This window comes from Arachis hypogaea, chromosome 10 (assembly GCF_003086295.3).
Source record: "Arachis hypogaea cultivar Tifrunner chromosome 10, arahy.Tifrunner.gnm2.J5K5, whole genome shotgun sequence".
Classification (NCBI taxonomy): Eukaryota; Viridiplantae; Streptophyta; class Magnoliopsida; order Fabales; family Fabaceae; genus Arachis; species Arachis hypogaea.
The window spans coordinates 98,208,600-98,280,688 of record NC_092045.1 but is presented as its reverse complement, the minus strand read 5'-3'; the positions used below and the strand labels follow the sequence as shown (position 1 = coordinate 98,280,688).

General features: G+C 34.1%; 4 protein-coding genes, 1 long non-coding RNA gene and 1 other non-coding gene across 6 annotated transcripts; 4 read left to right on the top strand and 2 right to left on the bottom strand.

The window, feature by feature from the left end:
* The first annotated feature begins 16,898 nt into the window (after nt 1-16,898).
* On the top strand, nt 16,899-18,312 carry LOC112716077 (protein BIG GRAIN 1-like B). Its single transcript, XM_025767931.3, has one exon. It carries the CDS (start codon nt 17,096-17,098, stop codon nt 18,137-18,139), a length of 1,044 nt encoding a protein of 347 aa, XP_025623716.1. The 5' UTR covers nt 16,899-17,095; the 3' UTR covers nt 18,140-18,312.
* A 9,800-nt stretch (nt 18,313-28,112) lies between these two features.
* LOC112717789 (serine/threonine-protein kinase 52-like) lies at nt 28,113-30,303 on the top strand. Its single transcript, XM_025769729.3, has 4 exons — nt 28,113-28,417; nt 28,630-28,908; nt 29,097-29,750; nt 29,839-30,303. Exons 1-4 carry the CDS (start codon nt 28,259-28,261, stop codon nt 30,049-30,051), a joined length of 1,305 nt encoding a protein of 434 aa, XP_025625514.3. The 5' UTR covers nt 28,113-28,258; the 3' UTR covers nt 30,052-30,303.
* A 5,665-nt stretch (nt 30,304-35,968) lies between these two features.
* LOC112716076 (mechanosensitive ion channel protein 10) lies at nt 35,969-39,083 on the top strand. The gene is made up of 5 exons (XM_025767930.3): nt 35,969-37,682; nt 37,795-37,915; nt 38,033-38,326; nt 38,419-38,621; nt 38,706-39,083. Exons 1-5 carry the CDS (start codon nt 36,163-36,165, stop codon nt 39,004-39,006), a joined length of 2,439 nt encoding a protein of 812 aa, XP_025623715.1. The 5' UTR covers nt 35,969-36,162; the 3' UTR covers nt 39,007-39,083.
* A 58-nt stretch (nt 39,084-39,141) lies between these two features.
* Nucleotides 39,142-39,213, bottom strand: TRNAD-GUC (transfer RNA aspartic acid (anticodon GUC)). The gene has a single exon. It is a non-coding gene; the product is annotated as a tRNA-Asp (tRNA).
* An 18-nt stretch (nt 39,214-39,231) lies between these two features.
* LOC112716074 (NAD(P)H-quinone oxidoreductase subunit U, chloroplastic) lies at nt 39,232-41,132 on the top strand. The gene is made up of 5 exons (XM_025767929.3): nt 39,232-39,689; nt 39,780-39,841; nt 39,934-40,023; nt 40,211-40,354; nt 40,966-41,132. Exons 1-5 carry the CDS (start codon nt 39,410-39,412, stop codon nt 41,059-41,061), a joined length of 672 nt encoding a protein of 223 aa, XP_025623714.1. The 5' UTR covers nt 39,232-39,409; the 3' UTR covers nt 41,062-41,132.
* A 19,852-nt stretch (nt 41,133-60,984) lies between these two features.
* Nucleotides 60,985-62,354, bottom strand: LOC112718317 (uncharacterized). Its single transcript, XR_003160759.3, has 4 exons — nt 62,250-62,354; nt 61,420-61,506; nt 61,248-61,332; nt 60,985-61,116 (listed from the first exon to the last, which is right to left on the bottom strand). It is a non-coding gene; the product is annotated as an uncharacterized lncRNA (long non-coding RNA).
* Between the last annotated feature and the right edge of the window lie 9,735 nt (nt 62,355-72,089).

The following is a 72,089-nucleotide window of genomic DNA, read 5'->3' as shown; positions in this document are numbered from 1 at the left end:
TTGGAGATTTTGATGACAACAAAATGGAAAACTAACTCTAATTAATTTGAATGTACAACGAGCAGGCAACACCAACTTTAATTTGATGAATCTTTTATTGTAGAAGCTCAGGGGCATTCTGGTGGTATATGGTATATGCTGAATACAAATTGTTGAAATGTTAATGTGTTAGAGTACAACAACCAACTTTTTTCATATGAAGATAGCCTTTTGAAACTGATCCTTAGTTACTCTCGGCGGTGTATGGTAGTCCCAGTCGGGTTACTAGGCGATCACTTTGGTGCAACCTTACCACTCTAGCAGAGAACATTAATCATTCTTGATGCCTTTTAGGGGATTTTAATGTCATTCTCCATCAACATGAGAGACGTGGTAACAGGTCTGTTAGGATTGCTTCTGGTAACTGCTCAGAATTTCAAAATTATGTTTCGACCTGTGGTTTTATTGACTTAGGATATGATGGTGGGCCCTTACCTAAAGAAGGAACAATTTGGTGAAAAAGTTGGATCGTCGGGTCAGTAATTTGGATTGGCAGCTTCAGTTTCTAAAGGCGCGGGTTAAACATTTACCCTCTCTTAAGTCATATCATATTGTTAAGAATGCCACGAGATACGGATGGTAATACCACTCGAATTCGAGGATATTCTACCCGCTCGGGGTGGGTAATTACTCGCTTATTCGTCCCGCATTGAAGTAGGGTTTTAGCAGGACGAATTTTTAGATAGGGTAAGACCGAATTTAGATATATATATATATATATATATATATATATATATATATATATATAGCACATAATTTTAATATATAATATATATAATATATGTAAAATAATTAGTAAATGATTAATAATGTTGTATCATATTTAAAATTTTATTTTAATTTATGTTATGTAAATGATGATGGTTATATAAATTTTAAAATTTAATTTTATTTATTAGATTTTAATAATTACACGGGTGGGTTAGGGTTCAAGTTTTTATTATCCGCTGGTAGGAGAAGGGCGGGTTCTATGCGGGTTATTATAGGGTGGGGTGGGGTCGGGTAGAGCAAAAACCCTCTCCTACCCGTCCCGTTGCCACCCCTAGCAGGAGATCATTTCATTTTCTAGCCGCCTTTCTCGTTCACTTGGACTTTAAAAATGTTGTTAATAATTCTTCGAGAACGAGACCTTCTTAATCTGATGGTGTTTCTGTTTTCAAAAAATCTCTTAAGAATTTGAATGTTAATGTGTTTGGCAATATTCTAAAGAAGAAAAAAAAGATTCTTAGGAGGCTCCAAGGTATAACTAAAAGGTTGAATTCAGCATAGAAAATTTCATCTGGAAGACCTCCAAACACAATTCCGGAAGGAGTACTAAGATATTCTGACTCAAGAAGAAATTTTGTGGTGTCAAAAGTCGAGAAGTAAGTGGATTGACTTACGAAATTTTTCCACGGATCTACCATTATTATGAGAAGGAAAAACAAAATTAATTGCCTCCACGATGATGCTGATAACGCTATCATATACCCTACTTGAGAATATGATTTTTAATTTCTTCTCCGATCTTAACAAGGATACAACCCCACCTAATTCTGAGTTTGTGCTTCAAGAAATTTTTTATATTCTTTGTGAAGATGATCTTATGAATATTGACAAAAATATATCTCATTTGGACATTAATAACACTATTTTTTATATGGACGGATTTAAAGCCCTTAGAAGAGATGGATTACAGGCCATTTTTTATGAGAATCAATGAGATAAAGTGAAAAATGACCTATGTGTTCTTATTAGCAACATCTTTCAAGATCCGTAAAAGAGTTAAGGAAATAAATTAGACTCATTACACTTATCCCGAAGGTTGAACGAGTGACTAGTTTAAAGTAATTGTGCCCCCATAAGTTTCTGTATGTGTCCTACAAAGTGGTAACTACGATTCTTGCTAACTGGTTGAGGGTGTTTATAGAAAAGCTTGTAAGACTTACTATTGCAGCTTTGTTCCTAGACGGCACAGCTCAAATAATATTATTATCACCCAAGAAGTCATCCACTCTATGAGAAATAAAAAAAGGCATGAAACGCTGGACGACCATCAAAATTGATTTAGGAAAAGTCTATGATAGGCTAAATAGAACTTTATTCAGAATACTTTGTTGGATATTGATTTGTCTTCTCAGACAATTAATCTCATTATGATGTGCATTTTCACAGCAAAATTGAGAGATCTTTCAAACAGAGAAGAACTGGAGGAATTCATTCCTTCAAAAGGCATTCACCAAAGGGATTCTATCTCCTTCTACATCTTTGTGCCATGTATTGAGTGTCTTTCTTAGCTTGTTAGTACAACAGTAGAACATGGTTTTTATAAATCGATTCGTCTTAAGAAAGACGACTCTCTGATATCCCATTTATGCTTCACGGATTATCTTATCCTCTTTGCAAAAGCAGACATGGATCAAGCTAATGTTATCAACAAATGCCTTGAAGCCTTCTGCATCAGCTCGGGTCAAAATGTCAATTTGGATAAGACACGTATTTCGTTTTCCAAGAATGTTGAAAACAATGGCAGAACCAAAATTAGCGGAGCTCTCCAATTTGCTAATGGATAATCTTGAAAAATATTTGGGAGTTCCTCTATTACATTCTAAGGTGACAAAGAAGATGTTCAATAACATCATCAACTAGCTCAACTCAAGGCTGAATTTATGGAAAGCGTCATCCCTCTCCTTAGTTGGAAGAAACACTTTGATGAAATTTGTTCTATCATCTATTCCATTATATACTACTCAAACTACTTTACTTCCTCCTAATACTTATGATTCTATTGACCATAAATGCAGGAGCTTTATTTGGAAAGACAACAACTAAAAAGAAAGATCCACTTGCTATGTAGGGCCAAAGTCAGCAAGTCTAAAAAGTCTAGGGGCCTTGGCATTTATCAATCAAGCAAAATTAATCATGCTCTTATGATGAAAAGTGGTTGGGGGCTCGTAGAAAGAAAAGATGCCTTATGGTCAAAGGTTCTCAGACCTAAATATGGTGCGGGTGATGAAATTTTACCTACTATTGTTTGTAACACCCTTACTATCAGAATTTCACGTTTCTGGTTGTGCTATTCTGATAGCGAGAAAATTACGACAACATCCATATATTTAATAATAAGATAGAAGCCTTTAAAAATTGAATCCGGATAAACTTTTCTTTAAAAACCACAAATACTTTTTCTTATAAAAATGTACAACATACATACATACAAATCAATCACAGCACTTTTTATATATATATATATATATATATATATATATATATATATACATACCCACATAATAATAAGAGTTCTTTATACAAATAACTTACAAACATTACAATCACGACTCCTATCCTTTATAAAAGTATAATATTAAAGGCGAGGAAAACTATAACTAATTTATATACAAACAGAAGTAGCACAGCTAAGAACTTAGCAAAAACTTCATAAGTTTCCTCGTCCATCTTGAAAAGAGAAGTCTGTAAGGGGTGAGAACCTAACCACAAGGTCTCACCAGAGGAGTTTAGAATTTTTATAAGATACATATAAATAAAAGAATGAAATTCAAAAATAGTGATCTTCGTTCGTCTTATGAATCTTTTAAAAAACACGACATTAACTTATCCAAAATTAATATTCACATCATATTTAAAAGAATTCCAAATCAATTACCTTTCCCTAACATTCTAATATACAATACAGGATCAAGCCAATCAAACTTACCAATCACGGCCTCCGGCCCAATGATAACCAACCACGGCCTCTGGCCCAAACATAATCAATCAACACTCAATGTCAAAAGCATAAATTCATTCACCAATACTTAGTCTCAAGATAGAATTAATCACAAGCATAAACAATACAAGGTAAACACAAGTAGAGATCAGTTACAACAAGTATCACAATTAACAGTTAGACAAAAACCATCAGATAAGCAAACCAAAACACTTAAGCGCACCCAACCACTAGCAACCAAATGTGATATGATGTATACATGTTCTAAAGGCCGTGAGCTCACTTTTCGGTTATAATGCCAAAATCGACACACCTGGCAGCTGAACTGGATATCGTTCTCTTGGTTGCACATAATATCTCGGCATATCGACTGGTCATTAGAGGGAGAGTATCCTGTCACCTTACAATCCAAGAGAAAGGCACCCCAAGAGGAACATACCTCAGTTGATCGATATAACTGTTAGAGAAAGAGTGCCCTATCCCCTTCTCTTGGGACCCTATCGCCGTTAGAGGGAGAATGTCATGTGATTCGTTAGAGGGAGAATGCTTTGTCATCGTGCAATTAGAGAGAACCACGAACAAGCGGCATTAACCACCATCCTTGCTCTGGCAGAGTTCAACTTAGTGTGCAAGCAGGATTCACTATCGTCCTTGCCACCGGTACAGCAAACATTAGTTTTAAACCTTCATAACTTGCGTTAAAAAAAATATTTTCCATCCATTCTTCAAACGTCATAAACTAGACAAATTCAGTTTTCATTCAAAACTCTGCAACTTTAAAAACAACCTCTTTCCAAATCTTTGCTTTAGAAAATAGCACCCATTTCTCATTTCAAGCTTTGAAACCAGCATAGTTTCCATCACAAAACTCAAATCATTGACAACATACCAAAAACTTAGTGCATTCACAAATAGCTCACTTCCAAATTCGTTCTTTTTGAAAAACAAGTGAAATATCCATTTTTACTCAACCAGAAACCCCAAACTAACTTCAAAAAATCATTCAAGTTTAAACATTTGAATTCAATTGCTTTTGAAAATCACTAAAAATTTTCAAAGCTTTTCCTCAAGGACCAAAACATAATTCTTTTCTTAAATCAATCCAAGCCAAAATAAGTTATTACATTAAATTAAATTATCTTAAATCAAGATTTATTAAATTAAATTCTATGATAAAGTTCTAAACTTTAGGGAAAAACAACCAATATCGTTTTATTTATTATTCAATTTGAATATAAACTTATAAAAATTTCAGGAGCGCCTCCCCTAAAACTCGGACTTTGTCACCCTCCTCAAGTCCCGACCAAACCATTTCTCAAACTCTTTCCAACAATTTTTAAAATCAAACCAATTCCAATATCAAATCATTTTCAAATCTCAAATCATGACCAAATATCAAACCAATTCTAATATCAAATCATTTTTAAATCTCAAATCATTTCCAATAAATCAAGAAAACCAATTTAACAAAGTCAACTAATGTAACACCCTACCACACTGAGCTTTACGCTTAAGCCGTAAAACAGAGGTGGTGTGATATTACGACCTCTAAAACATAATATATACATATAATAGCAGAAAGGTTATAATATACAAGGAGCCTTGAAGAATAGATGAAACAAAAGTCACAAAATAAAAGCGCAACGCTCAAGAAACGAGTTAACTTACGTGTTAAGAAAACTATAACTATCGAACATAAGATAACAAAAGTAAGAATAGAGTGCCAAAGATACAAAATAACAAGCTCATAACTCAGCCCGCGAAGCCAAGGGCTGGCCGGAGAATATTTACACATATATACACACATATCCAAAACCGAAATATACATAAACAAAATCATGTCTCTCCATAAACCTTTGTGAAGAGAATGAAAGAAAAGAAAATAATTCTAAAGATATATTTTGTGCTTAAATTTTATTCAAATAAGATATAGATTATACCTAAACACCGTTGGACGCTTTAGTAAAAATTTTATTCTTCGATTGTAAGAAGACTTTATGTGTATCCATACCGAGACCAACCTTTGCTGTCAACTCCTTGACCAATGGATATCTAATCTAAATTGAGAAACCTCTTTGCAACTCTTTGCATACCATAAAATTTTTCTCCAAGAATTAGACTCACATACATCTATGTATATAGAGGTAAAGGAATAAAACTCTTATGTTGGTTTCTTATTTCCTCTACTCTTGTCATACATATATATAGTATGAGATTTGTTACTGATTTCAAATTTGAATCTCATTTCAAATTTAAATCATATCTTATTATTTTAAATTTTTATCTTTTAAATTTATGAATCATATCATAACTCAATTTAAAACAGAATCATTTAGGATCTCATCCAAATATAGAATAGAATAACTGATTATTCTCAAATCTCATTTAATATTCTCAATTATCATATTATTATTATATTCTTGGTGCTAGCAAAGAATACAATAATATTCTATTTGAATTAATACAATTATTTATTTGATCAAATCAAAATAATAATTAAATAATTCTACAGCAAAGATTAGAGTACTCATTAGTGTGTGACCCCATAGGTTCAATACTAAGTGGGTAGTAAATTAGTCATACTAAATTTACTAATTAAGGTTGGCGTCTAACAAAACTCCTCAATGACCCGATAGTATGAAGTAATATATTTTTACTAAGAACTCAAGAAGAACAAAATATAATTCCTTCCATATTTTTAGCTTTTGGTTAACCCTTAAAGTATGGTTTAATTGTCAAAACTCTAACTTGTTACCATTACTATAATGAACTGTGAATGACTTAAGAAATTTATTTCTTCATTCATTCAATTCCCTTGGCCAAGGTTTTATTCATCTCGGATAGAGCTCAAACTCTTTACCGAGAGTTGACAAATTCCTTATTGACTAATCATTAATTCTTCAAGTATTTAAATCATACCCAATATCCATTCAACTAGCACCCTAGGGTATTAGGTGTCTGAAATCAAAGTATAATAAATACATTGTTAATTACTATGACAATCACATGTCAAAGAAAACTCTATAACTATGTTCATCTTGAGAATATCCTATTGACAAATATGCGATAATTATAACCATTAGGAATTCTCAAAGTGAGTCAGTTTAATTATTATATCTCTATATGCACCATCTATATATATAATTTTATAAATGAGATCTATTAATCTTCATCCAATGAAGACTATTATATATATATATATATATATATATATATATATATATATATATATATATATATATATATATATATATATATTGATCTTTCCGGATTATTAATGTCTTTTTAATAATTCTATGACCAATATTAAATTATAAAAAAAATTATCTCTCAATATTATGATCACAATCACAATGATAAATCTCTAAATTTAATCAAAAACCTTATTATATTAACATTTCAATATAATAACAATAACAAATTATTTAACATATGATTGATTGGATTGTGGTCATATTACTTATTTCCAACAGAAACGGTCACTTATGTGCTTAGAGATTGCGCCTTTGCGAAGAATATTTGGGCTCTTCTACTCTCTCAGACTTGCAGAATTGATTTCTTTAACTTAAATGTACCTAATTGGCTGTCTTTAAACCTCTTCCAGAATGAGAATTGGCAACTATTCTTTGGCATGATCATCTCCTCTATTTGTTTCCATAGAAATAAGTTGATTTTCGATGGTGTGCGAATCTTGACTAGAGTTGTGCTTGAACAAATCAAGACCTGGATCGATGAAGTCTAGTGCCTATCAAAGAATAGCCTCTATAAGCACCCTCAAGATCTAATTCAGAGTCACTACATCTGTTGGAGATCTCCCCAAGAGAACAGCATCAAACTCAATGTAGATGGATCTTTCATGAGCCTGACTAGCAATGCTACACGTGGTGACGTTTTCAAGAATCATCTAGGAGGATTTTTTGAAGGATTTCTCGTGTAATTTGGGTAGTTGGTCTATAATATTTTCCGAAAATCATGGTACAATCCGACTCATTAGCTGCACTAAAGTTCATTAATCAAGGTTGCTACGCTGCCTATCCCTATGCACCTTTGGTGGAAGACATCAAGCTCCTCCTTGCCTGAATTCCCAGCATCTGCTAGTCCCATACTCCATGTGAAGGGAATTTCGTTATTGATCTCCACACGTATGAGTCTGCTCCACTTAATATTAGTCATGTGCTAGCTTTCGATTGCTTTGATTTCTCTATTTTAAGGGGCTTTAGTTAGGCTTTCCTTTGTTGTTCGTATTTTCTATTTTCTTTTATTTTCAAAAAAAAAAAACTTGATGGCCTTACTTTTATGCAAACTAGTGTATGTTCCCATACCCTATACGGAATAATACATAAAATTACATTAAAAAATTCATTAAAAAATTAAATAAAAAATATATGTAGTAATTATTATTATAAATATTTTACAAAGTTATAATTAAAATCAAACTCTAAGAATTTTTAATATTAAAAATAATTAGTATTTGTCTTAACCAATTTGAATTTTTTGAGTGGTCATCTCACTCGCTTAAGCAAGTATTAGGAGTTCAAATCTCGTCTTGTGTGTATAGTAATTCAGTGGCTAGCGGTTGATCGTTAATAAATGGAGTATCAATATATTGTTAGACTTTACAGGAGCACCCAAACCCGCGAGTACCTGACCCATCCTTGCATGGTTAGGATGGGTAATAACCCTACCCGAGGTGGGGGTGGGTTTCGTTTGGGGCAAGTGTTCGAGCGAGACATGACAGAGTTGGGTTTAGGGTGTACTCACCCCAGGGCATATACATAGAAACACCTTTTAGAGATTAGGATTTGTTTCACATCACATATCCAGTGATTCACAGTCTCAGTCCATTCTTCATAACCATGCCAGAGAGACCCAGTCATCTTCACTCAGAGTCTTTTTCTTCTCGGCTTCTCCGTAGAAAGCCTCACAACTCTTGTTGCTGTCACAGCTCCTGTCGTCTCGCCACTAAGCCCATCGTCGCCGTTACTGAGCCTGTCACTGTTTACCTTCATAGCTCTCGGTGTCGCCGCTGCTGAGCCCATCATCATCATTTCTAAGCCCGTCGCTACCTTCTTAGTGAGCCCCTTTCTTTTAGGTAAATTCCTTAAACCCGTCACCACCTTCCTTCTGTTGAGCCCCTCCTTTTTTTAGGTAAATTCTTCTCCTTTCCTCTCTCTCTCTCTCTCTCCATCACATTGTGAGTCTGTTAAGTTCTTCTCTTTTTTTTCTATAGACTCATCAGTTCATCGTCGCTATAGTTTTATGTGAGCCTGTCACCGGAGTCCCTTTTTCCTGAGCACGTCGTGGTCTTCCTCCTATATCTCTCTGTCTGCAGATAAGTTCTTCTCTCTCTCTCTCATTATGAATGACTCTCTCTCTCTCTCTCATTATGAATGACTAAATCTATATTTCATTGAATCTGTACTTAGTGAAATTGTGAATTTATATTATAATTTTGTTGGTGAAGTTGTGAATTTGTATTGTGATTTTATTTATATACGTGCAATGGTCTAGTCTGCAGTTTCACTTATTTCTATTCATATTATGTACTAATAATTTTCATGATTGATTCTAAGATTATTTTATATAAAAATAAATATGTTTCATGATTGATTCGTCATTGAAGTGTGCATGTTCTCATTACATAAAGTTCATTTTAAATCGTTATCGACTTTGAATTCTAATTACTGATGTTGGCATTGCAATAGTTTATATATGTTGATTGTGAATTAGGACTTTTGTGATTTTGTTTGATTTATATATGTGCAATGGGTCTAATTGTTGATGTTGCAATAGTTTGTTCAATTTTTTCAATAGTTACTTTATATATAGTTTTTTTAGTTTTTTCAATTTTTCAATATAGGTGTTTTAAGATTATTTCATGGCTAGTAATATTAAAGAAGACGCACAAAGTAACAGTGTTGTTTCTAATGATATTGAGATTGAAATTTCTAGTGATGCTAATTCACTTCATGTTAAATTTATAGTGATCAGACACTAATTTTTTTTATTTCATATTATTTGACTTATATAAATTTTATGTTTGTATTTTAATTTATTTATAATTTTTTATTTTTTTATCTTAATTTATGTATGAATATGTAAATTTTAAAGTGTTACTTAATTGTTACAGGGCGGGTAGGGTTGGAGAGAATACCTGCAGAAGAGGGTTTGATTATAACATTCTACTATCCGCAAGCATAGGTGGGGCGAGTAGTTGAGAAGTTTAAGGATCGAGGAGGCAAGTAGGGCAAAAACTCGCCCCACTGCCAATCCTATACGTGGTGGATTAGTTTTTGACTAGTTCAATTAGGAAATACTGTAGAAAAAATAGTAATTATCTTTAAAGTAGAATAATTTTTCATGATAGCAATATTTATGGAGATTTGTTTTTGTTAAAATTTACATGGGATAATTTTATTTGTTAGTATTATATTCATTATTGAAGTCAAAATAATATGATCAATATTGTTACCTGTTAAAATTTCATATTTTATAATATGATTTTCAAGTTTGCAAGCTTATAGACTTATGTCATTACAAAAGCTATTAAGTTGGTTAATATTCTTTGATAACATTATTGAAACACCATCGTTGAGTATTAGTTTGTGAAAAGAGAAACCAATAAAAAATTTTATTATTCAATATATAATTTATTCTATTGTAAAATGAATTATTATTTGCTGAATTATTAAATACATTTTCTTCTACTTTCTTACACTATTTTATTTGACAATATTCTCGTACTAAAATAATTAATAAAAATATATGAAGTTTTTATCAAAAAATTAAATAAAAAATATATATAATTATTAATATAAATATTTTATAAAGTTATCATTAAAATCATAGGTTAACATTTTTTAATGTTGAAAATATTAAAAATAATTAGTATTTATTTTAACTAATTTGAGTTGGTTGAGTGGTCATCTCATCACTCGTCCACTTAAGGAAGTATTAGGATTTCAAATCTCGTCTTGTGTATATAACAACTCATTAGCCAGCAACAAACGCTTAATAAATGGAACTTCAATCCGTGGTGGATTAGTTTTCGATTTGTCGAGTTGAAAAATACGTGAAAAAAATAGTATTTGTCTTAAAAGTAGAACAATTCTCATTGATACCAATACTTGTGGAGATTTATGACAACTTTATTTGTTGGTATTATATTCACTCATGAAGTCAAAACAATACGATCAACGTTGTTATCGGTTAATATTTCACATTTTATGACATAATTTTTAAGTTTCCAAACTCATAAACTTATGTTACTACAAAAGTTATTAGATTGATTAATATTCCTTATTAATATTACCAAGACACTATCGCTGAGTATTAGTTTATGTGAAAAGAAACCTAATAACTTTTATTATTCAATATATAATTTATTTTATTAAAAAATAAATTATTATCCCTAGATTGATAAATACATTTTTCTCATTTTTGCACCAATTTATTTGGCAATAATTACCATTAAAAAAAACGAATGATACATTATTTTATAATATGATATTCAAAATAATTTTTTATCTTAAAATTAATTCTAGATAATAAGATAAAATTTAAAATAATTTTTTTACACAAATTTAAATTTAACTTTAGAATTGATTAACAACTCACCTTTAAAATAACTCTTTTACACAAAATAATTTTAAACAATATATTTGAGAATTAATTTATTATCCAAATATTTTTTTATAAACATTATAGTATGTGAAAATAGTGATCTTATTTTTTTATTATTATTTAAAAAATTATTCATAATTTTTTATTATGTAATTAACTTAATTAATAACCTTTATTATTATTTTTCTACCAAAAAGATCATATTTATATTATTTATATATCTTTCTAATACTAATAAATAAATAGATATTTATACTATTATATTTATTATCCTAGATAATAACTTAAGTTGTATGTTAAATAATATAAATTATATTTTATATATTAAATTTATTAAATTTACCTATATTAAGAGGAGAAAAATTATGTTATAAATAATATGTTATAAAAATTAGTTGACTTACACATAAATTAATTTTATTATAAATAAAAAAATAATTTATCATATATAATAATTTTTAATATATGTAGTATCGTATATATATTAAGATGATATACTTTAATTATATGAATTATTATTATTATTATTATTATTATTATTATTATTATTATTATTATTATTATTATTATTATTATTATTATTATTATGTTAGTAAATAATATTTAAGACTAAAAAAACATATAATTAGAATTTTTTAATTTGATTAAAAATTTCTTTTAAGCTTATCTAACTTTTATATATACTAAATGTAATAATATTTAATAGTATAATATTTGTTCCAGTAGTGACTAAAAATATTAACTCAAGTGGATAAGATTAACTTAGGTCTATTGTTCGAATTCCAAATTCAAATTAGTTTTATTATCTTAGGACTCAATATAAATGAAGTTCACGGTCTCATCATTGCCGGCTAAATTTGAATTTCTATTGTTAGTTAGAGATGGTAATGATATTCGTGTGGACGCGGCAAACTTTTTTTCCCATCTTTTACTCCTGTTTTAAAAAAATATCCTCTATCCCCTCTATATCTTCGTCGCAAGTCCGTATTTAATTATCCTCTTAGAAAATACAGATACCCACAGTTATCTATAGATAGTCTTTGATTTTTTTTTAAAAATTAACGAAAAAAGTCATAATATAATAATTATAAAATAATCAATTCAATATAATTTAACACAATTCATAATATATTCATTATAAAAAATAACATTTTAAAATTAAAGACATGAGAAGTGTTAATAGCAAATGAGAACTTAAAATGATATGTAAGCAAATTAAAATGATGTATTTAATGTGATTTGTAAGAAAAAATTTTCATTATTCAAGTATAATATACGTTTTATTATTTTGTACTAGACAATATTGGTTTTAATTTTATATATTATTATTATTAGGTATTAAAAATAAACTGTGTTCGTATTATTAGTATTTTTCTGACCTTCCTCAACTCTAACCGTAATTAGGTCTCACTCACCTCATTAGAAACAAATATAATCTAATAAGTGTCTATCTGATAGTATTTTACATTCGGATAATCATAGGAGAATTAACTTTAGCGAGTTAATGGTACAATATTAGTCACCACAAGAGTATTTTTAGTTTTTTACACAAAATTATCAATCAATTATGTATGATTTCTGATAAAAAAAATATATTTAACATGAATGTTGTTTATTAGATAAAAGATAACAAATTGACAAAAAAAATTTATTGCAATGGATATATTCATTTTAACAAATATTCTTCTATACAATACTATAAAAATACACTGATCACCTTAATTACTATACAAATCTAACTTCCATCGGCAGGGATAAGATGCTTAAATTGAGTCATTTTTAGATTATGGTATTCGTCAAACAAATAATCAATGAAATATTTATTAATGTCTTCTCATTTTGAGTACATTTATATATAAAAAAATTATACATAAACAAAAAAAAACATTGAAATAGTAAGAGCAATAAAAATGATAATTTTTAGAGCAACTCTAATGGGATCAATTTTAAATATCAATTTTGACCTGTACAGTAAATGAATAACATTATTTTGTTATAACGTTGTAACAAAAACTCAATTAAAATTTATTCAAATAAATTAGATGTACTTATTTGTATTTTATATTTTATTATTTTATTTTTTATTATCTTATCAATTTAGTAAAAAAAATAGATCCAAATCAATTTAATGTAATTCTTAATTATTTATAAAATTTTAATTTTTCTCTCAATCTAAATATGGTATATAATTATTAATTTTGTAATTTTATATTTTTATTTTAGTTAAATTTTGATAATTTAATTAAATTTATTTAAAATTTAAATTGAAATAAAATAAAGCATTGGAGTGACAAATTTTATATTAAATTTCAAATAAAGACTTATGATATATAGTTCACAAATATTTATGTGGCATCTTGTGGGATCTAAAATAAAATAAAATTAATACCAAATATTAGAGATGTTCTTATAAATTTGTTTGACTATCTATATACAAAAGATTAGAAGATTATAATTATCTAATAAAATTAATTTGTATTTATTACATTCAATTTGAATAAATAAAAAAATCTTATTTTAATTTGGTCTTTAATTCACATGATTTGAATTTGACACAATAAATATGATTTAATTTAATTTGATATGATTATTAATTGAAAATATTTCGGTTACCTATTTTATTCATAAATTTATTATTTAATGAATAATAAATTAATCAAATTAATTAATTAATATATAGAATTAGTATAATTAATTTAGTTTAATAAATTAAAAAAATAAAAAAATATTATTAAAATAAATTGATATAAATTATAATAAATTGTGTGTTATTTAAATATATAATTAAATTAATTAATTAATATAATTATTTTATCATAATAAATTATATTTAATGAGTTAAAAAATAAATTAAAAAATATTTTAAAAAATATATCATATCAACTGTATTATTAAAAACAGAAATTTAATTTTTATATAATAGAATCGATAAATGATAGAATATATATTGTAAACATATATAGAATTCAATTTAATCCTTAAAAAGATTTTTATGATGAGACGAGGGGAGAGTCAGCTAGAGAAATAGATATTTTAGTTGCCATTAATACCCTATAATGTGTCTATTGATCTTTGTAAAAATTTTATTTGAAAAATAAGAATATACAATTTTAAAGATAAAAAATTAACTTAAATTTGCTGAATGGTTAATTTATTGTTCACTTAAATAAAGGTAAAAAATTTAAATCTTACCTTTTATATATATATATATATATATATATATATATATATAGTAATTTTCTGTTATTATGTTTTTCCTTCTTGCTCTACAGAATTTCATTTGTTCAATATATATATATATATATAATTTATTGATCAACAATAAATTTTTAAAAAATAATATGTGAACTACACAAAAAAAAAATCCTTAGGAGTCGGAGCCTTGTTGTAGCGTTAGTATCATAACATATTGAATGCAACATATTTTAATGGAGGAATTACCCTATGTGACGCGTATTCTTTGTTCTTGTAATTTTTCCCCGTTATTTTTTAAGAATAGGCGGTGTGTTTGCTGTTGTCAGCATTCATGATCTGATCTTTTAGGCTATATTTATTTGTAGAGATAAGACACTGAAATAAAAATATTGATATATAAAATTGTATTTAATAGAAGAGATATGGATAAAAATAATGTGTCTAAAAATATTGAATTAGTATATTTTGCGTTCATTCTGATAAAAAAGACACGAAAATACAATTTATTTTTTATTTTTTCTTTTATTATTCTTGTTAATTTTTCATAATTATATTTTTTATTGCTATATTTTTCATCTCAAATTTTTGAATAAAAAATGAGAATAAATTGAATTTTCATAATTTGTTCTAATTTATCATTAAACAGAATACAAAAACACAATTTTATGTCTCTGTCCATCAATATCTTATTCTTAGAAACAAACGCAGCCTTAATTACAAATTTCTAATAATTCTATCTCAAGTCCATAGACAAATGTTCTTTGGTCATAACTGATGGCTGGTAATTAAAATAAGACATGTTTCAAGTTGTGCAAAACTTTAGGAGGTTTCATTGCAAGAAAAATGAATGAATGACGCAATATATTTTCTCTTGGGCAACAACATTATTGAGGAAGTTATTTTTACTAATAAAATTTGTGTTTTCTTTAAGTAACCGTTACGAGATTGCGCTCCATTAATACTGATTGTAATGAATCAACGACGAATTAAGAGGCTCCTTTAATTTGTTACAACTTACAACACACGAACAATTTCCTGATATTTTTCCTAGTACGTAAAAAGGTAAAAAGAACAAATTTACAGGCTCCCTCTGTAAAATTAATTGCACGCAAGAGACCCCTCTTTCATTTTTCCGTGATTAAAGTTTTTGTTTGTCTGATCCAGTTGTTTCTCTTTTACTACGTACCTTTTAAATGTCATATCTATTTTGTTTCGGAAATCGAGCTTCTATAGGTTCTAATTCTATTACTTAACTTTCAAATTTTAAACAAAGGTAAATAACTGTTCAAGAAATAATATTTTCACCTGCACAAAAATGGTATATTATTATTACGTTTTGAATTAACTCAATTAAGCTAAATACCATTTGTTAAAAAAAAAAAAGAGAGACACGTCTAATTAATGCATTTAAAGACGATTCTAATTTTACCCGGATAAGATGGTCTTTCAAAAGCGACACATTGAGTAATTTTCAATTTGCACTCAACAATTTCAGTTTTGATGCCTAATTTCACCTATTTGGCTAATTGATTGATCTATATAGTTAGCTACTAGGCGCAAGAGTCAAGCCATTTTAAAATAATTCGTTAATTTGTAGTGTCAAATCCCATATCAATCACTGTTTATCTACTTATATATATACCAACCATAACAAACCGACCTCTCAATGCATATTCGTCTTTTGTGGGCTATAGTCCAAACCATAGCTATATAAAACCAAGGACATATGATTAGTGTCAACATTATTTATCATACTGTTATGTTGATTTTGTTAATTGAATTATTTGAATAGGTTTCGATTGAACTAAAAAAACACTGAACCTTACCTAGAGGAATATATATAACAACATTTGATTTTAATAGTTTATCCCTTACCTAACGAAATTTTATAATGGCCTTGCCAGCTTAATTGTAATAAGAAACTAATTAATGTTGCGCGTATAATCCCTTCAATATCATTTACTAAGGGATGAAATGAGAGAACCTTAGAGGCCAAACTGAATAAATACAAATTCAGGGTGGAAAGATTGAATGAAATAACTGTGAAGTGCACCAAACCCGTAGAATATAATTTAATAGTAACTGCTGAGCCATATGGTAGGTCTGTTCCCTTGTTAGAATGTTAGTTCATGGTTCATGCACAAGCTACTAATTTGGTAAGTAATCATGTACCAAAACATACACGCTTTCGTCTCACTAATACTCAAAATTATTACATTTTGCCTATTTTAGCACGTGGGTCCTCTCCGTTAGGAGCTTTGACAGGTGTACAACTACCAACACTGTTTTCCAGCATTTAACCTCATCAATCTCTTCAACTGCTGGATCAACGGATACTAATTCGAATTTAATCAAGCCGGAAAGGAAAGAGAAAATATGCATTATCTTAAATTATAAACATATTATTATACTTATGTTTAGGAGAGTAATTAGCTTAAAAGATGAATTAAGATGTGTTTCCCTGATTGAAGTGGCACATGAATAGATGCGAAACTTGCAGAATAGGGAGGGGACCCCCCTCCCCCATGCCTCATGCCCCTATATAAAGTGCAACTCTTCCTCTCATGCCCCCTAACTACAACAAACACCATCTTTCCCTTGTCTTCTTCAAATATGAACACGCTCACACAACACCACTCTCAATACCCCTCTTTCTCTTCCACCCTCCTCGATAAGATTTACCGCTCCATTGACGAAGGACAAACCACCCACACCACACCCATTCACAGCAAGGTTACAACAACAACAACAACAACGCGTCACCATCGTCATCATCTTCATCACAACAACTTCAACACTTCTTCTGAATCTACTAGTTCTAGCTCAGGAGGCTTGTCTTCTTCCTCCTCCTGCTTCGCGCGTTCCAGGCCTAAGCCTGTCAGAACAACCACCTCCATCGATGATGGTGAAGAGGTCTTCATCAAGTCCAAATCCAGGGCCCTCAAAATCTACAACAACCTCAAGAAGGTGAAGCAGCCAATTTCACCCGGTGGAAGGCTCACCACTTTTCTCAATTCTCTCTTCAACACAGCAGCCAATTCCAAGAAAACTACCAAACCCGCTTCTTCTTCTTCTTCTTACTATGATGCCACCGCACACACAAAAGCTTCTTCCACGTGTTCCTCTGCCTCCTCCTTCTCGCGCTCTTGTTTGAGCAAGACTACTTCATCTTCCTCCAGAGACAACAACAACAATAATGGTGTCAAGAGAACGGTCAGATTCTACCCCGTGAGTGTGATCGTCGGTGAAGATAGCAGGCCCTGTGGCCACAAATGCTTGTACGAAGAAGAACAAGTGTCTGTGTCGGTTCCCACAGCATGGAAGATTGGACGCTCATCTTCAAAGAAGAGCGACAAAGAGCTCAAGTTTCCGGCTATGGAAAAGAGAGATTTTGACGAAGATGATGATGAGGATGATGATGCTGCAAGTGATTCAAGTTCTGATCTTTTTGAACTCGATCACCTAGCGGTAATTGGGAATCATCGTCATCATCATAGGTACTGTGAGGAGCTTCCGGTTTATGAGACCACTCATGTTACTACTAATCGCGCCATTGCTAATGGCCTCTTAATGTAGTTTAGTGTTATGTTATTATGCTCCGTAAAATGTATAGGGTACAACACAGAGTCTGTTCTGTTTTCTAGTTGCTTTTTCTTACTAAGCTTGGATTCTAATTTCTAATTTCTGTTTTGTTTGTTATTGCCAATTGGGAAAAACCACAATACACTCCGATGTTTGTTTCTCCTAAACTCAGATATTGATTCCATCATTTCTAGTCCCGATGAAATTGTTGTATAGAGTAGTAATTAATTTGATACAAGATAAGAAGATTTAAAAAAGATTTTATGATAATAATTCTAGTTCAAATGAAATCAGACATGTTTGATTCTTTCTTAAACGATTTTTTTGGTTGGAACCACATTGCTTGCTGCTAAAAAAGGTTTGAAGTTGCAATATGAACAGAACCTGAGTTATTTTTTCTTCTGTATGAGTGTAAATGTAAAGTAAGCATCAAAGATCAAAATTAAAGTGATATATGTGGATATACAATAACTGTCACAGAAGGCTTTGCCTTACCAAGAAAATTATTTGGAAAAAGGTAGAAAAGAACAATAGATCAAATGGTGATGAATAAAAGCGTGTAGCGCGTAGGGTACATGAATAGATTTTGCAAAAAGCGAGAGAGAGGTAGGGATCGGATGTGTTCACTTCGATCATGATCAGAAATTTTGATAAATACTGACAGTGTTGTTGGAGTGAGAAAAAAAGAAGATTCGAGATTGGTATTGAGAAGCAAAACGAGAGTGTGATGGAAAAATGAAAAAGGAAAAGGCAGATACATCTCTTGTTCATTCGCCCATGGGAATAGAGAAAGTGAAAATACAAATACTAGTAATAAAGCTCTGCTCTTTGATGAGAATTGAGATCATGCTTTCAGTCTTTCACTCTTTTTTTTTTAATTTTTATTTATTGTATTGGGCACCGTACGTTACTTGCTGGTTGCGCTATCTCTAAGATTATTCAAGTTCAAGATTAGTTACATTTTTCACACGCTTTGCTTTGCTATGCTTTTTCATAAAGAAATGTCTGCTTTATTAGGATGGTGATGCATGCTAGGTAGGTTTGTATATATATATATATATACCAAAAAGGTTGTGATCTAAGGTGCGATGATGATCATGATGAGGCACGCAAGAGTGATGGTAGTTTATTAATTTGGTCCTTTTCTTTTGTTGTTTTGAGCACTTAGTACATAGTACAATTTGCAAGCTCTGCTATGCTAATTAAGAATGATGATGTTGAAAGCTAAATGGTTCTGTACAAGGACGTTGTGATGTGCGGTAAAGTAAGCAATTATTGCTCTGCGTGTTAAGATGCTCCTCCTTCCCTCATTTTATCACTGCATGCCCACGCTGCCACTCCCTCCCTTTTTTAACATTAATATATTATATATGGTAAATATATATTTTTTTTTCCTGAAGTTTGTGATTTTTTTTAAATATTTCTAAAGTTTACTTGTATTCAATTTTATTGCTAATGTTTTGATTGTTTTCGATTTACATCAAAATTATCCTTTTAACGTTAACTCCATATAAAATGTTATGGAATAAAATTGAACACTTCCATAAATAATTTAGACACAAATTAAAAATATTAGAGACAAAATTAAATAAATCAAAAATGTTAAGAACAAAATTGAATAAAATTAAACGTTAGATGTATTTTTAAAAAAATACAAATATTAAAAATAAAAAATATATTTTATTATATTATATATTATTTTTGCCATATCTTTATTCTACTATTATTCATAGTAGTATAATCTAATCTAATTACTCCTTTTTTTTTAATTATATGTAACTTATTTATTCTAAAGTCTATACCATTTCTAGGAACTTGGACTAGCAACCGTTTTGGTACTGTTAATTTCATTCAGAAACCATGTTAATTAGTACCACACCAGGGAGATAATGTTTTATCTTAGTTTTTTATCTGTCAAAATATTATTTGTATACTAAAATAAATTATTAAAATTAACTTAATAAAAATTTGTATATATATTATGTATAAATATATATTATTTAAATTTATAATCAATATATATTTTATATTTTAATATATATATTTTTAACTAATAGCTATATTAGTGGTTGTTCACAATAATTTCAAAATGAAATTCATGCATATTTCAAATGTTTCTTCATAACTACTATTCCGAAAGAACAATAATACTGCTGCGGTAGGTTTCATTGTTAATTAATAGACCTAATAATTGCCTACTCACATAAAGTATATGACTAAGATTACTACGTGCTGAGCATATATGCACGAGGTATATCGAAATGGAAGAATTGAAGACCCACTTGAAAAGAATCTCTCGTTAGTCAAAAGTGTTAGCTACTTAACTAATCATATTATTTAGAAACTACTAACTAAAATATATTATATCAGTTATTAATTTAGAACTATATTTTAAGTTGAAAATTAGTTCTAAATTTGTTTGTGTATTATAATAAGAGTAAAAAGGGTGGGGATAGTTCCTATAATCTTCGTTGGTTGTAGATTCCGTACAGTGGGTGAGTTGGAGAAGTAGCCATACAATGATGAGAGGAATAAATATTTTTTGCTGTCTCATCCAAAAGACTTCGTCTTCTATTTTCACTTAAAAAGAAAGTGAACGTTCAAGAGTTCGCATACATCCTAATAAAAGAGTGTAGTTAATTATGCACCAAGTGCGCAAAGATCTATATTTTATTGAGAGTACTAGAGTAACTTTCTAGTTATATATACGTTTAGGGGAAAAAAGAAAAACAATTAGGTAAAAAGAAAAGCAATTTTGCTTATTGATATGAGCTGTATGGTCGGTTACGAGTTATAAGCTCGGCAACGTATTCGCCATCACAACCGATCTTCGGTTACAATCAGCATTTATTCTCACTCAATAACGTCGGATAAGCAATAAATCACCTCTCCAAACGTTACGACCCAAGTCTAACGTTCGGCAATAAACAGATTTAAAAGGAAAGGCAAAGAGAGGAGAAGGTAAGAAATCTTTCACAAAAAACAACCTTCGTACATATTCTCTTATTAACTTGATCGTCGGAGTGCCTTTGCAGGTACCCACCCCCCGTGTTCCTTCTGGTGGACGAGGTTTCGGATCGTATCTTGGGAGTCTGCCGACCTATCTAAGAAGCGACCTATACCTCGGCCGGAGCTGGTAAGAACATTTGGCGCCCACCGTGGGGCCCGAAGTTCGAGACATCATTAAAACTAAACCCTGAAATCTTCACGCGCCCCTATGGCTGATGTCCCCCCACCTACCCCATCCGAGCTTTTAAGGATGGTGACCGAGCTTCAACAGGCAAATCAACGATGTCGTGAATAAATAAGTGTGCTCTTGTTGATGAGCTTCATTATGATATAATTTATCTTGAACGAAATTTTTTTTGAATAAATAAACTTAACACAGTAAAGTGGAGCGACAGAAACAAAAGAACTCAAATAATAAAACAACAAAACAATCTGAACACAATTTTTATTATTTTTGGCATTGCCATCAACAATAAAAGAGATCCGCACTACTCCACTCTCTATAATTGGTTAAAGATTTGTAAAACACCTCGTGAACACCTGCTTTCTTGTTGTTAAATATCCGTCCATTTCTCTCAAGTCAAACATTCTATATAACTGCAAAAAACATATGAGCCACTTGTTGCGCTCCTCTTTCTTGCTAATGACACCCGTCCAACTCTCAAAGTGCTCTTTTAGATCACAACCTCCCAAATTCAGATAGCCATTCACACCACACCTGTCAGGTAAACTCACAACAAAAAAACAAGTGGTGAATATGTTTCACATCTTTTTTACACAAGACACACATATTATCATCGTGGTTAATCATACCCCGTCTATGCAATCTTTCTTTACTATTTACTCTTCCTATTAAAGTAAACCAGATAAATAACTCCACTCGTGACGGAACCAAACCTTTCCATATAATTCTAGTGAAACTCTTGCTGGTAATATCCTCCGGAAGCGTTTCTGACTGCAGCACCTGCACAAAAGAGTTAGTTGAAAAAATTCCTTCTTTGTCAAACTTCCAAACAACTCTATCTTGAGTATCACATGCTATCTTTACTGGTCTTAAAGTCTCATGTAATTGATCAACTAGTTCCAACTTCCATTGGTATAATTATCGCCTCCACTGGAAGTTCCAAATCCACCCTAACCCATCCCAAAACTCACAATCCCCTATAACATATCTTGTTTGGTTTGAAACAAAGAAAAGCCTAGGAAAACTCATCTTAAGCGAACCACTTTGTAACCAAATATTTTCCCAAAATCGAGTCTTTCTTCCATCAGCTACCTCCATAGATAACCCAGCAATCATCTTATCTCTCACATTAGGGTCCTTACACTGTAACTGACAGATATCCTTCCATGGATCTCCTCGACTAGACAATGCCTGAGCTGACAATATTTTATTGAAATTCAAATTATGACAAGAGCATACAATCTTCTTTCATAACAGACACTCTTCTCTTGAGAAACGCCACCACTACTTGAACCAAATTGAATTTGTTTTTTCTATAACAATGATTTATGTTTGCTAGCAAAAATATACGGAATATATAAGTACATTCAAAAATATTTCGATATTTAAGTAACAAAAAAATAATAATTTTATGAATATCTTATAAAAAAATCTATCCTTATTTCATTTTTTGTTTTTATAAATTTGTTATTAAACATATCTTTTAACGAATCTTCAATTACCGAATTATAAATAAATGATTATAATAAAGATTTTATTAGGTAGATAATGGTTTTTATGAACAATGAATTTTAAAATTGATTCAATAAAGTACAAACACACTATATTTCCAAATTACCCCACTTAAATGTTAATAGAAAAAATATTGGTAGATCATGAAAATATTAAACAATGTGAACAATGGATATATCGAATGTTTAATTCACTAGATATGCGGTTGGTTATTCTAATATTAAAATTTAGGTAGGTAATTTGGGGTATAGTGTATTTTTACTTTATTGGGCCAATTTTAAAGTCCATTGTTCATATTGTTTACAAAAATCATTATTTACCTAGCAAAGTCCACTGATGCTAGGTAACCAAAGAATAATTACAATATAGAAATATCACGTAAAAATTCTCATTCTCTTGATAAGCAAGTGACATACACCTCCGTATCACTTATTCTTCTTATCACCTACCATTTCGCTACATGCTTGGAGTCATTAATGTTCTTTACAAAATCAATTTCAATTTTTCCCAAATAAAATCCCTAACATCTCTCAATCACATTATTATCCATTAAAATACAATAATTCTCTCCAAAAACTATGGAAGTTAAATTAAAAATTTTTAACAACTTCTACCATACAACTTATATTTTACATATAAATTATTAAAAAATAAAATATAAAATATAAAATATAAACAAAAATTAAAAAATAAATTTTTAAAAATAATTATTAACTCGTCATATTAAAATCAATAAATAAGCATACATATGAATATTAAATAAAAATATTAAAATAATTAAAATCATAACCTATTAATGCACATATGAGATAATTTGAAAAATATAATAAGATGTATAGTTTAAAATTTGATCATATTAATTATAAAAAATTATTAATTATTGATATTATATGTATGAAATTAAGAATATTATGAGTACAAAATTATGGATGTTATTAATATGAAATTATAGATGTTATGTGTATGAATTTATGGATGTTATGGGTAAATTTATCAATTGAATAAATTAATTTAAGAATTTGATATTTTTTAAATTCAATATGATAAAATTTAAAAACATCTATGTTAACTTTATAGTTACTTATGCAATATCTAAAAAATAATATGTGTATGGATGTAATATCTAATAAACATGAATTTAATTTTTAGATGTTAGTTGTATGTAATTATGGGTGTTATGTATATGAACGTATGAATGTTATGTGTATGAACTTAGTTAGTACAATATAATTATAAATAATACACATAAAAACACACACAAAAATTAAATCAGTTTATTACCATACATCATCAAAGTTAGTGTGGTTTTCCATATTCTAAAAAATTTGTTGATTAACAACCTCATCGGGTGAGTCCATCTGTTATTCAAATTCTTTAGCACATTCTATCATAGGGTACCATATTAAGGTCGGATTCAAATACCATACTATTTGCAATGATAAAAATGCCTTCTTGTAAAATTCCTTAGCCTATTCTAATTGTGCTTGCAATGATATTAGAGTTGTGAATTTTGAATGAAAATAATTGAATTAACAGAAATAAAATCATATAAGGGTAGCTTTCAGATTTTGTATCTCCATTAAATGATGATATACGACTTAACAAAAATAAAAATCAATTACAATGAATTCATTTAATACAAATTATCATTACCATTTTTTATAATTATTATTAGTCTTTACTGTATTCTTAAATATAAAAATCAAATTATGAAAGGAAATATTAAGTATTGATTACAAAAATATCTAATAGTAAAAAATATGATGTCATTAATAATTGAAACTGATAAAAATACGATAAGTGAATTAATAGGAAAGTGAAATAAAAAATAAAACTGTTATTAAGTTATATAAATGAAATAAATTACAGAAAATTTTGGTTAATTATAGCTGAAAATTTTTTGTTATTAAACTTTTTTCATCTTAATATTAAGATAACTATATACATACATAATAAATTAAACATCCGATATATTTATTGTTCATATTATTTAATATTTTATTGTCTAACTATATTTTTTCGATAAGATAATCAGCATTTTTTCGAATTATAAAGCTGAAACAATAGTTACTTTTGAAATATTTATTAGTTAGAACCGAATTATAATGTTGTAATCAATAAGAATATGGTATATCGGTAATAATAATAATAGAGTAGTTCCTTTTCTCTTCCTACACATGATATCCATACATACCTAACCCTTATGTTAAGGATATTAGACTAACTGCTAACTGATTAGGCAGCAATAGTAAAACTAAGAAAGTCAAAGTAATATCGAACGAGACATTCTTATATATGGTATATATATATTTAGTTGGTGAGTTTATACTGTGCATATATAATGCATGGTATAGAAGAAAACGAGACAAACAAGACACAAAGGGTATCTCCTAATTATGTGCCGATTCCAAATAGGTATCTTCTGGTGGAAAATACTATATGTCCTTTAAAATTCAGCTTTTATTCAGCTTTTAAATTTAAATAATATTATTTAAATAAATTTTAGTTAAAAGACATTCCTAATTTGTAGTTAAATATGTTGGTAATTAAAATTAATTTAAATTTCAAATACTAGAATTTTTCTAACTTCTTACCTACTTTATAAAATAGTTATTTTATTAGGTTTTATTTATTTGCACGTTCTCCTCCCCTCTCTCGCGTACGTTCTTTTTTTTTTCTCTCTCACTGTTCTTTACAAAAATTTTCATAGAAGAATATTATTTCTCTACAGGTAAATTTATTATTTCATATTTAACATTTTATTATTATTATTATTATTATTATTATTATTATTATTATTATTATTAGATAAATCGTGCTATTTTGTTTTTATTTCGAGTGACTTACATACTAATTCAAAACTCATTCATCATTATTTTAATAAAATTATATCAATATTTGAATTAAATAATAAATAATCAGTGTATATATCAATATTCTTTTCTTCTTCTTTATTTTTTTCTTTCTTTCTTTCTTTCTTTTATTTTTTTTTTGAATTTTTTCATTGCTTATTTGAATATTAACGCTTTTAAAATTATTAAAATGTATGTTCGTAAAAATTAATTTTTTTCAATTGTAACACATCTAAAATTATTAAATTATACATAAAATATTTTTAAAACACATCTAAAATTATAAATCTAAAATTTAAATTTAAGCATTAAAAATAAAATTAATTTTTTATATCTTATTCGAGAAAAACTCATATAACATTTTTCTTTTTTTAATAGTTAGATTTTTTCGTTACTTATTTTAATATTAATGCTTTTAAAAGTATTAAAATGCTTGTTTGTAAAAATTCGATTTTGTTTTCAATTGTAACACATCTAAAATTATTAAGTGATACAAAAAATATTTCTGAAACACATCCAAAATCATAAATCAAAAATTTAAATTTAAACATTAAATATAAAATTAATTTTTTTTATATCTTATTCGATAAAATTCATCTAATATTTCTCATTTTTTATTATTTGTTGAATTTTATCGTTACTTATTTGAACATTAATGCTTTTAAAATTATTAAAATGTATGTTTGTAAATATTGGTTATTTTTCATTTATTACACATCTAAAATTATTGACTTATATACAAAACATGTTTGAAACACATCCAAAATCATAAATTTAAAAAAATAAAAATTTTTATTAAGCGAAAAAAGACTCACGAATGAATTCAACCAAAAATTTTTTAGAATTTTGTAAGCAGAATTACCAGAGACAGAAGAATTGCGATGTGAGAGAGGAGACAGGGGAGGCGCGGGAGAAGGGGGCGGTTGTGCGTGGCGCGAGGGAGGAGGCGCGGGGGAAGAGACCATGGATGGAGAGGAGTCCATCGATTGAGGAGGCGTGGGTGTGCGCAGGGAAGTGCGCGTCGCGGGGAAGAGCGTGTCGTCCAAAGAGGAGATCGTGGCAGAGGAGTGCGTAAGGAGAAGACGAAAGCGGCCACAGATGAGGAGGGGGAGGCGTTGCAGCTCTGGATCTTTACGGAGCGAATATTTTACTATTAAGATGGTTTAAGATTTATTTTAGAATTTTAAATTCAAAATTTTGAATTATAACTAATTTGATTTTTGGATGTGTATTTAAATTGTAATTATAATATATTAATAATTAAATATATTAAATTTGAAATAGAAATTTAAAATTTAAATTTAAATTTTAAATTTCAGTTTTATTTAGTTTGTATTTTGAATGTGTATTTAATTTTAAAAAGACACTAAATCTATTTAAAATATTTAGATATGTTTATTTTATTTTTTTTAAATTATTGTAATAAAAGGCTGAATATTATACAATTTTTAAAGGATACCTAGTTGAAGTGTCTTCTGGTTAGCATTAAGTAACCAGTGACTAACCACTACTTTGTTTTTCTTTTACTATAGCTAGCTAGAGTTAAGCATGCAACAACCACTCTAAATAAAGCCTCTCCTATACTATGTAACAAATAACAAAGGATGAAGGAAAAGGTTGGGCCGGTAACATAAAATTAGTGTTTATATTTAACTAACGCAACCCTTGCTTATTGAACAAAAGACAAAGATTAATTAAAGATAGTGTAATTGTATAGTGATTGTTGATCCCGAGGAGAGTGTTTGGAGTTTCCACTAAGGTGTTAAACCCATTTCACTTTACCATACAAAGTACAAATAAAGTGAGAGAAGGGGGTGAAGATGATGATTTTGTGTCTACTACTGTCTAGCTTTACATAAGAATCTCTTTTTCTGTTTCTGCTTCTCTTGCCATTCCCTTTCAGAACCCAAACTTCACACTCTTGCTTCCAGTGTGCAAGTTACATCTCTTCACTGCTTTTTACGCACTTGTTGGGAGCAAATTAAGATTGAAAGAACTATTTGTTTAACATTTTATCATTTCGGTAGTAGAAGATGGATTAAGAAGTCCTAAAATATGTTCCAAAAATATCCAAGTGCTAAAACTGTAGGAAGATATGGTTAAAGTTGCCGCTTTAGAACTGTTGTTTTTGAAAAGAGTACGTTAAGTGAATTTTTAATGCATTATTAATTATTTAATTCACGCTCACCACTTGCATTGGCGTTTTTCTACAGTCAACACTCTGCTCCGCTATGTAATACCGTTTTCAATTTAATATATATATATATATATATATATATATATATATATATATATATATTATCCATTTTTTAATTCACAATAACATAGTGATAGATAGAGCAATTTCTTGAATTTCTTAGCGTACTAAAGAATTGAATAGTTCAACGTTCATAAAGAAGTCCGTCAAGATTATTGTCGTGAGGTATTTGGCATATGAATGAAACAATAACCTAAGCTTAATTATGGTACGGTGAATGCATATATACTTAACAGTTAACACGAATGCAATTACAATAGAATCCACTCAGATAGAAGAGACAACAATTGAGCAGAGAAATGAGTTCTCCAACAATTCAGTCACGGCAGTCATCAAAGGTGGTGAGGCAGGAGCCACCTCGCGTTGATTCCGGTGGATGCTGTCGTCGAGTCAGAACTGTGGAGTCCACTACCTCGCCCTTGGACCTTCAGCAGCGCTATGACAGATTGGATGCTAAGGTACACCTTATTATTATTATTATGTGAATTTTTAAATCTTTTTCAATTCTTTTTTCAGAATTTCATATATCTTTATATAAGTTCATGATATAATGGTGATTTTCAATTTTCATGTTTTATGGGCCTTTTGTTATTGGGCTTGAATTATGATAAAGAAATGGGCCACTGTAATAGTCCATGTATGCTAGTTAGTTATTTTGGCTGCTGTGTAGGCGGCAGGGCTGGAAAAGGAGGTGCAAAGGCAAACAGAACTACGAGCGATGTATAGGAAAAGAATGGAAAGGACCCAAGACTACCTAAGGTACTGCCTCCAAGTTGCACAAGAAAAAGGAATCTTAGGCCTCATTGTCCAAAACAAAGGCGAATTTCAGCAAGCAATCAACTCCACTCCACCCATCCCTCCCATCCCCACTCCACCTCCTCACCACCCCAATCTTGCCACCATTATTCATGAAGCCAAAATTGCTGGATGGTATATTCATCCAACCGAGGTTAGTAGTTAGTACTCACTAAGTACTCATTGTTTTAACGCTAAAAAGTTGTGCTGTTATCTTCACGTAAATAATGTTTTCATACAGTTTCAATTATCCAACCTTATAATAAATACAGTTGACACTAAATTTTCACCTTTTTTTGAATAATGTTTTATATATATCATTTATTAGACATGATTGAACAGATTCAGTTGGAAGAGAAAATAGGGCAAGGAACCACCGCAGTGATTCACAGAGGAACATGGCGCGGATGTGACGTGGCAGTGAAGTGCATAACATCGGAATTCTTCAACACAAATGCAAACGGGGTCGCATTCTTCGCTCAGGAGGTAGAAACCCTATCGAAGCAGCGGAACCGTTTCGTTCTCCACCTAATGGGCGCATGCCTTGAGCCACCTCATCACGCGTGGGTGGTGACGGAGTATCTTAACAGCACCCTGAAAGAGTGGCTGCACGGGTCCGGCAGCAGGCGAAAGGGAAGAGGCGTGCCACTTCCTCCGTTGAAAGAAAGAGTGAGCAAGGCATTGGAGATCGCACAGGGCATGCAGTATCTCCATGAGCAGAAGCCAAAGCTCATTCACCGTGACTTGAAGCCTAGTAACATTTTCTTGGACGATGCCATGCATGTTCGTGTTGCTGATTTCGGACATGCTCGCTTCTTGGATGACCATGAAATGGCTCTCACTGGAGAAACAGGAACATACGTGTATATGGCACCTGAAGTGATAAAATGTGAGCCTTATAATGAAAAATGTGATGTGTACAGTTTCGGTGTCATACTCAACGAGCTTCTAACAGGAAAATACCCCTTCGTTGAGACAGATTTTGGTCCCGCCAAGGTATACATCATCATCACCACTTATTATTACTTTATACAGTTAATTAATCATCAATTTAATTAGAAATATTATATACTTTTGTAATTAGATTGCAATGGAAGTAGTGGAAGGTAAGCTGAGGCCAATGCTTGCATCATCAACATCATTAGGGAATGAAAATGATGGTTATGATCACCATGACCAAGTGCAAGTGGAGGAACTCATTGATCTTATATGCCTTTGTTGGGACGGAAATCCATCTAAAAGGCCATCATTCGCAACTATTACTCGCACCCTCAAAAGCTATGTTAATTATAAATAATGTATGTCAGTCCAGCTTGTCATTAGAGAAATATGTCAAGTAGTGGGAGTGGGGAGGATTCAGTAATATTATCTGTAGATCTAACACAACAACACATCGTACCTCATTATTATTCATTCATTTATTCTCTCCACCGTGGCCATGTTTGTCACTTTTTGCTGCGCATCTTTGTTGAATCCAGTGATACTCGCATGACATTAGGATAAATCTTTTTTTTTTCAATAATAAAATAATACTTAGTTTTTTTTTTAATTCTCTTTTAATATCTGTTATTTTTCTATTTTGTCGACTCGATGTTAATTAAAAGAAAAATTAATTTCTTAGCAGAATCCCTTTTCTACATCAATTTAAACCATTTAAGTAACTTTTTAAAAAAATTGAGAACCTACTTTTTTTTTTTTGCAAAAACTCATCCAATATTTCTTTTTCTTTTAAATTATTTTCCCCTCATTTTAATTTTTTATCCACTACTTTATTGGTTTATTGCTAATTTAAAAAAAATCTTTGGTAAATTCTTAATCAATTAATAATTTTTCTTAAGCATGTGCAGGTGGAATAATACAGTCCATAATGTCAATAACCATATAACTAAGATGCCACTGGTCGATGGCCTTGGCTGTGGCTACTTGAGTTGCCATAAAGGGGACAAAATAAAATATATAAATGTTTCACTCAGTGGTTCCTAAATAGAATTGAGAAATGAAGTTTCTAGAATGGTTACTGATCAGAAGTTCATAACCCAGCTAGATTTCAAGCGCAGATGATGATTTTTCCGATAACATACGACAATGATTGGGTTAAAAAAGCAGCATAGTGGAGACACCACTGACATGGGTCTCGAAATTTGACAAGGGAGGTGTCCCTCTTAATAATTTAGAGTCACTTTTGTGGCTATTGATAAGGATTATATCGGGTTATTTTATCTTAAGCATGCTCACAAAAAGATTTCCTTTTTAATAAATTTAAATAATGTGTAATAAGGTCATACATTTCGGCCTTGCCTAAGACTGAACAACCTATACTATCAAAATATTGTATGCAAGTTCGTAAGATAGCTTTTTTATTAAGATCTGAGTTTTAAAAGAGAGATAGAAAATGGGAAATAAGAAGTCTAAGGTTTGAAATTAAAATAGAATGGATTGTGATGATTATGGAAATCCTAATACTAATATTAAAAAGATTTGGTTGAACGGAAAGTAAGCAGTGCCATTACTTTATTAGCTGTTGCTTGCTTAGTTTTTCTTCTTCTTCTTCTTCTTCTTCTTGCCGCTGCTGCTTCATCCTTTGAGTCGGGATGCAAAGCCACTCTATCCCTCCACTCCCGTTTCACATTCTTCTCTGCTCTCTTCTCCTTCCATTCATTTTCTTCTTCCTCTGTTTTCTCTCTCACAAAGCATAGCTCTTGTTATTTGACTTCATAGTTGAGTAAACACCCAACCCGGTCCCTGTCCAATTTTCATAAGGACAAAGCGATCCCTGTCCAAAAAAAAGGTACGTTCCGGTCCCTGTCTTTGCATTCCGTGAGACATAGCGGTCCTTCTGTGCCTTCCGGCGTTGAAAACAACCGGAATAAGCATACGTGTTACTTAACGGTGATGAGCTGGCTGCCAAGTGTTCTTGAAGTGCCAAGCTGTCAATTTAAAAATGGACAGGGGTCGATCTGTCCCTTTCTCCCAAATAAAAACGATGTCGTTTTGTGTGGGGGATTAAAATGGTGCGTAGAGTACATGCCTTGGGTTTCCATTTAACCCTTCTTCCCTTTCTCCTAATTACAGAAAACCCACAATCTTTTCATGTTCCCTCTGAAGACTCTCTGAAGACGACAAAACGACAACGCTCTACCTGGCTGTGGAGCTGAGTAAGACGCTGACAGTGTTGCTGACAACGCTCCAAGTGAAGCTTCAGACGGCACTACTAACGGACTCCCTGACGACGTTGACAGACCTTTCTTGTGCAAGTCTTCAAGGTAAGTAACAGATTATTCAAATAAAATATTAGTTACATTGTGTATTGTTTAATTAGTTTTGAGTTTCTGAGTGTTTGCATTTTTTGTTTTCTGGCTTGGTGTCGCCTAACAAAGATAGAGTTTGGTTAGGGTTCAATGTTGCTAATTTTGGGAGATTTTGCCATCAAGAGAGATAGATGTTTTCCTTTCCTGCAATGGAATTCATATAGAAAATAGGGTTCAATGGAATTCATATACAGTTTGCAAGTGAGTTTAAAATGCATCGATTTGCTTGTATTAAAATCACAAACTCTGTATATAACAACAAATCTGACAGATATATTATCTTTATTCAAATTTTAATATTATATATATATATATAAACATTGTTATGATTAGTGTTTATAAAAGAGTTCACAGCAATTTTCTATTAAAGTTTAAGGCAAATATATACCTTAGCAAATGTTTATGTACTCTATTAAAATTTGATTTTTTCGTGAAACAACAAACCAGTAAATATATACTTACATACTTTGACTATATTACATCATGCATAGTAGTGATGTTGAAATTTTTTTCTTGTGTCTCCATATATGTAATACTTCATTAGAATATATACCTACTTTAACTACATGCACTCAATTAAAATATATATGTACTCAATTAAAATCACAATTATTTATATAGAGGTTGTAATATAAAATATCATTTATTTTGTTTGTCTCAGATGGATGATTTTATGGTTGTTCCTGTATTTTATCATGGAGGAAGTTTCAAGAGAAATTCAGAGGGGGTATTATGTTATGTTAATGGAAAAGTACATAAATATCCACCCATGGATTTAGACTATATTAACTTTTTTGATCTAGAAATTTTATTTAAGGAGTTAGGGTATACAACATATAAGGAGATGTATTGGTTTGACAACACTGCTGATGACATGGAAACTGGGCTACATGTTATTAAAGGTGATGCTGAGATAAACGAACTGAGGAATGCTCAGAAGAGAAATAAGGGTAAAAATGAATTTTATCTTTACTTTGATCACCCGATAGATGTCCCTGAAGTTGTTGATGATGGTGTGGAGCGTGATAATGTTGTGCTGAGTGAATCATCATCATCTTCAGATGATGGATACGAGACCACAGAAGATGAGCCTTATAAGCCTCCTCCTTCTGATTTTGAGGATACAGACAGCAGTGATGAGAGTTTGGAAAAGGAAAAAAATATTCAGAAGAAGAAGAAGAGACTTTCACCTAAAAAGAAAGCTAGACATGGCCCAAAAGTTAAAGATAAGACTGGCCCAAATGTGGAGGTTGGGGTTGGTTCAGGTGGAAAGGATAGTATGGACACAGCTAAGAAAAATTCTGTCCAAAAAAAGTGCCTTTGCAATTTGTAGAGTCAAGCCAAGCTAACACTCAGCAGGTATAATCCAACAAGTGATGACTCACTTTCAAAATATATTTAATATGCTAACTGTCTTTTATATATATATATATATATATATATATATATATATATATATATATATATATATATATATATATATATATATAGTTAAGGAATTAAGTGTCCTAATTAGTTGAGCCTTCTTGTGTTCCAATCTTGTGATTTAATAATTAAACAGGTTCAGCAAACAGGACAGAATAAGTCAACTGCCAATGCTGAGGAAACTACATTAGATGCTGCTGTGAGTTTATGCTAATTTAGGGTCTTTATTTGGCATAACACTAATTTATTTGTTATCCTAACAGTTATGATTTATGGTAGGCTAAGGCAAAAAAGAACAAAAAGAAGAAACCCAAAACATCTGCAACAGGACAATCAGTGAACCATGGTCAAGAGGAAGAAATTAATGTCTCCCAGTCTGCACCCCAAGCAGATGAGGTAAAACATGGTCCTAAGTTAAATTAGTAATCTCTATTTAATTTAATTATGACCTTTGCTATGATCTTCTCATACCTTATTATTTATTGATATGATTTGTTTGACTGAACTTGTTTGATGGCCTTATTCTTTATTGATATGCATTGCTGGTCTGAATTATGATCTTCTCTGAGGATAGCCTGCAACAAAATTCAACACCAACTCTGCACCATGCTTTAGGGAGAAGCAACCAATTGTGAGACCTACTGCTCCAACAAACCAAGGTGTATCAACAGGAGTATCAGCTAAGACCATGGCTGCAGCAACATCAGGAACTGCATCAAGACTTTTTAAGTTCATCCCCACTCCAGGGATTAGGCCTCCTGACAAGAATTGAGTATTTGATATAGTTTAAAAGTTTGGAACTAGGAAGAAAACATAATTTGGACAATAACTTGTGGGCACTGTGTTTATTTTGGTTATCAGATTACTTTCTACGACAACTATGTTGATTAGGGACCTTGTGTTGCCCTTACTTTTGTTATTATATAATTAGATGCTAAGACATGCAACCAGTGATATAGTTGGTTGAATACTCTTTTGGATAACTATATTATTAAGGGCTGTTATGATGATTCCCTTATTCTATTATTATGGTATCATGTCTTAAGTTTCAATTTTCAACAGATGGCTTCTGACTTTCTTCAACAAATTCATAATGCCTTATTTTATTACAAAATCATGTATACTACTGCAGTCTTTAAAATTGAATAAACGAACATATAAAAACAAAACCAGCTTAATTATATTTATATTCATTCATCAAAAGTGATCAATAGCAACAAATGCCATACCCTAACCAACTTAACAACCAAGATCACCATGTTTCACAGTACTTCAGAAGTAACATTTGATCTATCTAAACTACACCACTAAACAGGTTTCTGACTACAATTCCAGCAACAAATGCCAACATAACACATCCAACACTACTGCATCTAATTTGACTAAAATTCAATCTAGCTTTCTTCAAATCAATTTCTAAGCCAACCAATCTTTCCTCTAGCTCCCTAACTTTGTTATCATCTGCAGAAGAATGATCTTCTTTATGATTCTGATTCAGCTTCAAACCTCCGAACAAAAGAGTCTTCGCAGCATCCTCATTGAATGATGCAACATAATCATCAAGCCAATAAAAGTATTTGCAATGAGGTGTTGGAGTCTACAAAATAATATTCTTTATTATGAATCTATTGAAAAACAGAATGAACATAATTTTAATTCTTGATAAACCTACCTTGAAGTATGACCATCAATGAGAAACAAAGTGAACAAAATTTTAAATGTTAATAAACCTACCTTGAAATATGGGCATCGAAAGAATAGTCTGTTTGGGTTCATATCGGTTCCAGACATGAACAAAATTGCATAAATTCCACAATTACACTTTGGGGCAACCCACTTCTTCTTCCACCTTGATCCCACACTCCCAGTAACATTCAAACTCCAACTTGATTCGTTTTCATCTCTCCCACTTCGCCGATTTGATGTCGATCCACGTTCTTCACTATGAACCATGCTGTACTAGGGTTTACAGTCGAACACAGTGATACATTTTCAGAGTATATAGTGAAGTAGCGCAGCATTTGAACCTCCCATCCCACACAAAACGACAGCGTTTTTATTTGGGAGAAAGGGACAGATCGATCCCTGTCCATTTTTAAATTGACAGCTTGGCACTTCAAGGACACTTAGCAGCCAGCTCATCACCGTTAAGTGACACGTATGCTTATTCCGGTTGTTTTCAACGCCGGAAGGCACAGAAGGACCGCTATGTCTCACGGAATGAAAAGACAGGGACCGGAACGTACCTTTTTTTTGGACAGGGATCGCTTTGTCCTTATGAAAATTGGACAGGGACCGGATTGGGTGTTTACTCCTTCATAGTTCATACTTCATACATGTCATGTAAGCACACACTGTGACACATCTCAACTCAAAAAGTCTCAATCTCTTTACTCAAATTCAAAAGTCGGTGCTGAAATTCTTAATCTCCTTTTCAACTTTTAACTATTTTATTTCATCTCTCTCTCTCTCCTCACTTTCACTTGATCACTTTCCTAATTTCGTTATTTCTAAAGAAAATAGAAATAATAAAAAAAAAAACTCAAGCATTTAGAATACTCTGTTTTTCAGTTTCCTCTGTTACTTGGGGATCATGAAATATGTTACACGGTCAAAGGTATGGTTTTGATAAGCAAGTTTATTAATTTGCACCAAAGCCTTCTTCATTGTTGTTGATGAGAATAGGGTCCATGGATGCTAATAATAACAACAGCAGTAAGCAACAAGGTCCTCCAAAAGGCGGTGAAATAAGCATGTGGGAGAAGCAAACAACAGCAGTGGTGGTTGCGATTCCAAGCGAGAGCCAAGATTCCAAAGGGGTTACTGAATCTTTGACACCAAAGCATAGCAGTAGAGTTGACTCCCCTCTCACAATGCACAACAACGACAACAATGATGCTGCTTCAGTCTATGGAACCACAAAGTCACCACCTTTGAACTGTGCTTCCCCTGAAATAAGGTTCATGCCAAGCCCTAACAAGCCCCCAAGAATTCCCAATTCAAATGCAAACCTTGTCAGAAGGAAATCACTTTCAAGGTCAGTGTATTCCAAACCCAAATCAAGGTTTGGTGAACAGCCTTATCCCATTGATGGTTCTGTTTTAGATGACAGTAATGTTAGTGGCATTTCAACTTTGCAAGAACAGTTAGCTGGTAACTCACCGTATAGGACCTCATTCAAAGCATCATCGCCTAATAACAAACCTGGGACTGTTAATAGAACAGTTTCCATCACTTCCGTGACTCCCAAGACGCCTTTGATGGCGTCTCCCGGTCCTGCCGGGGAGGATGAGGACGAAATCATTTACAAGAAAGTTGAATTGAGTAAAGAGAAGCGTAAGAGAGTGACCACTATGGTTTTGATTGAATGCTTTGTGTTTGTGTGCCTTGCTGGTACCTTGATAGCTAGCTTGACAGTTGAAAAGCTCAGGGCGACGATGATTTGGGGGTTGGGGATTTGGAGATGGTGCGTTCTTGTGTTGGTGACATTTTGTGGCATGTTAGTTACAAGATGGTTTATGCACCTTGTTGTTTTCTTGATTGAGATGAACTTTCTGTTGAGGAAAAAGGTGCTCTATTTTGTCCATGGACTTAAGAAATCTGTTCAGGTCTTCATTTGGCTCGGTTTAGTTCTTCTCACATGGGTGCTACTAATCAATCGTGGCGTGACACGATCTAAATTAGCCTCGAAAATCTTGGATGGTGTGACATGGACTCTTCTTTCCCTTCTACTTGGAGCATTCTTGTGGTTGATAAAGACATTGCTGCTGAAGATTTTGGCATCGAATTTCCATGTCAAGTCTTTCTTTGATCGGATTCAAGAATCGATATTCCATCAGTACATTTTGCAGACTCTGTCTGGGCCTCCGCTTATAGAAGAAGCTGAGAAGGTTGGGGGATCATTAAGTATTGGTCAATTTAGTTTCAAGAGTACAACAGGTAAAGGTGGCACAAAGAAAGAGGTTATTGATATGGCAAAGCTTCATAAGATGAAACAAGAGAAAGTTTCAGCCTGGACTATGAAGAATTTGATAGATGCTGTGACAAATTCAGGTCTGTCCACGATCTCTAATTCACTAGACGAAAGTTTCGACGATGGAGTGACTGAGCAAACTGATAAAGAGATTACAAATGAGATGGAAGCCACTGCTGCCGCCTATCTCATCTTCAGGAATGTTGCTGCCCCTGGTTGCACGTAAGTATAAAATATGCATTTTCACTTCTATTTTTCTGAAATAGTATTTGTTCTCCAATTTTTGGTACTTGCCTCTCTTGCTGCTCCTAAAGAGTTCTCCACTTATGAATAGGTATATTGATGAGTATGAACTGAGGAGGTTTATGATCAAGGAAGAAGTTGATTTAGTATATCCTCAATTGGCACAAGCAGAGACAGGGCAAATTACCAGAAAGTCATTAGCAGATTGGGTGGTAAGGACTTCTAATTTTGTGCATCTGAAAATTTTTCGTGTTTAATTGGAAAATATTTCACTTTACAACTAAAAGCAATTTCACTTCATAATGTTTGAAATGTTTATTGTTCATCAGTTGAAGGTATATCAAGAACGAAAAGCATTGGCACATGCCTTAAGCGATACCAAAACAGCCGTAAGACAATTGAACAAACTTGTGACAGGGATCCTAGTGATTGTGACTATAGTAATTTGGCTTCTACTGATGGAGATTGCAACGACAAAAGTACTTGTTTTCCTCTCTTCGCAGCTAGTACTTGCCGCTTTCATGTTTGGAAATACATGCAAGAACATTTTTGAAGCTATCATCTTCGTGTTTGTGATGCATCCATTTGATGTTGGTGACCGATGCGTTGTAGATGGCGTGGAGGTAATTTATAGAGGCCGAATTTCGTTTCGTTTGACAAATGAATTAGATACTATTAATTATTACTCATGCCTTCTGATCTGATACTCTTGCAGTTATTGGTTGAAGAAATGAACATACTGACAACAGTGTTCTTGAAGCTGAATAATGAAAAGGTGTACTATCCAAACTCAGTCCTTGCCATGAAACCAATTAGCAATTATTATAGAAGCCCGGATATGGGTGATGGGGTAGAATTTGCCATCGATTTTTCGACGCCAGCAGAGAAGATCGGTGCACTGAAAGAAAAGATAAAGAGGTAAGATAATGATTTCCTCTTGAAAATGTAAATGAGTAGATTCATGAGATTCTGATGTGACATAATAATATCATTTTGAATCAGGTACTTGGAGAGGAATCCACAATACTGGCATCCTAATCACGGGTTAGTAGTGAAGGAGATTGAGAATGTGAACAAGATTAAGATGGGTGTGTATGTGGTGCACACAATGAACTTTCAAGAGTTTGGGGAGAAGAACAAGCGAAGAACTGAACTGGTGATTGAATTGAAGAAGATATTAGAAGAGCTAGATATCAGATACAACCTTCTTCCACAAGCTGTTCATGTTAGCCATGTTGAATCAAATACAAGTCCACTCGAGATAATGAGGATGATGTTGGTGTTTGTGTGTGTTTCTAATTAGCAATTTTACTTGTACGTTTGGTTATGAAATTATGAATTTTGGATCGTTAGGTTATGAAAAGAATTTCTTTTCCACCATTGCACTCATCCACGGTAAAAAAAAAAAAAATTGAAAAAAGATAAAAATTTAATAAAACGCCGTTGCCGGAGATCGAACCCGGGTCACCCGCGTGACAGGCGGGAATACTCACCACTATACTACAACGACTTTGTTGATAATTGAGCTAGTTTGAAATTATTTAATAATACATTTTTGTAGTGGTATCTAAGAGATAACTCATTCATGGCACAGAACACTTGCCTTATCCAATCTCCTCCCCAATTTGATTTAATTTAATAAAAACAAACTATAAAAGATCTAAACAGAAATTTTAGCTCAGGTTAAAGGTTGAAGGTTGAAGGCAATGGCCGTGTCAACCACCACCAGCGCCACCGGATGCATTCGCAGTAACATTATTATTGTTCCAACCAACCAAACACAGAAAAGCATAATAAGTTTCACATTATTGAAACCGCGCAGATGCAGATATTGCATCGTGAGAACTAGTTCCAACGATGTCTCTGCAGAGATCAGTGCCACAGAGCAAGTTGATGCAGAGACAGAAGAGAGTTCCATTGAAGTTCCTGAAGAATCACCGTCTTTAATCTCTGCTCTTAACGTTGAACGTGCTCTCCGTGGCATACGTAAGTGGATCTTGCTAATAATAATTTTAATTTTATTGCTCTCTTTAAAAAAGTACATTTAATTCAGGGAGATATAGTTTAGGAGTGCAGCAATTACAGACGCAGATCATTACGGTAGACTTGGCATTCCTAGAGATTTTCCAATTGACAAGGTGAATTAATTAAGAATCACCGGCCACCTTGTTTTCTTTTTTTTTCTTTTTATTAATATCTGTGTGTCTTAAATCTTCATGAGACTTGACAGGTTGTAGTTGCATATAAGAACAAGGTTCAGGAACTGGAGGGCCAAGGTCTAGAGGAAGACGAACTTAACAAGAAATTGGAACTTGTCAAGGTCAGATATACACTCTCTGTATGAAACAGTTTCTATATATGCATCAAATCACATAATACTGCATCAGCAAAAAATAACTACGTTATATATGGACAGCAAGAATGATTATCCAAAATAAATATTTATATTCATACATATTTGAGTGACATTATAGAGTGATGATTTAATTGCAAGGTATTATGTACAGGAATCATTCAGGATCCTATCAACGGTAGATGAAAGAAGAATATATGATTGGAGCTTGGCCAGAGCGGAGAGTGCAGACACTTACATTTGGCCCTACGAGGTTGACAAAACTACACTCACTTCAAAAGAAGAACCTCCAGCACAGGTAATAATAAATAAAGGGATAATAGTCAAATGAGTTCTGGAAGATAACATATTTTTAAATTTATTTTTGAAAGATTTTTTTAATTAAATTGATCTTTTAAAAATTATAAATTAATCATATTTGTCATCCAATCATTCTATTAATAATTTTTTTAAAAGATTGATTTTGTAAAACCTTAATTAATAACATATATAATACTTGATATGTCTAATTAAATATTAATAAAATATGTTTATGAAAATTTATTAATTTAGTTATTTTTTTCCATTATAAAAATTTTATTCCTAATATGACCTAATGACTAAATTAATAGATTTTGGTAAACATATTTTGTCATGTCTAATTGAACATATTATGTGTCATGTATTCTATCAGATAATATTTTACATTATCAATGGTTGACAAAAATTGTGTGTGAAGTAAGTGAAGGACAAATATGATTATTTCGTAATCTTTGAATGACTAATTTAATTAAAAAAATTTCAAGGACGAATTTGAAGAATGTCTTCTCTTTCAGGGCTATCACTATTAACCCAATAAATAAATAATATGGTTTCCTCTTCACTGACCGAATTAGTTGTTATCTTTAATTATTAATTTATTTATCACAGGAACCAGAGAATGTCCAACCAACGAGACTAGTTGGATACTTCATATTGGGATGGATCGTGGTCTCATTTGTGGCATCTATTGCACTAAACTTGTAGAAAAATCTTCACTAAACTTTTTATATACACTCCCGAAACAATAATATAATGTATGATTATTTTAGTGTTAACCAATGCTGTCTGAATTTGATCTGAATCTACTAAATTCGGCTCACTACAAATTAAGACATGTTTACAGTACATTGTAGCTAGCTAACGTAATATTGCAACTAAGCTTAATTAATTAGGATGCGTAAAGTTAGCTCAAAATTTTGACATAATTGAGCAGAGAAGATTTTGTGGAATATTGTTTCCTATTTATGTTTGCATTGTTGCTGCATAATGCCTAGAGGCTGAGCATATGGGCTTCATAGGCTCTATAGTCAGAAGATTGTGAAAATGTGTCCCCATAAAGAATTCATGGTTATGTACGTTCATAATCGTATAGCATAGCTTTTATGGGAATGAATTATCTTAATTTATTTCTCTCAATTGTTTCGTCAAATGTGATATTTTATTATTTAATATCTTTTTTTATATATATTTTTTTACTCCTATTTAAAAAATATATGATGAGAGAGTACATTTAACAAAATAAATGAAAAAAGAAATTAAGATAATTCATTCCCAATATTTTAAGAGAATGATTTATTGTTTTGGTTAATGAAAAGAAAATAAAAAAATTTTAAAAAAAATGTGACTGAAAAAAAAGACAAAAGTAGATTGATTCAAGTAAAAAAACTTTAAGGTAAAAACTCATATTTATTTTCATACCATGGTTAAAAAGAAAAAGACAAATCTATTTTATATAAACAAACCACTAATTATTTATTTAAATTGGCTAAGTATCCTAATTAAAAAGACAATGAAATTAGGTGTCTAAACTTTTTTAAATTAAGTCTTCAATCAAATTGATCACGTATTTTTTTTTTGTATGTATGTGTTGCCGTTATTTCTTTTTATTTTTTCTTTTTCCCCCTCCTCCTTTTTCTTTTGTCAATCATCGTCGTCATCGCTGTTATCGCCACTACCGCCTTGGTCATCTTTTTCTTCTTCTTCTTTTTCAATGTCATCTTCTTCTTTTTTTGTTTAATTTCTTCTCCTTCTTCTTTTTTCTCTTGGTCTTCTTTCATTATCATTATTATTATCATTGTCGTCGTCGCCTTTTTCTTCTTATATATATATGTTCAGCGCAGAATTTTTTTTTACATTAAAAACCAAGAAACCGAAAGAAAAGTAAAAAAAAATAAAAAATAAAAATAATACCCCAAAACAATCAGCAAAGACCTTTGAGACTACTTCCAAGAGAGGGTGGTTCCAAAACTTCTCCTTATAGTTTTGGTCCAGAATCAAATTAGCCAATCCATCTGCTACTTGATTGGCTTTTCTATAAACATGCTTCAAATTCACCTTCCAGTTTCGATTTAAAAGATCGATAATTCTCCTTATGGGCCGAGTTAGACTAGGATAGATGTTGGGAGAATTTCGAATCAGTTGCAAGGATCCTTTAGAGTCAGATTCAAGAATAAGAAATTTAATGTCTTTACTCCAGACAATTTTCAATTCATATAGGATCGCTTCTATCTCAGCTTTCACCACTTTGGCGCTAAGGAGTTGCTTTCCAAAACCATAGATCCAATTCCCTATTTCATTCCTTATCATCCAAGCAAGACTAGCTGGTCTTGGATTACCTCTCGACACACCATCTGTGTTGAGGTTAAACCAATTTTTTGGAAGAGCATACTAGATTATGTGCAAGGCTTCATTTCAGCACAGAAATTTTGATGTACAATATTTAAATTTTAATGTACAACACAAAAAATTTGGTGTCTAATACAGAAATTTTTGAAGGACCACCTAAAACATTGACACCCAACTAACAAAATATGCACGTCACATAAATTTTGGTGTACAATACAAAAATTTTGGTATACAATACAAAAATTTTGGTGTACAGTACAAAAATTTTTAGATGACTATATATTTAAAATATTGACTCACCCGACTAACAAAATATATTCGCAGCAAAAATTTATGTGGTATATATAAAAATGTCTATACTATCTTAATAAATTTTTACTATATCAATAAATATTTGTGTTTTCTAACAAAAATTTATATATTATAAAAATATAATTTTTTTTTGTTAGACTTATACTAATTTAATTCGACATTATTATAAAAATGGTTATACATATAGCATCATGATTAAAAAAAAATCTTCCAATTAAGAGTAACGATTAGGGGTGGCAACATGTATTCTACCCGCGGGTATCCAATCCGACCCCACTCGATCGGGTAGGGTTGTCAACCCGATCCGCAGCGGGTAGAATAGGGTGCGGGTTGGGTTCTCGTGCGGTCGGGTAGAGTGCGGGTTGAGCCTTAACCCTACCCGATCAACACACACCCTATATATGTATATGTTATATATTTATATAAAAATATGTTTTAAGTGCATGTTGAACCAAAGACCTCTCACTAAATGTAAAAGATCCTTAGGCACTAAAGAAGATCATTAATTGATTATTTAGTATTTTTTTACATAAAAGTCAGTTCTATTTTAAATTATCATGAAGTTATATAATAATTTTACATCTTTTTTGTAACTCGCGGATAGGGTCGGGTACCCGCGGGTTGAGAATGGATAGGGTTAGGGTTGGGATATTCTCAACCCGCGAGTAGGGTAGAGTTGAGTTTATATAAAAATCTCAACTTGCGGGTAGGGTTAGGGTTGGCTTCAAACCCTACCCTATCCTACCAATTGCCACCCCTAGTAACGATAAATACAAATATGCTATTCTTGTTAATGGTTACTAATAAATAATTAATAATTAATACTATTATCTACTTAATATACTAAAATTGGGTTTTTTCCCAACCTATGATGCACGGACCCTGACACGGACACGGGACACAACACGACACGGAACACGTCGACACACAAATTTTAAAATCTTACATGACACGGGACACGCATATATATAAAATATAAAGTATTTTTTAGATAAATTGTAATGATATTTTGATATTTTATTGATATTAAAATATAAATTAAAATTTATAATTATTTTTAATCTCTTATTTTAATTATATCAAGTATTTAAAATATTTTTTATTTTAATAAATAATAATATATACTATATCTAAATTTATTTTAAGAATATATGTTAAGAATAAGATTGAATATGCGGACACGTAATGGTATTTAGGTGTGTCCAGATGTGTCCGGAGAAGATTTTTTTTATTAAGATATGGATGGACACAGCAGACACGCGTGTTGGACGAGTATCGGTGAGTGTCGTGTTCGAAATGTGTCCGACACGCGGACACGATAACTCAGTGAAGTGTCCGTGCTTCGTAGCCCCAACTAATAAAAGTGAGGTGTCGATCCCCCGTGACTCCGTTTTCTCTCCAAAATGAATGCACTTTTCTCTATTCTAAATTATTTTATAAAAAATATCTTTATTATAATTATATTATAATTAATATTTAATGAATAATATATAATTATACTAATTTAGGAACATATCTTCATTATAATTATATCAAATCAATATTTAATGCATTACTAAACTACTTATCAATTATCAATTAAAAATACTTTTAATCATTTTAATAATAATAATAAAAACTACTGTAATATATATATATATATATATATATATATATATATATATATATATAGAGAGAGAGAGAGAGAGAGAGAGAGAGAGAGAGAGAGAGAGAGAGAGAGAGAGAGAGAGAGAGAGAGAGAGAGAGAGAGAGAGAGAGAGAGAGAGAGAGAGAGAGAGAGAGAGAGAGAGAGAGAGAGAGAGAGAGAGAGAGAGAGAGTTATTTAACAAAATTAATATATAAGGTTATGGAAAGTTCTACTAAATTTGACAAGAACAAAACGACTTACATAGAAATGGTTCTCATGGATAATAAAGTAAGTTGATTATTTTTCATGATTCTTTCAAGTGATGTTATTAGGTCTATTTTATAAATTTTTTGGTTCATATTTTAATATTTTAATAACCAGTAACATAGAATTTAATAAAATATAATTCATATATTTTTTATTTATGTATATGTATAGAATTATTTATGTATATGTATGTATATTAAAAAAAATACCGTAATATATATATATAAGGTTATGAAAAGTCTCATCCAAATTTGACAAGAACAAGACGACTTAAATAGAAATGGTTCTCATGCATAATAAGGTAAGTTGATTATTTTCCATTATTCTTTTAAGTGATGCTAGGTCCAATTTATAAATATTTTTTGTTATATTTTAAGTTTATTTGATAAGTAAACTTTTGTACGGAAATCAAAGACAGTGCGATTTTATAGATTTATAAGTGCTAATAGCCTTTATACTTATTTTGTTTTATAGTGTGATAATAACCAATATATTTATTTATGGATTTAACTATTACTATATTATTTATGATCATATTCAATATATATGTCTGATTTATTGAAGAAAGTAAATTATTAAAACCGATTAATAACTATTTTCACAACTAAAAAATGGATAAATACAGACAGATTTAGTCTTTATTACAGACGGATTTTTGGTTACCGACGAAATTACCGACGAATTTTGTCCCTTTGTAAAAGCCCCGTCAGAAATTATTTACCGACGGATTTTTTTCCGTCAGAAAATTACCGACGGATTTTTACTAGTTACCGACGGATTTTCTCTCTGTAAATTCTCCCTCCATTTCCTGAAGGCGACAAACTTACAGACGGATTTTCCGTCTGTAATTACAGACGAATTTTTAGACGAATTTTTTGTCTGTAATTATAGGCGAATTTTCAGACGGATTTTTCGTCTGTAATTACAGACAGATTTTCAGACGGATTTTCTGTCTATAATTACAGACAGATTTTCAGACGGATTTTCCATCTGTAATTACAGACGAATTTTCCGATAGATTTTCCGTCTGTAATTTAAACTTTGGAAAATCATGATTACAGACAGAAAATCCGTCTGTAAGATAGAATATAATTTTTTTACTTTTCTAATTACAAAATAAATTTATTTTCATACAAAATAAATATAAATTTAATACAAATTTTTCTCTAATTTGTATTCGAATATTTATAATATTTCAAAAAATAAACAAATTCATCGTATTATAAAACTAAAAAAATTATTATAAACAAGCAAGTCAATATAATTCAGAACATAAACAAAATGTATTATCAACTATAATCCTCAGTATATTGTTCAACCATACTAAATTTTACACAATTTTATCTAATTTTAAACAAAGTGATCGACTTCACTGTTGCCCATGTCATTCTCTGTAGGAAGTCCCACAGCAGTACCATTAGCCCTCACCAATCTCCACCTTTCAGGTGCACCCTACAACAACAAAAACCAACCATCCCCACCATTCATTTCTATTTCTATCTCATCAATAATCATACAAATCCAACACATTCAATAACACTAGAATTTCCAACTAAATAAACTTCAAATCAAGAGAAGGCCTCTCACCTACCAATGACAAGGTAACAAAAACCTAGGAATCATAACAATACATGAGCAACAAGTGAATCAAGCAAACACAATTGGTGCACGAAATTGCAATCACACCTTTGCAATCCCACACAACTAACCAGCAAGTGCACTGGGTCGTCCAAGTAATACCTTACGTGAGTAAGGGTCGATCCCACGGAGATTGTCGGATTGAAGCAAGCTATGGTTATCTTGTAAATCTTAGTCAGGATATCAGAGATTATCAGGATTGATTGTAAAAAGCAAAAGAACATAAAATAAGTACTTGTTTTGCAGTAATGGAGAATAGGTTGGGGTTTTGGAGATGCTCCATCTTCTGAATCTCTGCTTTCCTACTGTCTTCTTCTTCAAGCACGCAAGGCTCCTTCCATGGCAAGCTGTATGCAAGGGTTTCACTGTTGTCAGTGGCTACCTCCCATCCTCTCAGTGGAAATGTTCAACGCACCCTGTCACGGCACGGCTATCCATCTGTCGGTTCTCAATCAGGCCGGAATAGAATCCAGTGATTCTTTTGCGTCTGTCACTAACGCCCCGCCTTCAGGAGTTTGAAGCTCGTCACAGTCATTCAATCATTGAATCCTACTCAGAATACCACAGACAAGGTTTAGACCTTCCGGATTCTCTTGAATGCCGCCATCAGTTCTAGCTTATACCACGAAGATTCCGGTTAAAGAATCCAAGAGATATCTACTTAATCTAAGGTAGAACGGAGGTGGTTGTTAGGCACACGTTCATGGTTGAGAATGATGATGATTGTCACAGATCATCACATTCATCCGATTTAAGAACAAGTGATATCTTAGAATGGAAGCAAGCATGATTGAATGAAAAACAGTAGTAATTGCATTAATCCATCAAGACACAGCAGAGCTCCTCACCCCCAACCATGGGGTTTAGAGACTCATGCTGTGGAAGGTACACAAAGAAACGTGTAAAGTGTCATGAGGTACAGATACAATGTCAAAAGATCCTATTAATAGTAAACTAGTAACCTAGGGTATACAGAAATGAGTAAATGACGTAAAAATCCACTTCTGGGTCCACTTGGTGTGTGCTCGGGCTGAGCAATGAAGCATTTTCGTGTAGAGACCTTTTCTGGAGTTAAACGCCAGCTTTTATGCCAGTTTGGGCGTTTAACTCCAAGTTTTATGCCAGTTCCAGCGTTAAACGCTGGAATTTCTGAGGCTGATTTGCCACGCCGGTTTGGGCCATCAAATCTTGGGCAAAGTATGGACTATCATATATTGCTGGAAAGCCCAGGATGTCTACTTTCCAACGCCGTTGAGAGCGCGCCAATTGGGATTCTGTAGCTCCAGAAAATCCACTTCGAGTGCAGGGAGGTCAGAATCCAACAGCATCTGCAGTCCTTTTCAGTCTCTGAATCAGATTTTTGCTCAGAACCCTCAATTTCAGCCAGAAAATACCTGAAATCACAGAAAAACACACAAAATCATAGTAAAGTCCAGAAAAGTGAATTTTAACTAAAAACTAATAAAAATATACTAAAAACTAACTAGATCATACTAAAAACATACTAAAAACAATGCCAAAAAGCGTATAAATTATCCGCTCATCACAACACCAAACTTAAATTGTTGCTTGTCCCCAAGCAACTGAAAATCAAAATAGGATAAAAAGAAGAGAATATACTATAGACTCCAAAATATCAAGGAAACATAGCTCCAATTAGATGAGCGGGACTAGTAGCTTTTTTCCTCCGAACAGTTTTGGCATCTCACTCTATCCCTTGAAGTTCAGAATGATTGGCATCTATAAGAACTCAGAACTCAAATAGTGTTATTGATTCTCCTAGTTAAGTATAATGATTCTTGAACATAGCCAGTGTATGAGTCTTGGCTGTGGCCCAAAGCACTCTGTCTTCCAGTATTACCACCGGATACATACATGCCACAGACACATAATTGAGTGAACCTTTTCAGATTGTGACCCAGCTTTGCTAGAGTCCCCAATTAGAGGTGTCCAGGGTTCTTAAGCACACTCTTTTTGCCTTGGATCACAACTTCATTTCTTTCTTTTTCTTTCTCTTTTTTTTTCTCTTTCTTTTTTTTTTCGAAATTTTTTTTTTGAATGTATCCACTGCTTTTTCTTGCTTCAAGAATCAATTAGATGATTTTTTTAGATCCTCAATAACAGTTCTCTTTTTTCCTCATTCTTTCAAGAGCCAACAATTTTTAACATTCTCAAAACAACAAATTCAAGAGACATATGCACTGTTCAAGCATTCATTCGGAAAACAAAAATTATTGTCACCACATCAAACTAATTCAACTATTTTCAAGGATAAATTTCGAAATCATGTACTTCTTGTTCTTTTGTGATTAAAGCATTTTTCATTTAAGAGAGGTGATGGATTCATAGGACATTCATAGCTTTAAGACATGAATTTTAAATTTTATTAATTATGAATTAAGAACAAGACTCAAAAATAGATATAAGATGAGACTAAAAAAAATAAAATTAGAAAACAAAATTTAAACTAGGCTCCTAATGATAGAGGTTTTCACAGAGTTAGGACTCAACAACCTTGATTTTGAGAAGTGGATGCTCCCTCAGCTTGAGAGGAGAGCTTTTGGCGTTTCAACTCTTGGAGTTCACGCCCCTGCTTCTCTTGTTCCTTCAGCAATTTGCAGAGCATGCAGTTCTGATTCTGCTGTTCTTCCTTCAGTTGCTCCATAGTCTCTTGCAACTTGTTGATAGATGCTTCTAGGCTGGCCCAGTAGCCAATTTCAGGGAATTCAGGGAGGAACTCCTGCGCCCTCCTTTTGATAGAGTTGTCTTGCATTTGTCCTTCCATTGACTTCTTGGTGATTGGATGTTCAATGGGTATGAATTCATCTACTCCCATCTTTACCCCAGCCTCTTTACAGAGCAAGGAGATCAAGCTTGGGTAAGCTAGTTTAGCTTCAGTGGAATTCTTATTTGCAATTGTGTAGATCTCACAAGCAATCACATGATGAACCTCCACTTCTTTTCCAAGCATAATGCAATGAATCATCACTGCTCTCTTGATAGTGACCTCAGAACGGTTGCTAGTGGGCAGTATGGAACGCCCAATAAAGTCTAGCCAACCTCTTGCAATTGGTTTGAGGTCTCCCCTCTTGAGTTGGTTTGGGACACCCTTTGAATTGGTTATCCACTTAGTTCCAGGGAGGCATATGTCCTCTAGAACTTGATCCAACCCTTTATCTGCTCTCACCATTCTCCTATTAAAGGATTCAGGATCATCTTGCAGTTGAGGTAATTTGAAGATTTCTCTTATTTTGTCCAGATGGAAGTACATAACTTTCCCTCTGACCATGGTTCTGTAGGTATGGTAAGCAGTTCCAGTCATTCTCTGCTTATCTGTTAGCCACAGATTTGAGTAGAATTTCTGAACCATATTCCTTCCAACCTTTATTTCAGGATTGGTTAGAACCTCCCATCCTCTGTTTCGAATTTGCTCTTGGATCCCCGGATACTCATCTTCTTTCAGATCAAATTTTACTTCCGGGATCACTGACCTCAGACCCATTATTTTGTGATAATGGTCTTCATGTTCTTTGGTTAAGAACTTCTCTTGATTCCAAAGATTCTTTGGATTATTCTCTTTCTTTCCTCTTAAATTGGTTTGTTTTCCCTTAGGAGCCATGATCTTGATGAATCTTGGCTTAGTGATCACGGAAAAGCACACCAAACTTAGAGGTTTGCTTGTCCTCAAGCAAAAGAAAGGAAAGAAGAGAGAGAGAGGAAGAGTAAATTCGAATGGTGTGGTAGAATGAGGGGGGCCAAACGTGTATTTATAAGGTGGGGAGGAGAGATTTCGAAAAAAAGAAAAATTTGAAAGGAGATTTGAGAAGATATGGAAAGAAATTGAGAGAAGGGTAAGTTTTTGAACAAAATTTGGGAATGATTTGAGAGATTTGAAGAATGATTTTAGATTTTTGAAAATTTGAAAGTGAATGATGAGAGATTGAAATGTGTTTTTGTAGAAAAATATGGGTAAGAAAAGGAAAGTTTGAAAAAATTTGATTTGAAAACAAAATTGTGGTCCCCCCACCTTTCTGGCGTTAAACGCCCAGAATGGCACCCATTCTGGCGTTTAACGCCCATTTGTTGCCCCTTTTGGGCGTTTAACGCCCAGCCAGGTGCCCTGGCTGGCGTTAAACGCCAGAATTCCTTTATCACTGGGCGTTTTTCTAAACGCCCAGGATGCTGCACACCTGGCGTTAAACGCCCAGAATGGTGCCCATTCTGGCGTTTAACGCCCAAAATGGCACCATTCCTGGCGTTAAACACCCAGAATGGGCACCATTCTGGGCGTTTAACGCCCAAAATGCCCCTTACTGGCGTTTTTTCGCCAGTAAGCTCTTTTTCTCTGCTTTTTGAGCTGAATCCTTCTGTAACTCTGTGAATTCCTTCATTTTTGATACTTGCCTCTGTAAGAACAAATCATATAACCTCCTAATGACTGGGTTGCCTCCCAGCAAGCGCTTCTTTACTGTCTTTAGCTGGACCTTTACTGAGAATCACTCAAGTCTCAGTTTTGAGCATTCCTGCTCAAAATTGCCTTCAAGATAATGCTTGATTCTCTGTCCATTAACAATGAACTTTTTGTCAGAATCAATATCCTGAAGCTCAACATATCCATATGGTGATACTCCTGTAATCACATACGGACCCCTCCACCGGGATTTAAGTTTTCCTGGAAACAGTCTGAGCCTAGAGTTGAAGAGCAGAACTTTTTGTCCTGGCTCAAAGACTCTGGTTGACAACTTCTTGTCATGCCATTTCTTTTCCTTTTCCTTATAAATTTTTGCATTCTCAAAGGCATTGAGTCTGAACTCCTCTAGCTCATTTAGCTGGAGTAATCTTTTTTCACCAGCTAACTGAGCATCCATGTTTAGGAATCTGGTTGCCCAGTAGGCTTTATGTTCCAGTTCCACGGGCAGATGACAGGCCTTCCCATACACCAGTTGGTATGGAGAGGTTCCTATAGGAGTCTTGAATGCTGTTCTGTATGCCCACAGAGCATCATCCAAGCTCTTTGCCCAATCCTTTCTTCGGGCTATCACAGTCCGTTCCAGGATTCTTTTTATCTCTCTGTTAGAGACCTCAACTTTCCCATTTGTCTGTGGATGATACGGAGTTGCCACTTTGTGGCTAATTCCATATCTTACCATAGCAGAGTATAGCTGTTTATTGCAAAAATGAGTGCCCCCGTCACTGATTAGTACTCTGGGAACACCAAACCTGCTGAAGATGTGTTTCTGGAGGAATTTTAGCACGGTCTTGGTATCATTAGTGGGTGTAGCAATTGCTTCTACCCACTTAGATACATAGTCCACTGCCACCAGAATGTAAGTGTTTGAGTATGATGGTGGGAATGGCCCCATGAAGTCAATTCCCCATACATCAAACAATTCTATCTCTAATATCCCTTGTTGAGGCATGGCATATCCGTGAGGCAAGTTACCAGCTCTTTGGCAACTGTCACAGTTACGCACAAACTCTCGGGAATCTTTATAGAGAGTAGGCCAGTAGAAGCCACATTGGAGGACTTTAGTGGCTGTTCGCTCACTTCCAAAATGTCCTCCATACTGTGATCCATGGCAGTGCCATAGGATCCTTTGTGCTTCTTCTCTGGATACACATCTGCGGATCATTCCGTCTGCACATCTCTTAAAGAGATATGGTTCATCCCAGAGGTAGTACTTGGCATCTGAAATTAATTTCTTTCTTTGCACTCTGCTGTACTCCTGGGGTATGAACCTCACAGCTTTATAGTTTGCAATATCTGCAAACCATGGAGCTTCCTGAATGGCAAAGAGTTACTCATCTGGGAAGGTCTCAGAGATCTCAGTAGAGGGGAGGGACGCCCCAGCTACTGGTTCTATTCGGGACAGATGATCAGCTACTTGGTTCTCTGTCCCTTTTCTGTCTCTTATCTCTATATCAAACTCTTGCAGAAGCAACACCCATCTTATAAGTCTGGGTTTTGAATCCTGCTTTGTGAGTAAGTATTTAAGAGCAGCATGGTCAGTGTACACAACCACTTTGGATCCCACTAGATAGGATCTAAACTTGTCAATGGCATAGACCACTGCAAGTAACTCTTTTTCTGTGGTTGTGTAATTCTTCTGTGCGTCATTTAGAACACGGCTGGCATAATAAATGACGTGCAGAAGCTTGTTATGCCTCTGTCCCAACACTGCACCAATGGCATGGTCACTGGCATCACACATTAGTTCAAATGGCAATGTCCAATCTGGTGCAGAGATGACTGGTGCTGTGACCAGCTTAGCTTTCAGGGTCTCAAATGCCTGCAGACACTGTGTGTCAAACACCAATGGTGTGTCAGCAGCTAGCAGGTTACTCAAAGGTTTTGCAATTTTTGAAAAATCCTTTATGAACCTTCTGTAGAATCCTGCATGCCCCAGAAAGCTTCTGATTGCCTTAACATTGGCAGGTGGTGGTAATTTTTCAATTACCTCTACCTTTGCCTTATCCACCTCTATTCCCCTGCTTGAAATTTTGTGCCCAAGGACAATTCCCTCAGTCACCATAAAGTGACATTTCTCCCAGTTTAAAACCAGGTTAGTCTCTTGGCACCTTTTCAGGACAAGTGCTAGGTGATTAAGACAGGAGCTGAATGAGTCTCCGTATACTGAGAAGTCATCCATGAAGACTTCCAGAAATTTCTCTACCATATCTGAGAAGATAGAGAGCATGCACCTCTGAAAGGTTGCAGGTGCATTGTACAGACCAAAAGGCATCCTCCTGTAGGCAAACACGCCAGAAGGGCAAGTAAATGCTGTTTTCTCTTGGTCCTGAGGGTCTACTGCAATTTGGTTGTAGCCTGAATAGCCATCCAAAAAGCAGTAATAATCATGACCAGCTAGTCTTTCTAGCATTTGGTCTATAAATGGTAAAGGAAAATGATCCTTTCTGGTGGCTGTATTGAGCCTTCTGTAGTCAATACACATACGCCACCCTGTGACTGTTCTTGTAGGAACCAGTTCATTTTTTTCATTATGAACCACTGTCATGCCTCCCTTTTTGGGGACAACTTGGACAGGGCTCACCCAGGGGCTATCAGAAATAGGATAAATAATCCCAGGCTCTAGTAATTTAGTGACCTCTTTCTGCACCACCTCCTTCATGGCTGGATTTAGCCTCCTTTGTGGTTGGACCACTGGTTTGGCATTATCCTCCAACAGGATCTTGTGCATGCATCTAGCTGGGCTAATGCCCTTGAGATCACTTATGGACCACCCAAGAGCTGTCTTGTGTGTCCTTAGCACTTGAATCAGTGCTTCCTCTTCCTGTGGATTTAAAGCAGAGCTTATAATCACTGGAAAAGTGTCACCCTCTCCCAGAAACGCATACTTCAGGGATGGTGGTAGTGGTTTGAGTTCAGGTTTGGGAGGCTTATCCCCCTCCTGAGGAATTTTCGAAAATTCCTTTGTTTCCACTGATTCTTCTTGATCAGGTTGAGCATCTTTGAAGATGTCCTCAAGCTCTGATTCTAGGCTTTCAGTCATATTGATCTCTTCTACCAGAGAGTCAATAATGTCAGCGCCCATGCAGTCATTTGGTGTGTCTGGATGCTGCATAGCTTTTACAGCATTCAACTTGAACTCATCCTCATTGACTCTCAGGGTTACTTCCCCTTTCTGTACATCAATAAGAGTTCGTCCAGTTGCTAGGAAAGGTCTTCCTAGAATGAGAGTTGCACTCTTGTGCTCCTCCATTTCCAGCACCACAAAGTCAGTTGGAAAGGCGAATGGCCCAACCTTGACAATCATATCCTCTATTATGCCTGATGGATATTTAATGGAGCCATCAGCAAGTTGGAGGCATATCCGGGTTGGTTTGACTTCTCCAGTCAACCCAAGCTTTCTGATAGTGGATGCAGGTATTAGATTGATGCTTGCTCCAAGATCACACATGGCTGTCTTGGTGCAAGCACCTTCTAATGTGCATGGTATCATAAAGCTTCCTGGATCTTGAAGCTTTTCTGGTAAGCTTTTTAGAATGACTGCACTGCATTCTTCAGTGAGAAACACTTTTTCAGTTTCTCTCCAATCCTTCTTATGACTTAAGATTTCTTTCATGAACTTAGCATAAGAAGGTATTTGCTCAAGCGCCTCTGCAAACGGAATCTTTATTTCAAGAGTCCTTAGATAGTCTGCAAAGCGGGCAAATTGCTTATCCTGTTCCGCTTGGCGGAGTTTTTGAGGATAAGGCATCTTGGCTTTATAGTCTTCAACCTTAGATGCTGCAGGTTTATTCCTTACAGAAGTGGTTGAAGAAGTCTTGTTAGAGGGATTACTGTCAGCACTCTCAGGTGTCTGATCTTCCCTTGGCGTCTGAACGCCAGGATTGGGTGGAAAATGGGCGTTTAACGCCAACTTTTCCCCCTTTTCTGGCGTTTGAACGCTAGAACTGGGCAAGGAATGGGCGTTTAACGCCAACTTTCCTTCCCTCTCTGGCGTTTGAACGCCAAAAGTATTCCTCTCTGGGCTCTTACTGTCCTCAGAGGGATTTTGAACAGTGGGTTGGTTATCCTCTGTCAATTGTTCCTTATTTGGCCTTTTGCTCTTTTGAGCAGTGTTATTCAGTGTCTTCCCATTCCTCAGTTGAACTGCTTGACATTCCTCTGTTATTTGTTTAGATATTTGCTGTTTAGCTTGATTCAACTGCAGTTCCATGTTCTTGTTAGCAACTTTAGTTTCATGGAGCATCTCTTTAAATTCTGCTAACTGTTCTGTCATCAGGAGCAATTGTTGATTAAGCTCAATCATCTGTTCTTGAGGATTAGGATCAGTGGCTAGTGCCATGACTTCCTCTTTTGGAGAGAACTCATTGTTAGAGTACAAATATTGGTTTCTAGCAACAGTGTCTATAAGCTCTTGAGCTTCTTCAATTGTCTTCCTCATGTGTATAGATCCACCAGCTGAGTGGTTTAAAGACATCTGAGCTTTTTCTGTAAGCCCATAGTAGAAGATGTCTAACTGTACCCACTCTGAAAATATTTCAGAGGGGCACTTTCTTAGCATACCTCTATACCTCTCCCAGGCATTATAAAGGGATTCATTATCCTCTTGTTTAAAGCCTTGGATGTCCAGCCTTAGCTGTGTCATCCTCTTTGGAGGGTAAAAGTGATTCAGGAATTTGTCTGATAACTGTTTCCATGTCTTTATGCTTGCTGTAGGTTGGTTATTTAACCACCTTTTAGCTTGATCTTTTACAGCAAATGGAAACAGTAATAGTCTGTAGACATCCTGATCTACCTCTTTATCATGTACTGTGTCAGCAATTTGTAAGAATTGTGCCAGAAACTCAATAGGCTCTTCCTGTGGAAGACCGGAATACTGGCAATTTTGCTGCACTATGATAATGAGTTGAGGATTTAGCTCAAAGCTGCTTGCTTTGATGGGAGGTGTACAGATGCTACTCCCATATGCAGCTGTAATGGGGTTAGCATATGACCCCGAGTCCTTCTGGACTGATCAATTCCACTTAGGTCCATAATGGATAAAGGGAAATGATATGGATTGCAAATAGATAAAATATTTTGTTTTTTTTTTGAATTAAACGAAAAAAAATAAAATAAAATAAAAGGAAATTAAGATAAAAATTCGAAAATCAAAAAGAAAATAAGATCAAAGCAAATTGAGAACTGAATCAATTAGTTAATTAAAAAGATTTTGAAAAGAGCAATTAAAAAGATATGATTGAAAAAAATTTTATGAAAAAGATTTGATTTTTGAAAAGAGGAAAGAGAAAAACAACAAAATGACACCAAACTTAAAACTTTTAGAAAATCAAACACTAATTTTCGAAAATTTTTAAGGGAAAAACACAAAGAGGACACCAAACTTAGAATTTTTATAGATCAAAAAGAGACTAAGGACATGCAAAATCGAAAAACTAAAAGAAAAGTAAAAGCATGCAATTGACACTAAACTTAAAATATGAAACTAGACTCAACTAAAAGACTCTAAACCAACAAAAACAAAACAGTCCTAATCTAAGCAACAAGATAAGCCGTCAGTTGTCCAAACTCGAACAATCCCCGGCAACGGCGCCAAAAACTTGGTGCACGAAATTGCAATCACACCTTTGCAATCCCGCACAACTAACCAGCAAGTGCACTGGGTCGTCCAAGTAATACCTTACGCGAGTAAGGGTCGATCCCACAGAGATTGTCGGATTGAAGCAAGCTATGGTTATCTTGTAAATCTTAGTCAGGATATCAGAGATTATCAGGATTGATTGTAAAAAGCAAAAGAACATAAAATAAGTACTTGTTTTGCAGTAATGGAGAATAGGTTGGGGTTTTGGAGATGCTCCATCTTCTGAATCTCTGCTTTCCTACTGTCTTCTTCTTCAAGCACGCAAGGCTCCTTCCATGGCAAGCTGTATGCAAGGGTTTCACCGTTGTCAGTGGCTACCTCCCATCCTCTCAGTGGAAATGTTCAACGCACCCTGTCACGGCACGGCTATCCATCTGTCGGTTCTCAATCAGGCCGGAATAGAATCCAGTGATTCTTTGGCGTCTGTCACTAACGCCCCGCCTTCAGGAGTTTGAAGCTCGTCACAGTCATTCAATCATTGAATCCTACTCAGAATACCACAGACAAGGTTTAGACCTTCCGGATTCTCTTGAATGCCGCCATCAGTTCTAGCTTATACCACGAAGATTCCGGTTAAAGAATCCAAGAGATATCTACTTAATCTAAGGTAGAACGGAGGTGGTTGTCAGGCACACGTTCATGGTTGAGAATGATGATGATTGTCACAGATCATCACATTCATCCGATTTAAGAACAAGTGATATCTTAGAATGGAAGCAAGCATGATTGAATGAAAAACAGTAGTAATTGCATTAATCCATCAAGACACAGCAGAGCTCCTCACCCCCAACCATGGGGTTTAGAGACTCATGCTGTGGAAGGTACACAAAGAAACGTGTAAAGTGTCATGAGGTACAGATACAATGTCAAAAGATCCTATTAATAGTAAACTAGTAACCTAGGGTATACAGAAATGAGTAAATGACGTAAAAATCCACTTCTGGGTCCACTTGGTGTGTGCTCGGGCTGAGCAATGAAGCATTTTCGTGTAGAGACCTTTTCTGGAGTTAAACGCCAGCTTTTATGCCAGTTTGGGCGTTTAACTCCAAGTTTTATGCCAGTTCCAGCGTTAAACGCTGGAATTTCTGAGGCTGATTTGCCACGCCGGTTTGGGCCATCAAATCTTGGGCAAAGTATGGACTATCATATATTTCTGGAAAGCTCAGGATGTCTACTTTCCAACGCTGTTGAGAGCGCGCCAATTGGGCTTTTGTAGCTCCAGAAAATCCACTTCGAGTGCAGGGAGGTCAGAATCCAACAACATCTGCAGTCCTTTTCAGTCTCTGAATCAGATTTTTGCTCAGAACCCTCAATTTCAGCCAGAAAATACCTGAAATCACAGAAAAACACACAAACTCATAGTAAAGTCCAGAAAAGTGAATTTTAACTAAAAACTAATAAAAATATACTAAAAACTAACTAGATCATACTAAAAACATACTAAAAACAATGCCAAAAAGCGTATAATATAATAACATGAATTGGCAGAGAAACAAAGAAGTCCTTGAATTGAAAGATAATATTCCTACTTCTGTATCAATGGACAATGATGATGAATATTATCAAGATGATAAGAGACACACATACCTGTAATGCAGAAGACAGTACCACCAAGTAAAAGCTAGCCAGCTTTTCCATTTCTCCAAACGAAATGGAAAATATAGTGAGGAGATATAGCCTTGAAAATACTAGGATAATGGTGTATGATGCTATAAATTCCTACAAGTGGGGTACAAAAGGTCCATGCAGCCATTATTGGAGAAAAGAGGAAACTCATGCGTGATGTGCCAAATTTTTGAAGTCAAAGTATTACCTTTAATTTTCTTGATCAGCTGTTCTTCTGAGACGTGTGCTTTATACTCTAATATCAATAGAAACCTTTATAGTACAGTGGGTGAATAGTGAATACAATTATAAACAAACAAAAAGATACTATTTTAATTTAGGAATATAATTATTACAAGTTTTGAGAGTAAAGAGTAGTGTACCTGCTACTTTAGCGGCAGCAATTTGAATAAGGGTGAGTCCTACCGAAAGAGTGTAGGCACCACTTCCAGCTAAGGACGCTTCAGCTTCATGTGCCTCCAACAAGTTGAGATTACTTGCATTCACGTAATGATGCTCAACCGCTTCAGATGCCTTACTTGACAGAACAACAAGAATGCATAAGAGAATCAGCATTTTAAGAGAATGTTAACAAATAACCATAAGGACTTAAAGGTTGAAAGGCTCATTATTTGACAAATTCTTTGCTTTCTTTGGTTCAATGATCTGAATATATTGAGGAGTTTGTTCACGAGATTCTTTCTTCATTCCAGGTTTAGATTTTTCTTGAGCAGCATTATATCCAAAAAGCGACTCCATCATTTCTTCATTGAACCTATTAAGAACATACCATTCAACTCAACTCAAATGTAGTCGCAACAAGAAAGTAGGAAGCAAAACTAAAAGAAACTCGAAACTTACTGGAAGGATCCTGCTTTGAGCTGATTCCAAACCATAGCCTGATCTGAGTTTGCTTGAACTTTATCTATAATCTTTCAGATCTCATAAAAACATCAACTTGACAAGAAGCTATATCAATAAAAGAGGTATCTCTTATCAAGAATTAGAATTTGGAAGGAGTTACAGCTGTCTAGTAGTTCCTAAACAAATATTAATCTTTCAAATCACAACATTGAGCATGAAAAGAAAAACCTTGTGGCCACCACTCTGACCTAATAACACCACTCAGATTGCACAAGAGAGCAAAGCACTTATGATTTTTTGCTTCTTTCCTTTAACTTTGGAGCTACTCTTTTATATTTCATCATCTTTTTTAAAGAATAAAGTGTGTAGTTTATTTCAATGAATTCTTCCTCTATATAGTGCTTATTGAAGTGGAAGGAAACATCAAAAACACAAGAATGAATTTAGAATATACCATTAGGTTTCAGAATTTCTGTGGCATCATAGGCTGAAAGAGGTGTTCTAGTTACTTCAACCTTGGATCAAGGTAACATAATTCATTATTAAGAATGAAAATTCTATCATTTTTCTAAAGTATATTACTTTTTCTCCTTCATGTATTAATACCCTTATCATTTTAATGAACCAAAATGCTAATAAGATATACATATTTCCGTAGTAGATATGCTGCTGAATTCGGAAGAACAAATAAATACTGATAGCGCTGTTTCTGCCTCATCAAGAGTGGAGTTTGGTTCCCCTGTTCAAGTAACTCCGATATTCAGATCTTTGGCACATTGCAAGTGTATCCTTACAGTTCTGAAGGCTGTCAATAACAAGATTCGAAAGAATGAAAGGAAAAAGAAGGGTTAGGCACAAACTAATGCTGGGGAATTTTTGAATGCCCTTTCCTCACATGCAGCCAATTAATAGAAGCTTTAATTTTGCATCTTATCTTTGCTTACTAATATAGTAATAGAGGGAAGAGCAGCAAGGGGAATTTACCATGTAAACTGCATACAAGATGACCAGAAGCTATGCAAGGATTTGATTATGGCTATTCATGGGCCTGGGCTTTCATAACTACTACTAGCACTGAAAAACACTAGTTAGCAACAGCCTTGGCCAAATATGATTTACCTGTTCCAGGTGGTCCATACAACAAAAATGCTCGCCATGGTCGTCTTTTACCTGAAGGATACCATTAGTAACATTTAATAAAATTCCATAGAAATAAATTAATATTTAATGAATATGAACCATCTCCTATTGCTTATAGAAGTCCAAATCACGTTTTCAATCAAAGCCATTGTGGCTGCATAGAAGAGTTAGTAAAAATCCGATCATCATAAATTTCAGAATAAAAATCCCTTTACACTTTCTTGATATATCATATCAAAGATCGGAGAAGGAAAAAATTGAAATGTAATCACAGCATCCTATACTTTCCCTTTTCCTCCTACTCAACCAAGCAGACCCTTATTTCAAAAGTATCTGATTTCAAAAGGAACAATGTTCAAACCATAAGGGAGTAAAATTCTAATTCACATTAGTATTTTCTTGCATTTATGTTTATTCAACTCAAACAGTACACACCAAAGTACAAAAAGAGGACGGAAAAAATTGCAGCATATCTTAATCAGTCTGACAAATTTTACACTTATAATTAAAATAAAAGGTAAAAAAGTGACGGTCTACCCTCCCAGTTGATTACCTTCAGCAAATTACTATCAAACTTCACAAAGCAAGATTCTATATAATAGCAACTCAACGTAGTAGTTATTAAACAGCACAAATGTTTTTCTATATCATTTACCCTTCAACCAAACATACCCTAAAAGCCAAGAGAAAGCCAACAATGGAAATCGAAAGGAGGATAACCCCCTACCAAAAACAATTAAAAGGAAAATTTAATTTTGTATTTATTATTGAATATAATAATTATGATTAACATTAATTCCCTTACGTTTTCGCAGCCTGCCTCCCTTTCCCAATTGCAGCACCAAAATATCTCTAGAACATAGCAATAAGAACAAATTAGTAGAAAAGTTGTATGTAGAACTGCAAAGAAAAGGAACCTCAATAGTTTAGGTATTGCTAAATATAATTTCAGAAGTTGTCAACAAAACAAAAGGTTCACTAACATAGGAAACACCAGAAGGTTCAACCATGTACAATTGTGGTCCATCTCTGTCATAACCTCCTAGTATGATGCCACATCCAAAAGGTCTGTGAAATTGCCAACAATATGTTATTGATGTAAAAAATACGAAAAACTACAGCTTAAAATGGTAATGCGAATCAGTTTCACTAAACCTAAGCCACCAGAACAGTGTGCAAAGGTGCACATAACTAGCCATGCGTTCAGCAAGTTCCTTAACAAGAATAGGTTCTCCATACACACTGCAAAGAAAAATAAGCTAGAAATGAATATTATGTAACGGAAAGATATTGATCTTTAACTGGGCACTATACACATAAGGAAATGGTAAAAACACAATATTAGCATGCACATCAAACCTAGTCCATTCAACACTGCTACACTAATTCTCTTATCCCATAGTGATTCAATCATGACATTCAATCTAAAGCATGAAAATGCATGAGTACTGAAACCCCAAGCATGATATGGTTCACTTCAATCCAGAGCCACCAACAGCATTGTGTTAGATCATAGATGTTTGAAATGGCAAATGTTTTAAGGTATAAACCAATAATTTTAATGGTCCACTAAAACTTTCTTTCTGAATGAGGATTTTAGCTTTTGATTATATTCTATCACTATAAGCTTGAGAAACAAGAACAATAAAATAAACTAAATTATCACTGTGTTATTTGGACAGCAATTTAAATTCCTACCGATTAGTTTCAGGGAATCCTACATTGTCACATTGACAATAAGTCAAGCATAATATACCAGAATAAAAAGAGTAATGATAATTGGTTGAAATCAAAATTAAAACAAGTCTTAGTCACTTTCCAGTGATTTAAATTTCCAATTAGTTCATTTGTGTTCCACAGCAATAACACATACAATCCAATCTTAGTCAATATAGACAATACATTTAAACAAATGCATCAGAAAAAATGAAAAATAAAAGGGCAGGGTGGACTTTGTTGTGATATTTCAGGATAATGTAATAAACCTGTCATAGTTAGTTGCTTCAGACTTGGTCCTCGCAACAATTTGTCTACCGTCAGTTGCTAACCCTGCCACAGCCTAAAATTGGAAGAAGATTCATGTATACATAAGAAAAGGTTCAAAAATATCAACGCAACAGTAATGAAGCGGCTGATATTATCCCCATAAAACAGTAATAATGAAAACAGAACACATGAAGGTATCCCTATCAACACAACAATATTTTCCCCATAAAACAATAATAATAAAAATAAATCATGTGAAGGTGTTCCTATCAACACAACATTATAACTTAGTTCTATGATCTCCACAACTTTCTAATACTTCCAATTAATTAAACATAAAAGACATCCCTATATGGCCAAAACAAAAAGGCATCCCTATATGGTCGTTTCAAACATTTTTCATATAGATATATCATCATTAATTTAGCATTTTTCATACAGACATTACCCACACTTCTTTCACTCTTCACACTCAATTCACATGTTCTCCTTCAATAACTTCTTAAATTCTATATGCTCCACTGCACAAATCACAACACTACGATACGAGCTACCCAGCAAGTCAGCAATTTCTACCTTTTGTAAACCATTTATTGTCATTAGATTTCTTATTGAAAAAAAGGAGGGGTGGGGGGAGTAGTGATGAGCGGATAATTTGTACGCTTTTTGGCATTGTTTTGAGTATGTTTTTAGTATGTTTTAGTTAGTTTTTAGTATATTTTTATTAGTTTTTAGTTAAAATTCACTTTTCTGGACTTTACTATGAGTTTGTGTGTTTTTTTGTGATTTCAGGTATTTTCTGGCTGAAATTGAGGGACCTGAGCAAAAATCTGATTCAGAGACTAAAAAGGACTGCAGATGCTGTTGGATTCTGACCTCCCTGCACTCGAAGTGGATTTTCTGGAGCTACAAAAGCCCAATTGACGCGCTCTCAACGGCGTTGGAAAGTAGACTTCCTGGACTTTCCAGCAATATATGATAGTCCATACTTTGCCCAAGATTTGATGGCCCAAATCGGCGTTCAAAGTCACCATCAGAATTCCCAGCGTTAAACGCCGGAACTAGCACAAGAATGGGAGTTAAACGCCCAAACTGGCACAAAAGCTGGCGTTTAACTCCAAGAGAAGTCTCTACACAAAAATGCTTCAATGCTCAGCTCAAGCACACACCAAGTGGGCCCGGAAGTGGATTTTTATGTCATTTACTCATCTTTGTAAACCTTAGGCTACTAGTTCTCTATATATAGGACCTTTTACTATTATATTTTCATCGGGGTAGCTATCTTTATTCTTATGCTATCTTAGATCATTGGGAGGCTAGCCATTCGGCCATGTCTCGACCTTGTTCTTATGTATTTTCAACGGTGGAGTTTCTACACACCATAGATTAAGGTGTGGAGCTCTGCTGTACCTCGAGTATTAATGCAATTACTATTGTTCTTCTATTCAATTCCGCTTGTTCTTGTTCTAAGATATCACTTGTTCTTCAACTTGATGAATGTGATGATCCGTGACACTCATCATCATTCTCACTTATGAACGCGTGCCTGACAACCACCTCCGTTCTACCTTAGATTGGGTGGATATCTCTTGGATTCTTTAATCGGAATCTTCGTGGTATAAGCTAGAACTGATGGCGGCATTCAAGAGAATCCGGAAGGTCTAAACATTGTCTGTGGTATTCTGAGTAGGATTCAATGATTGAATGACTGTGACGAGCTTCAAACTCCTGAAGGTTGGGCGTTAGTGACAGACGCAAAAGAATCACTGGATTCTATTCCGACCTGATTGAGAACCGACAGATGAATAGCCGTGCCGTGACAGGGTGCGTTGAACATTTTCACTGAGAGGATGGAAGGTAGCCACTAACAACGGTGAAACCCTTGCATACAGTTTGCCATGGAAAGGAGTAAGAAGGATTGGATGAAGACAGTAGGAAAGCAGAGAGATGGAAGGAACACAGCATCTCCATACGCTTATCTGAAATTCCCACCAATGAATTGCATAAGTATCTCTATCTTTATCTTTATGTTTTATTCATCATTCATAACCATTTGAGTTTGCCTGACTAAGATTTACAAGGTGACCATAGCTTGCTTCATACCAACAATCTCTGTGGGATCGACCCTTACTCGCGTAAGGTTTATTACTTGGACGACCCAGTACACTTGCTGGTTAGTTGTGCGAAGTTGTGTTTATGCCATGGTATTGAACACCAAGTTTTTGGGTTCATCACCGGGGATTAATTGAGTTGTGAAAAGTATTGATCACAATTTCGTGCACCAAGTTTTTGGCGCCGTTGCCGGGGATTGTTCGAGTATGGACAACTGAAGGTTCATCTTGTTGCTTAGATTAGGTATTTTTCTTCAGAGTTCTTAAGAATGAATTCTAGAGTTTCATGATGATCTGTTGAAGTCTGGCTGGCTGTGAAGCCATGTCTAATTTTATTGGACCGAGGTTTCAACTTATCATCACAAGAGCTTGTTGATTTCTATCAATCTTGCTGTTGGAGCAATGATCTGCTAAGGCTTGGCTGGCCATTGGCCATGTCTAGTGTTTTGGACTGGAGCTTTCTTTGAAAGCTTGGCTGGCTATGAAGCCATGTCTAATCCCTGGACCGGAGTCTTAGACTAACATTGCATGATTCGTGGAATTCTCATTAAGAATTTTGATACCTTTATTTTCTTTTCCACTTAATTTTCGAAAAAGCACAAAAAAATCACAAAATCATAAAATCAAAAAAATTTTTCTTGTTTGAGTCTAGAGTCTCATTTTAAGTTTGGTGTCAATTGCATGTTTTTGTTCTTCTTGCATTCATTCATGTGTCTTAAGTGATCTTCAAGATGTTCTTGATGATTTCATTACTCTGATCTTTAATTTCTCTTGACTTGAGTGTTTGTGTTTCTCATATGCATTCTCATTTTGTTAGTGTCAGTAGTATACAAACTGCTAAGTTTGGTGTCTTGCATGCATTGTTTATTTGATTTTAGTTGCATTTTGATTATTACTCATTATTAAAAATCCAAAAAAATTTTTAATTTGTGTCTTTTCAAGTCAATAATACAGAGAATTGAAGATTCAGAACATACTGCAGAGGAATTACACAGAAAAAGCTGGGCGTTCAAAACGCCCAGTGAGGAAGGAAAACTAGCGTTTAAACGCCAGCCAGGGTGCCTGGCTGGGCGTTTAACGCCCAAAAGGGTAGTAGTTTGGGCGTTAAACGCCAGAATGTGCACCATTCTGGGCGTTTAACGCCAGGATGGCACAAGAAGGAAGATTCTGTTTTTAATTCAAATTTTTTTAAGTTTTCAAAATCTTTTCAAAATCAAATCTTTTTCAAATCAAATCTTTTCAATCAAATCTTTTTCAAAATCAATTTCTTTCTATTTTCAAAAATACTTGCTATCAATTAATGATTTGATTCAACATTTCAAGTATGTTACCTTTTCTGTTGAGAAATGTTTAATGTTTGAATAATATCTTTTCTTGTTAGCCAAGTTATTAATTTTTAATATCAAATCTTTTTAAAATGTTTTTCAAATCATATCTTCTCAATCACATCTTTTCCTAAAACCAATCATATTTTCCTAATCACATCTTTTTCAAAATAGTTTTCAATCATATCTTTCTGATTTCTAATTTCAAAATCTTTTTCAAAAATCACTTGATTTCTTTTCCACTCTTGGTTTTCGAAAATTAATTGGTGTTTTTCAAAATGTTTTCAAAATCTTTTACTTAATTTTCGAAAATTTCTTCCCCTCTTCTCACATCCTTCTATTTATGGACTAACACTATTCCTTAATGCACAATTCGAACTCCATCTTCTTTGATAAGTTCGAATTTTCTACTTCTTCCTTCTATTTTTCTTTTCCTCTGACACCTCAAGGAATCTCTATACTGTGACATAGAGGATTCCATATTTCCTTGTTTTCTTCTCTTTCATATGAGCAGAAGCAAAGACAAAAGCATTCTTGTTGAGGCTGACCCTGAACCTGAAAGGACCTTGAAGCGAAAGCTAAGAGAAGCTAAGGCACAATTCTCTGTAGAGGACCTAACAGAAATCTTCAAAGAAGAAGAACCCATGGCAGCCGAAAACAACAACAATGCCAACAATGCAAGGAAGGTGCTGGGTGACTTTACTGCACCTACTCCCGACTTCTATGGGAGAAGCATCTCTATCCCTGCCATTGGAGCAAACAACTTTGAGCTTAAGCCTCAATTAGTTTCTCTAATGCAACAGAATTGCAAGTTCCATGGACTTCCATTGGAAGATCCTCATCAGTTCTTAGCTGAGTTCTTGCAAATCTGTGACACTGTCAAGACTAATGGGGTTGACCCTGAGGTCTACAAACTTATGCTATTCCCTTTTGCTGTAAGAGACAAAGCTAGGATATGGTTGGACTCACAACCTAAAGAAAGCCTGAACTCTTGGGAAAAGCTAGTCAATGCCTTCTTGGCAAAGTTTTTTCCACCTCAAAAATTGAGTAAGCTTAGAGTGGAAGTCCAAACCTTCAGACAGAAGGAAGGAGAATCCCTCTATGAAGCTTGGGAAAGATACAAACAATTAATCAGAAAGTGTCTCTCTGATATGCTTTCTGAATGGAGCATCATAGGTATCTTCTATGATGGTCTCTCTGAACTGTCCAAGATGTCTTTGGATAGCTCTGCTGGAGGATCTCTTCATCTGAAGAAGACGCCTACAGAAGCTCAAGAACTAATTGAAATGGTTGCAAATAACAATTCATGTACACTTCTGAAAGAAATCTTGTGAACAATGGGACAAATAAGAAGAAAGGAGTTCTTGAAATTAATACTCTGAATGCCATATTGGCTCAGAACAAAATATTGACTCAGCAAGTCAATATGATTTCTCAAAGTCTGTTTGGAATGCAAAATGCACCAGGTAGTACTAAGGACGCTTCATCTGAAGAAGAAGCTTATGATCCTGAGAACCCTTCAATGGAAGAGGTGAATTACATGGGAGAACCCTATGGAAACACCTATAATCCTTCATGGAGAAATCATCCAAATCTCTCATGGAAGGATCAACAGAGACCTCAACAAGGTTTCAACAACAATAATGGTAGAAGAAACAAGTTTAGCAATAGCAAGCCTTTTCCATCATCTTCTCAGCAACAGATAGAGAGTTCTAAACAGAACAACTCTGACTTAGCAACCATGGTCTCTGATCTAATCAAAACCACTCAAAGTTTCATGACTGAAACAAGGTCCTCCATTAGAAACTTGGAGGGACAAGTGGGTCAGCTGAGCAAGAAAATTACTGAACTCCCTCCTAGTACTCTTCCAAGCAATACAGAAGAAAATCCAAAAGGAGAGTGCAAAGCCATCAACATGGCCGAATTTGGAGAGGAGGAAGAGGCAGTGAACGCCACTGAGGAAGACCTCAATGGACGTCCACTGGCCTCCAATGAGTTTACCAATGAGGAACCATGGGACTCTGAGGCTCAAAATGAGACCATAGAGATTCCATTGGACTTACTTCTGCCATTCATGAGCTCTGATGAGTATTCTTCCTCTGAAGAGGATGAGTATGTCACTGAAGAGCAAGTTGCTAAATACCTTGGAGCAATCATGAAGCTAAATGACAAGTTATTTGGAAATGAGACTTGGGAGGATGAACCCCCTTTGCTCACCAAAGAACTGGATGACTTGTCTAGGCAGAAACTGCCTCAAAAGAGACAGGATCCTGGGAAGTTTTCAATACCTTGTACCATAGGCACCATAACCTTCAAGAAGGCCTTGTGTGACCTAGGGTCAAGTGTAAACCTCATGCCTCTCTCTGTAATGGAGAAGCTAGGGATCTTTGAGGTGCAAGCTGCAAAAATCTCACTAGAGATGGCAGACAACTCAAGAAAACAAGCTTATGGACTTGTAGAAGATGTTCTGGTAAAAGTTGAAGACCATTACATCCCTGCTGATTTCATAGTCCTAGAGACTGGGAAGTGCATGGATGAATCCATCATCCTTGGCAGACCCTTCTTAGCCACAGCAAAGGCTGTGATTGATGTTGATAGAGGAGAATTGATCATTCAAGTGAATGAAGAATCCTTGGTGTTTAAGGCTCAAAGATATCCCTCTGTCACCATGGAGAGGAAGCATGAAGAGCTTCTCTCAAAACAGAGCCAAACAGAGCTCCTACAGTCAAACTCTAAGTTTGGTGTTGGGAGGCCACAACCAACCTCTAAGTTTGGTGTTGAACCCCCACATTCAAACTCTAAGTTTGGTGTTGGGAGTTTCCAACATTGCTCTGAGCATCTGTGAGGCTCCATGAGAGCCCTCTGTCAAGCTACTGACATTAAAGAAGCACTTGTTGGGAGGCAACCCAATGTTATATTTTATCTATTTTCCTTTGTTATTTTATGTTTTCTGTAGGTTGATGATCATGAGAAGTCACAAAATCAATTGACAAAGCTAAAACAGAAAGAAAAATAGAAAGAAAAACAGCACACCCTGGAGGAGAACTTGCTGGCGTTTAAACGCTAGTAAGGCTAGCAGATGGGCGTTTAACGCCCAGTCTGGCACCATTCTGGGCATTTAACGCCAGAAAGGGGCACCAGACTGGCGTTAAACGGCAATAAAGGGCAAGAACTTGGCGTTAAACGCCAGAAATGGGCACCAGCCCGGCGTTTAACGCCAGAATTGGCACAAAGGGCATTTTCTCTCGCCACTTGGTGCAGGGATGACTTTTCCTTGACACCTCAGGATCTGTGGACCCCACAGGATCCCCACCTACCCCACCACTCTCTCTCTTCTTCACCCATTCACCAATCACCTCAACTCCTCTTCCCCAAAAACCCTTCACCTATCAAATCCCATCTTTCTCTTCACCACTCACATCCATCCTTCATAAAACCCCACCTACCCCACCATTCAAATTCAAAACACTTTCCCTCCCAAACCCACCCATACATGACCGAACCCTACCCCTCTCCCCAATCCTATATAAACCCATCTTCACTCCTTCATTTTCACACAACCTAAACACTACTTCTCCCTTTTTGGCCGAACCACAAAGCCATCTCCATCTCCTCTATTTATTCTTCTTCTACTCTCTTCTTTCTTCTTTTGCTCGAGGACGAGCAAACCTTTTAAGTTTGGTGTGGTAAAAGCATTGCTTTTTGTTTTTCCATAACCATTTATGGCATCCAAGGCCGGAGAAACCTCTAGAAAGAGGAAAGGGAAGGCAAAAGCTTCCACCTCCGAGTCATGGGAGATGGAGAGATTTATCTCAAGGGTGCATCAAGACCACTTCTATGAAGTTGTGGCCCTGAAGAAGGTGATCCCCGAGGTCCCTTTCAAACTCAAAAAGAGTGAATATCCGGAGATCCGACACGAGATCCGAAGAAGAAGTTGGGAAGTTCTTACCGACCCCATTCAACAAGTCAGAATCCTAATGGTTCAAGAGTTCTATGCCAATGCATGGATCACCAAGAACCATGATCAAAGTGTGAACCCGGACCCAAAGAATTGGCTTACTATGGTTCGGGGGAAATACTTGGATTTTAGTCCGGAAAATGTAAGGTTGGCATTCAACTTGCCCATGATGCAAGGAGATGAACATCCTTACACTAGAAGGGTCAACTTTGATCAAAGGTTGGACCAAGTCCTCACAGTCATTTGTGAAGAGGGCGCCCAATGGAAGAGAGATTCAAGAGGAAAGCCGGTTCAATTGAGAAGGCATGACCTCAAGCCCGTGGCTAGGGGATGGTTGGAGTTTATCCAACGCTCAATCATTCCCACTAGCAACCGGTCCGAAGTTACTATAGACCGGGCTATCATGATCCATAGCATCATGATTGGAGAAGAAATAGAAGTTCATGAGGTTATATCCCAAGAACTTTATAAGGTGGCGGACAAGTCCTCTACCTTGGCAAGGTTAGCCTTTCCTCATCTCATTTGTCACCTCTGTTATTCAGTTGGAGTTGACATAGAGGGAGACATCCCCATTGATGAGGACAAGCCCATCACTAAGAAAAGGGTGGAGCAAACAAGAGACCCCTCTCATCATCAAATCCCTGAGATGCCTCAAGGGATACACTTTCCTCCACAAAACTATTGGGAGCAACTAAACACCTCCCTAGGAGAATTGAGTTCCAACATGGGACAACTAAGGGTGGAGCACCAAGAACATTCCATTCTCCTCCATGAAATTAGAGAAGATCAAAGAATCATGAGAGAGGAACAACAAAGACAAGGAAGAGACATTGAAGAGCTCAAACACTCCATAGGATCTTCAAGAGGAAGAACAAGCCGCCATCACTAAGGTGGACCCGTTCTTTAATTTCCTTGTTCTTTATTTTTCTGTTTTTCGAAAATTATGCTTATGTTTATCTATGTTTGTATCTTGTGATCATTAGTGTCTTAGTGTCTATGCCTTAAAGTTATGAATGCCCTATGAATCCATCACCTCTCTTAAATGAAAGATGTTCTTAATTGAAAAAGAGAAGAATTGCATGAATTTTGAATTTTATAACAGTTTAATTATTTTGATGTGGTGGCAATATTTTTTGTTTTCTGAATGTATGTTTAAACAGTGCATATGTATCTTGAATTTGTGGTTCATGAATGTTGGCTCTTGAAAGAATGATGAAAAAGGAGACATGTTACTGAGGATCTGAAAAATCATAAAAATGATTCTTGAAGCAAGAAAAAGTAGTGAATACAAAAAAAATCGAAAAAAAAGAGAAAAAGAAAGAAAAAGAAGAAATAAAAGTGTGATCCAAGGCAAAAAGAATGTGCTTAAGAACCTTGGACACCTCTAATTGGGGACTCTAGCAAAGCTGAGTCACAATCTGAAAAGGTCCACCCAATTATGTGTCTGTGGCATGTATGTATCCGGTGGTAATACTGGAAGACAGAGTGCTTTGGGCCACAGCCAAGACTCAATAAGTAGTTGTGTTCAAGAATCATCATACTTAACTAGGAGAATCAATGACACTATCTGGATTCTGAGTTCCTAAAGAAGCCAATCATTCTGAATTTCAAAGGATAGAGTGAGATGCCAAAACTGTTCAGAGGCAAAAAGCTAAAAGTCCCGCTCATCTAATTAATACTGATCTTCATAGATGTTTTTGGAATTCATTGCATACTCTCTTCTTTTTTATCTTATTTGATTTTCAGTTGCTTGAGGACAAGCAACAACTTAAGTTTGGTGTTGTGATGAGCGGATAATTTGTACGCTTTTTGGCATTGTTTTGAGTATGTTTTTAGTATGTTTTAGTTAGTTTTTAGTATATTTTTATTAGTTTTTAGATAAAATTCACTTTTATGGACTTTACTATGAGTTTGTGTGTTTTTTTGTGATTTCAGGTATTTTCTGGCTGAAATTGAGGGACCTGAGCAAAAATCTGATTCAGAGACTAAAAAGGACTGCAGATGCTGTTGGATTCTGACCTCCCTGCACTCGAAGTAGATTTTCTGGAGCTACAGAAGCCCAATTGGCGCGCTCTCAACGGCGTTAGAAAGTAGACTTCCTGGGCTTTCCAGCAATATATGATAGTCCATACTTTGCCCAAGATTTGATGGCCCAAACCGGCATTCAAAGTCACCATCAGAATTCCCAGCGTTAAACGCCGGAACTGGCACAAGAATGGGAGTTAAACGCCCAAACTGGCACAAAAGCTGGCGTTTAACTCCAAGAGAAGTCTCTACATGAAAATGCTTCAATGCTCAGCCCAAGCACATACCAAGTGGGCCCGGAAGTGGATTTTTATGTCATTTACTCATCTTTGTAAACCTTAGGCTACTAGTTCTCTATATATAGGACCTTTTACTATTGTATTTTCATCGGGGTAGCTATCTTTATTCTTATGCTATCTT

Excerpts from the sequence above, each read along its gene's own strand:
- LOC112716077 (XM_025767931.3), top strand. The coding sequence starts at position 17,096 with ATGCCCCTATATAAAGTGCAACTCTTCCTCTCATGCCCCCTAACTACA.
- LOC112717789 (XM_025769729.3), top strand. The coding sequence starts at position 28,259 with ATGAGTTCTCCAACAATTCAGTCACGGCAGTCATCAAAGGTGGTGAGG. Across the intron at positions 28,418-28,629 it reads ATGACAGATTGGATGCTAAG|GCGGCAGGGCTGGAAAAGGA; the intron begins GTACACCTTATT and ends GCTGCTGTGTAG. Across the intron at positions 29,751-29,838 it reads CAGATTTTGGTCCCGCCAAG|ATTGCAATGGAAGTAGTGGA; the intron begins GTATACATCATC and ends TTTTGTAATTAG.
- LOC112716076 (XM_025767930.3), top strand. The coding sequence starts at position 36,163 with ATGAGAATAGGGTCCATGGATGCTAATAATAACAACAGCAGTAAGCAA. Across the intron at positions 37,683-37,794 it reads GTTGCTGCCCCTGGTTGCAC|GTATATTGATGAGTATGAAC; the intron begins GTAAGTATAAAA and ends ACTTATGAATAG. Across the intron at positions 38,622-38,705 it reads CTGAAAGAAAAGATAAAGAG|GTACTTGGAGAGGAATCCAC; the intron begins GTAAGATAATGA and ends ATTTTGAATCAG.
- LOC112716074 (XM_025767929.3), top strand. The coding sequence starts at position 39,410 with ATGGCCGTGTCAACCACCACCAGCGCCACCGGATGCATTCGCAGTAAC. Across the intron at positions 39,842-39,933 it reads GAGATTTTCCAATTGACAAG|GTTGTAGTTGCATATAAGAA; the intron begins GTGAATTAATTA and ends GAGACTTGACAG. Across the intron at positions 40,355-40,965 it reads AAGAAGAACCTCCAGCACAG|GAACCAGAGAATGTCCAACC; the intron begins GTAATAATAAAT and ends TATTTATCACAG.